The following is a 60,948-nucleotide window of genomic DNA, read 5'->3' as shown; positions in this document are numbered from 1 at the left end:
AAACTTAATTAAAAATACCTTGTAGGAACATAGTACTTAGATAAATACTTTTTTTCTAAATCTCCAGATTGTTTTACTGTATTGAGATTTTAAATATAACCAGAGAGAAATTGGTGGCTGTATCGTGCAGTGCTACCACTTTACCTTTCTTCACTCACACTTTTCGATATATATTTTATTAACCAGTCGCAGCACCACATCTGATTTGTGTATGTACCTTGCCTGTGTGGGTTAGGGTACTGTAAATATGACTTTCATTAGTCCCATATGAGATAGGCAGAGTGAGATTCTTGCTGTGAGAAGAGAGGAATATGGCTTAAGAAGGTACAAAAATATCTCTGGATGTCATATAAAAAGGAGGTCAAGCTCATCCAGGGTGATGCTGGGGCCCAGATTAAGTTCCACTTATTTAGGAGTATTTATCTACAATTGGACATTTCGTTCCACCCGTGCTCCATCATTTTAAAGGTGTTTCTCTTCATATAATTGCATGTAATTCTTCAAGGTAAGTAAATGTATTAGCTGGCAAAGATGTTCGTAATATGTTATAGTGTATTTCTAAACTGGGGTATCCCGTGTTACGGGAAATCCTCCATATGAAATTTGTAGATGTAAGCAGACTGTGAAGATTGACATATGTTCAATTCCTGCAACTATCGGAACATTATATAGAACATTTTATTTAAAGTCCAGTAAAAGATGAAGACATTTTTTTTATTTTTATCATAAGTGAATAGCATCTTGGCAAATAAAAGCAATAAATATCTGTTTATGCAAACGTTCGAACACAAACGCTTGAAAACTTCTTTGTGGTTGTGGTTGTGTGATAGTTTAGTGCTTCAGCAAAAGTGGAAGACAAGTGTTTGCTGAAAAAACAAAGACTTAATTGCTTACATTATTTATACAGATACAACAGTGAGCTCAAAGGGTCACCGATAATGAGGAAATTATGGGCAATTGAGAAAATTACAGAAAATATCAAACAACTGATAGTGTGAAACATGCCTGTGCATTACTAAACTGTAGGGAAGCTGCACATTAGCTTAATTTAGTAACATCAGCCCACTGACACCATTGATCATGGAAATCCAAATAATATGTTGCTGGTAAATACACCGATTTTATTTGCCTTTATTTGCCTTCATAAATGTATGTTTTTGGATCCAAGCAGCCTATAGCAGTATACAGCACCACCTCAGTGCTATACACTGTATAACGCAGCATATAGCGTTTACTGATCTTAATATACAGACGAGCACGAGGCTTCAGGAGCCACAGGAGAATGCTACTCACTACTATATCCGGTTTGTTGTGTCAATGCCACCCCAGTTGTTCTCCGCATAGTAATACACAAATAAAGTGGGAGAAATTAATCCCTCTGGAGCCATTGTGGGCACTTCACGTCATCCTGCCCCGTGCTCCCAGCTGCTTCTGAGTGCACGCATGTGTGTGAGGCCACATAAATTCACAGACGTGTGCGTATGTAGGGATCTCTGAGTCATAGAAGGCCCACACTGAGATGAGATAAGAAGAAAATGTGTGATGTGTAACTTCAGGAGTAGAGAGTGGAAATGATGTGGCCTAAAGATCTCCAGAGTACTTATCTATCTATTACTATAATAATAACATTTACTTACGGCTGCCCAACATACCTGTAATCGGCTCCAGTATCCATGACAGCTTATTAGCATGCATTTGCTCCTGCTGTATTTCTTCAGTGACAATGCAGCAACATTTCTGAAAAGCATTGTTTGCTCACAAAATATATTTCTTAATCATATTAGTCACTGAGATGACAAAACGGCTGCATATCAAAATTATCTTGTGTGACTATGTGCAGTAGAATGTGTACTTGGATGAGAGTGAAAACATTTCTCCTCGTATCTTAACACAGCCTCACTTATGAGTTTCACATGTGTGGGTCAGCACAGCAAAGAGTATTATGGGCTGTTGTTTCTTAATTAAGAATGTATAAGAGGATTAGACTTCAAACGGTACAGTTTGTGTAAATTTGGTCTTTTCGCAGCAGTCAAGGCTTGGGTTATCTGTAAGGGTGGCGTAAGCCCATTTATTCTTTAATGTTTTTGTTTTCTGTCTGTACCCCCACCCACCCTTTTCCCCTTTAGTGGCCAAAGTAGCACAAAACATACCACTGGAGCCCCCCAGAACCCCCTTCAGTCTTTGCACCCCCCCCCCCCCCCCCCCCCCCTTCTTTCTGTTTCTCTGAAATAAGCAGTATTCTCTGGCCCTGTTTGATCCTTTGACTATGCAGGGGCTTCATGTCTGGCCAGTGTTTTTGGATCAGCAGGTAGTCGCAGGCAAGCTGTTAAAGGGGTCATCATTCTTCTCTCTCTCTGCTCCTCTCCGCTCCTCACACACAGATGGGGACCTGCTGAACTCTGCCAAAGGTCAGAGCTAAATTACATATTTTATGAATTCTTGCTTTGGTTGAGGCTTTTGAGAGGGGACACAGAATAATGAAATGCTGCCAGAAAACAATTATCTGACATTTCCATTAATCACACTGATGGTGTTATTTCATTGTCTGATTTATTTTTTTATTTTTTTTAGACGTTTCTGGAAATTTCCAGCCTCTTAATTCTTATTTCATGCTCATAACAAATTAAATTATCTTCTAGTCTTTAGTTTCTCCCACCCCCTCCACACCTCCTTTCTTCAAATTCGGCCTTTCCTCCATCCTGCGTGAGTTAAAAGGGACGTCTGAAATGTGTGATGTTCGGAGAGTAGACATTTTGGCTGGCATCCAGCTCATTGTACACCAGTCTGGACTGGGCTGCCATGCCGGCTTTAACACACAGTACAGCAGACAGATGACAACTGCCGGCACGCCATTCAAGACCTCAGAAACAACATCTCCCCACCATGTCTGATGCATTAGGAATGGAAATCAGTGATTCTATTGGTTTTACTGCCCATTTCCTTTGTTGTAAAAGGATGCCTTTTCCTTTGCTTGTTTCGATGCATGCTGAATTGAGTCAGTTTTTTCCCTTCACTTTTTTGTTTCCTGGCTGTTTTGGATTCTTAAGTGATGTTTTTGGGTGTGCATCAGTAAGCATATGTGTTTGCATGTTTTTGTACACCTGTGTATGCGTGTATGCATGTGTGTGTGTGTGTGTTTGTGCGCTATGCTATGTGTGAACATAAGTTGAGTTAGGTAGAGGTAATGGTTTGGTGTGTTTGGATAATTCCGTTGCCATCAGACTGCAGCATCTGCCATCAGATGTCTTCTCACCAGGGATCCCGAATGGTGCTGGAGACGCAAGTATATCTGCTTTCACACTGCTGAACATGACATTTGAACGTGCATGTACACGCAAAAAAAAAAAAAAAAAGAATGAAAGAAAAAAGAAAGTCTAAGCGTGCGTGCACACACACAAGCATGCGCGCACACACTTCACAGAGGCTGTGTGAGAGCCAGAATGCAGAGCCCGAGGGCTGTTGTGTCTCTGATGTTTGTATTGTTTACTCTGTTGTCCCAGTGCATGTAGGAGATTGTTGCCCACTTAGGCCTCACTCTAGCCTTGCATTATTTACTATGACTGGTGCGGACAGCAGGTTACTGTCCAGGAGAGCTGAAAGGCCAAGCAAAGAGAAGGGGGAATAAAAAAGCTGGAGATCGAAGGAGACAGAAAGAGATCATTGACTGTCTTTTCCCCCTATATTTGTTCACATACTGCTTCTCTCTGCTTTTCAGTTTGTCTTTGATCCCTTCTCCTCAAACTTCTGCCCCCTGGGTCACCAGCTGACAGACAACGAGAGGAGGGTGCCGCCTCTTTTCTTATCCACTCTTCTCTCGCTTTTTTTGCTGTTTGGGATACGTAGCGTTTTGCAGCCGGGGAACCATTTGGGAACCCCAGGTAAGTGAACCGAAGCCACACAGATGTTAATCTCCCCTTGGCCCCCTTCAGACATGCACTGAACTCCTCCAGCTCCTTCTAAGTCTCTTCCCCTCTTTTTCCACCTTTCTTGCCCTAAGTCTCAGAAATCTCATTGAAGACAGCAAAGTGTGAGTTGAAGTCTCCTGATTAAGTCTTTTTTAATCGAGGAGGATGAGGAAGTGGTGGCGGATAGGGGAGAGCGATGTTTCTCGCGGCTGCAGTAAGGCCCTTCACTTTGGGCATGCAGGCAGGTGAGCTTCTCATCTCACTCAGCTCCTCACCTCACCTCACTTCTCCTCTAACAATCCGGTTATCTGTGTCTATTACAGAAGGGTGGCTGATGGCCTGGCTAAATCCTCCTACTTCCAGACATGTTTTGGGGGCCCCTATCAGCTGGGGACAGGACCTTGAGCCTTGATGAGAAAACTGGTGCAGGGAAATTGAATTAGGCATTGTGTCTGGGTCTTCACTGATTGCTATTAGAGTTGGCCTGGAGCTGGGTGAAAGAGAGATGAGGAGAGTTAAGCCTGTCTGAGTGAACCGCTCTGCCCGTCTCATGTAGCAGAGCTCAAGTCATATCAGATTGAAACACTTGTCGTGTCAGTCTCTAACCATAAAAATCACCAGCGAAAATCAAGAAATGAAATAAATAAATAAATAAATAAATAAATAAATATATGTGTGTGTGTGTGTGTGTGTGTGTGTGTGTGTGTGTGTGTGTGTGTGTGTGTGTGTGTGTGTGTATGTAAAAAATGTTTACGATGAATGTGACAGGTCTTTAAGTTGGAGATGATGGATGGAGTCTGTGATGCAGACACTTCCTGTTTCTCTCGGTGCAGAGGCGCAGATGAAAGAGCCGAGGTGTGTTTTCAAACTGAGGAAGAACAATGGGTCAGAGGAAGAAAGAGTTCCCCTGACCTGACCCCCACTGCCTCCACCCACCCCAAACACCCTCCCACCCCACCCTACCCTTCTGTTGAGACTGGGGCCTGATAGTTCTGACATTACTGATCTCTTCTGGCTGACTCACACAAAGAAAGAGATAGGAGATACCTGTGGGTATTGTGTGCCACTGCTGCTGCTGCTGCATAAGCACCTGCCTCACTTAAGAATTTCACTGCAATTTGGAGAAAGTCAGTGCCTGATGGCAGACTTGTAAGATTTCCTCTCAGTTTTGAGACTGTTAAAGATCGTTTACGATTCTGTTTCATGCTTCTTCTATAGCTATTCCTACATTTTGCTTATGCATGGACTTTGTAGTGTATATTTAACATGCTGAGTTGCCATTTAGCCTACTAGCAATTTATTTAAGGGTACATACACTATTTAGAAGTAGGAAGACACAGTAGCTTTAATCGTATCACAATGAGTTATATACAGATCCACTAGGGTGTTTGCAACAGCTAGCTGTGTGAGTGTTTTCTCTGCCCTTTTTACAACCCCATCACATGTTACCTCCTTCAAGAAATCTGCAGGGGTGAATGACGATGGCTTCATCGCGTGGTTCATCACCCTTCTTAATACTGTGATTAAAACTGATCTCATAAAAAAAAAAAACATTTTCTTTGCAATCTGTGCTTTACTGCTATTGTTTTGACAGACATTTCAGGTAATTGTGATTTTAACCTCAGACTTCCTTGTTAAGACTTAATAGCACTGAAAGATATTGTTTTTTAAGCCTGCAAGTTTGCTTCAGTCTTGGTCTAATAAGCATTAATTATCTACATGCTTTACGTATAATCAGATCAGGTCATAAAAAACTTAAAGAAAACATGCTCTTGGGTCATCTTCAAATATATTCATACTGGAGGCAAAAACAGCATTTGTATTGACAGGGAAACAATCAGAATAAAGTCTCTGCAAACAGATGCAAATTATTGCTATTTCATTCTCTGGTAGCTTAAAATTGCAGATGCACAGAAATGTATTGTCTGCATGCACATATTTACTTTTGTACTACTAACACTGTCACTTGCATTGGTAACAATTAAGAAAAGAAGTGTATTCCTTTGTTGCATCTCTCAAGTGTTTCTAGAAAAGTGTTCAAATAAAAGGCAAAGGAAAGCAAATAACTGATTAACTGTGATTGTACAACCCTGGTCTTCCAGTTCTCCTGTGGGTAACCTCAGTTCACCCTACACGTTCAGCAAAGGCTTTACACCCTCCATAGGTGTGGGCCCAGCAACATTCCACATGGTAGCTCACACTGTGATAGCCTCCAGCTCTTCATATGAGGTATTCTGTGTGCGCGCACGCATCTGCTCGTGTGCGCGTATGTGTACACTGGCAGTCTCGCTCTTTTATTCAACGATAGCTCTTTCATCCTCTGTAAGAGGGCCACAGGGTCTTGCCCTCTGAGCCCCAGAGATGAAGTCTAGTGTTTATGTGCGTTAGATTTCCATCCCACAGAGCACGGCCTCCCTTTCTACTCACATTAAAGAAGAGATGTGGACAACAGCTTGGTGGTTTACTTTTTTCGTAGTAGTCAGTTTTTACAGGCAGTAAATATTTATAATAAATATTTGCTGGAAAGAAGTGTTACTGATCTATTTGTGGAATGTCTTCTTTTGCTCTGATAGAGCAATGTCCTCGTAACTGGCTTTTTTGGTCACGTTTAAACGAAGCAGAAAGGATGATGTATAGCAGTGTGCTTTGAAATATAAGCTGAGCACTCCTTGGCAAACAGTAAACTATTTGAGGGAATATTAAATCATATTGTGTAACCATGAAGTTATAAAATATAAGAAAGTCGTACTAATGCCGAATTAAAAACAAGAACCTCTCCATCACAATGGCAGATCTGTTTAAGCCACTGCTTAAAAGCATTGTACAAAAATCCTTGAAGAGATCAATAAACGTGCAGTTCTTAGCTCTAAGGTGGCACGACGTCGCCTGTTTATAGCAGGGAAAACCCATACTGTATGAAAAGTAAAAGCTCTCTCAGTAAAGCAAACACTAATGCACATTCATGTTTTCATTCAGACCCTCGCACACTCTGTGTGTATGCACACTATAGCACACACATTCACTACCCATAGCTGGTAGATGTACACACACAGCGCCTGCAAGAGTGGTGGGTCAGACTGGTAGCAGAGGCCGGAGTTGACCTCTAGTGAGTGTGTAGATTTATTCTAATCAGTACTCTGCTTCTGACAGGTTAACTGCTGCCCTCTGACCTGGGGAGCTCTCTGGGTGTCACCGTCCTTGTGTTCCCTGTCCACTTTTATCGGCAGCAAAAAGAAAATGTAAATTAAATGCAGCATAAAAATAGATGATGGGAGCTTGTTCCTCTCATCTATTTATTCACCCCGTCTCATCTCTCCCTCCTGCCTCTGTTTTTCTTTTTCTTTTTTGTTTAACAGCTGCATACTCAAAATGAAATGGATGAATACTGCTTTTTTTTTCTTACATTGCTCTCGCTTTCCTTTTTTGTATTCATCAACACGTAATACACAGCTGGAATAATAAAATCTGTGGAGGAGTAGAGGCAAGGACGTTCCCTGATACTTGACATGTGATGATCAGCTGTAGAGTTATATATGGGTAAAGAGAGCCCTGCAAACACATTAAGATGTAAAACCTTTCCTCCCATACATCAGTGGAAGCACCGTTGCCCACACATCACTCTGCCTTTTTGCAGCTGATTTTGGAGGGTAGTGTTACATCTTGTTGTGCCTTTTCAAAGCAGTACAGAGGGCACTCGAATTAGACTGCATTGTTATGCCTCCATCAGAGCAATTTTCCAGCAATGCCTCTAAAAGCCCTCACACACTTCATCAGTATTATTGTAATTCTTTAGCTCTAGGTTATTTGGCAGCTGCTGTGCCCCACTGGCAAATCCCATTCGTGATGCCGTCCCTTTCACCGCAGCCAGAGATCCATTGATTTTTCTTTTCTCTCTTCTTGCCTCACCCAATTCATTTCAGATTGCTCGATATGAAACATTTTAATTTCTGCTTGCACCTCCACTCGGATAACAGTCAGAGGTTTCCCTTTTCTTCCTTTTTGTGCAACATCGTTTTTTTTTCTGTCTCCTTTTTTTTTTACCAACTCTTTAACCAGTCAAAGGATCAGAGTAAATTGATTTACATCTTTCTTTTCACTTCCTGTTTTTGAAACTTTATTGATTTAAATGTGATTACAAGCAATGAAGAAAAAACTATTTAATATAAAGTGGAAGAAGCAGAAACAATAAGCTTTTTTGAACCTCATGTAAATCGTATATTTAAGATATATTTATCTGTAAAACAAATGTTAACCTCATACAGATTTACCATTGCATGTTTTCAAGTGTGTGCATACGTGCAGGTGTGTAATCAGCAGTATTCCCTCTATGATAGGGCATGGGAAGCTATGTGCAGTCTGACGGAACCTATTGATGTCTGAGAACACAGGCCCTACTTAATTAGTCCATCACACCCACTGCTTTGGTCTCTATAGGATCCCCGTAAGTGGTGGTCCTTTGCATATGCCATGCAATTTCTTAGGCAAGCCTGTGTTTTTAATTTTAAAATTATGGGGGGTAAAAAAAAACAACAACATTATATACGTCACAGGGGATAGCACCGTCTGGTTCACTTTGTGAGTCTGTCTGAGTGACTGTCTTCCTCTCCTTACACACCTGGAGGCTTTGTCATGTGTGTGTCTGACAAAATTTGTGCCACTCATTTTGCACATTAATCTAGGTGCCTTGCACTCGGCGTGCCAGACATTTTGGACTGTATCATTGATTTGGAATCGAGCTCTGCACTCCTTGTCCTTCACTTAGCGTTGAAATCGATGATGCCTGCCTCTGACCATGCATTAAAATCTGCCCACCGCTCTGCACACACACAGTCACACACACCACACACACGCCTCCACCCTTCCTCCCCTGGACTTTGACTCCTGCTTTTAATCTGCACCGTAGACCGTGTTTCTCCTTCACCACTGGACTTGGAAATGTGCCAGCATGAATATTCAGATAAGGTGGTTGCTATAATATCATATATTGCCTGCCGCAACGCACAGTGTGAGAGTTAACCCATGCACGATGCTGATGGAAAAAGCATCTAAAATTAAAAATCTTTTCTGTCTTTTATCTAAATCCCTTTTCAGGTACGGATAGCTGACATCGCTGGCTGTTCTGTCGTTCAAGCATAGGTCAGATTTGTGCAGTGTTTATATGCCTCTAGGTCCATCCTAGTAGATCTGCCATAGAAGTGTTCACAGAAAAGTTACCAGGGTGCCTACCTCGCATGCTGAGATGTCATCAGATTAATGGAAAGGAGCACATGGCCGAAATGGGTATTGTGCGAATGGTATTCAAGGCCACTGATCAATGGTCGTAACAGTGCTAGATGTGGTCATTATCCAAATGTACTGTTTATAAAGTTGAGGAAACCTCCAGCCAGCTGAGACTGAAGATATCAGTTGGATGAGTGATGAAACGTTTCTTCCATTAAAAATAAAATGTCTGGATGAACTGGGATTTCCTTAACTGGATGATAGAGCATGCTTCAAGACATTTTCACACATATTTTCTGCAGCTCTTAACTTTTCTAGACATTACTTGATGGAAGTGAGAATGCACATGTCCGATGTCTATAACTGACCTGACTCTCCCGATATTTATACTGAAAAATATTGGGAGAGTTCATAATCTAAGCATCTTATACCGTTACAAGTTGATCTTTAACCTTTTACCATTGGATTCGTGCAAAGGTTTTCCACACTTGCAGCTGGCTGGTGAGCATCTGGCATAAGACCCCAGTCCTCTTAGGACTGGCTTGAGCCTCTAGCCTGGTTATGCTTATTTAAGATAATAATTTGGAAAATGTTGGATGGATGGACGGACGGACGGATGGATGGATGGATTATTCTTTTACACACTGCAAAAGTGCAATGCTAAGCGTTGGATGAAGGGGTGTAAAGCATGCCGTCACTTGACCGTAGCGCCATGAAGACATGTTCTCTGGAGTGAGAAATCACACTTCACCTTCTGGTAATCCAGTGAGTGTTTGCACCTCATTGCTGGATCATGGTTGTGATTTTTTGTGAAGATGTCACTCTCATGACTGGCCAATCAGTGGAATGCACTCTGTTGATGTCATGTCTTTGGAATGAGTCAGATCTCTTGGAACCTTGCCAAGCAGGTACTAAAAAAAGCACCTGTTACCAGGTACTACCCCCTAATGGAGAACCCTAAAAATCAAGTCGAGTCAAGCCGAGCCAAGTAGGTACTAGTTGAAAAAGCCATTTAATGCTTCAGTATGACAATACATTTTGGACAATTTCATGCTCCCAACTTTGTGAGAACAGTGGGGATTTCAGTTTGGGGCTTTCTGTTTCAACAGTGCACAAAGCAAGGTTCATAATAACTTGACTGGCCTGCACAGACCCCTAAAACAACTCGACAAAAGACCTCATCTAACATCAATGTCTAACCTTACAAATGCACTTCTTGAAGAATTGTCAAAAGTTCCCATAAACTCATTCTTGATGATATTCCTAATTCTGAATATCAAGTGGAAAAAAGAACAGTAAACAAAGTAATCATTGTAATATATTAAGAACAAGAAGGACTATCCTCTGTAGACAGACATGAAGAAACACCTTTTGAAAAACTGTAAGTGTATTGTAAGACACAAATGCTTGATCTTTCCTTTATGTCTGTTTCTCCCACTGTGTTGTTCTGTTTGGTGATGATTTAGTTTGTGTAAGAACGCAATTTATTAAGAAAGGAAACCCATTATTTCCAATGTAGAAGCACAATGTAGGTGAGGAGCAAAGGCAGGAGAAATGCAGTTAGGGCAGTTAGAGAGGCAGGTGGACGGAGATAGAGCAGAAACAAACAAATGAAGAGGGCATTTCATACGTGGCTCCCCTGTAGTGCGTAGCTGAATAGAGCCAGCGCAGATGTCAAAGGACAGGCCTCTCAGCAACATTGTACACATAGCTTTCACCACAGCACCCTGACAAAATATTGGCAACTAGGTAAATATTGTGGATGGCAGGGGGTTAGAGGTGTATGCTGGACCTGTAAGACTTAAATGAAAATCAATACTGGTGAGCTGTTGAGGCCATAGTGGTCCATGTGTCTCTCTCTACAGTACCGTGTGTTCACTTGGAGTGTTTGTGGTAATGGCAGCTATCATAATCACGGGACACTTGAAGGATCAGGGTACTTGGGTCTAAGTGAGCCACTGTGTACCCCTGCAAACAAAATATACTGCATACACAAACACACACAAGCAAATATAACCAATATATATATAAATATAAAATTCCAAAGAATTCCATTCATGCATGCATTTGATATCATTCATATGTTTGTTTTTTTCAAACACAAAATCTGATTAAGTAAAATCCAGAAAACCCATTTTCTGAGGCGTAACACTTTGCTCCCTTCATCAGCCAAGCAGAACAGCTATTGCTCACTCACTGAGAAATGAAGACCCCGAGCAGGGTAGACAGGCCTTTGGGCAAACATATTTGAACACAACTACACACCAACACCAGAGTGTGTCTTAGAGGGATTAATAAACAAAGCTTAAATGTTGTGCTGAGGACTGGAGCACGGGCCCAGGATCAAGCAGGCTTTGGTTCCATCCCCGTTCTAAATGTAATTCCTTGTTCTAGAAAAGGGCCAGTTAACAGCTACTGCTCCAATGCTATGGTCATGTCATCTAAAAGAAATCCAAGCGTATGATTAGGCCCTGGTAGGTTTGGGTGAGGCCGAGGGGAGACTGTGGGTGGGATAGGCAGGTTGATTTCAGGGGCACTTTCTAATAGGCATTCACTTTGTGAAAGCTCCTGCCTTCAACACACGCACACAATTTCTAGACTGTTAGCGCTCTTTCTCTGTCTTTCTCTCACTCATTTGGTGATCTCGTGGAGCGAGATTTTTCCATGGAGGACAATAGCAGTGGAAATGGATTATGATTATAAAGGATAGGTAGAGCTTGGCACTGCACCTACACTGCAATGTTAACGTGGTGAAGCACACCCCAGGAGTTCCCTGTCCTTTCTGTCTAAGCTGTAGGTTTAATGATTTATTATTATTATTATTATTATTTATATGTTATACAGTGTGCCTTTGCAATGCACCTTACATTTTCTAAGCTCCTCTATTCAAAGCCTTCGGTAGCCCTCTGTTATGGTAGCATTTAAAATCTCCCCTGGCTTTTTTTCTCTTTTGAGGGAATTCAAGTGTGAAGGTTTGACATGGTCAAATAATCAGCATTAATTTGACAGAGTCACAAAAGCGATACCTTTTTATTCGGCTCCCCCCATCAAATAATTAGTTGCACATTTTAGATATTTGATTGCAGTTTGGCCATTAATAATTCATGCTCGCTAAATTCATAAAACATCGTCTTGTCCCCAGCAAGTAACATTTGATATTACATCTGAAGGCCCAGAGCAGAGATGTTTGCCAGAATCCAATCAAATGAAATTTCTAAAAATACTGACTAGCGTGTTTTCCCTCAGAGCCTCTCAGTGGCCCTTTAAGAACGACTGGAGGAGGAGAGGAGTCCCCTGCTATCTATTTTCTTTGGCACCACAGCTCTTTTCTGAACGCCTTCCATTTGATTCCCTGCCTCCTCCCCTCCTCCCCACCCCCTCACACCAACTCTTTTCCAGCTCCTTCTCATGATGTCAATTTAATTCAATCTAAAGGATTTAAAGCAACCAGTAGCTTTTAATGTCTGTTGGAAAGGCACTTGTAACACATTAAATTTACTTTCACCTTTCTGCTGGGTTTTTAAGGGGGGAAATAAAGATCAATTATTTGCCAAATCTGAAGTTTCATTAAAATCACTTTTCTCTGTCTGTGTCCTTGCGTCGTTTTAAGTGGGCCATCTGTCTAAACATCTCTTAGGGTCCTTTTTCCTTTTTTTCTGATCATTTCCTCGCCTTATTCATGAACCCTAGGAGTCCAGCTTTGTAGTAGTGTTGGAGCTAGAGCAGGCTACCCCCACTGAATACAGCTCTGGGCCTCAGCCTGCGCAAGACTCCCCCTCTACCCTGTTACCTCTCCCCAAATAGCCTCCCCTCCCCTTTACCTCCCTCCACCTCTTCCCCATAAGGGCCCACAGAATCTCTGAACTTGCTACACAGAAATGACCCGCCTTATTGTGATCAGTTATCCTCAACCCCAGTCTCTCTCGCTCTCTCTCTCCCTCTTCCCCTCTCAAACCCACCCACTGTTCCAGATCCCCCTGCCTCGTCCCTAGCCTTCACTCCTTTCCTGCCTCTCCTCCTCATTGCAGATTTGTATGCAGACTGTGACCTGGGCGGCTACAAAGGACCGCACATTATTCTTGATCATTCCTCTGCCCCCATGAAGCCGGTTATGCGGAAAGAACCCTTAATGATGCTCTGACTATTAACAGTGTTTTATGTCCAAATGTGCCGCTCGTTCTCCTAACCACCCAGTCAAATATAGACACAAGAAATGTGGGAATCTGCAGTGACAGTGATTCTGGTAAAATATACATAAGCACAGTTTGATTGTAGCAGTAACTGGCAAGTAAAGGGTCCAATTAAGTGACCGTGGAACATGGCGGTGGCTGGCGATGGACTTTTGGGCGTCTCAGATGAATTCAAAGTTAGCTTTAAAGTTGTTCTTGGTTATACATTTCCTAAGCGTGAATATCCAATGCAAGATTTACTTTCTAAATAATACTCATCATTAGTAAAGAGTGATGATTGTCATTTGCACAATATGCCAAGTAATGTCACATGTGATATGTCATTCTTTTGGTAAATGTTTCATTTTTTTCACAAACCCCCCCCCCCCCAAATACATCAAAAATAACTTTTTATGGAAAACGTAAATAACCTTTTTGAATGAAGAATGATGAAATGAGAGTTTCCAGAGTATGTGTGCGGGTGCATGTGTGCGTCGTATTTAGGAGTACGAGATTAGTCTTGATCGGTGTTTGTTGTCACAGTGCCAGCATTGTGTCTGCAGCCAGTCCATCCAGGCCCCCGCGTCTCCCATCTCGTCCCAAGCTCATCCCTCTGTCTGTAGGAAGACAAGTCACAGCGCCAGTCTGGCTTGATGCCAGTGTGGAAGCTCTGGTTAAGTCTCTTTGCCAAGCCTGGATTACACTGAGATGTTAATCATGGGAGAGCATATTAAAAGCATTATTGTATACTTTCTATTTTCAAACCGCAGTGACATTTCGGTGGCGGTAGACGCACCACCTGCGAGCTCTTTTGAATCTTTGCCTTTTTCTTCTTCTTCTTTTTAACGCATCTTCAGTAAAACACGTCAAAAGGCACGTCTTACTGGAGAGTCCGTGGAGTATTTTGGGTGGAGTTTGGTAAAGAGGAATGCCCTTTAAATTCTGGTCTCTTTTGTTACTTCATTGTTGCAGCTTATTGTGTCATAAGTAATTCTAGCTGACTTCAAAGGAGGTTGGGGCCGCCAACTGTAGGGTTGTGGGAAGCACTGTGAATGTCAAGCTATGCAAACGACCTCTCTCAGATGGGAACGATACAGCTCGTCTCTCGTGAAAATAGTTTGTTTCCCTTCCCGTCTCCCTTCAGATTGATACATGACCTAAATTTGGCAAATTTGAACTTATAACGCAGGGAACCTGATGCCAAACCTGTTTTATTTTGCCGCACGATATGTGCAGATCTGTTTGTAAGTGCGTGCGTGTGTGCGTGTTTATGCACAAGACTCACATTTATTGGGTTTTGTAGGGGTGAGTGGGAGATGCCAAAATGGCAAAGGGAGCACCACAGAAATAGATCATATTTCTGTGTTCTGTGTTTTCTCCTAATAAACCAAAGCAATATACCAGAATTACACATAATCGAGGCTTTTCAATTTTGACTAAGTTGATTTGAGTGAGATGTGTGTAGGAGAAAGGAGGCCTGTAACCAATTCACTTAGGGAGTATGTATGCATTTGGGCCCCTATAGTGAAGCAGACAGACGTTCAAATTCGAATGATGAATCGTCCTGTTTTACTGCATCTGTTTATACTGAATTTGGCAGCAGATTTTAGCAGACCCGTCACCCGTTCGTTCTCCGCAATGATTTAATCGTGTTTGAGTTACGGGATGCTGAAGTAAACATCAGCATACCTTATGTGGAAGGAAGAGAAGAATGTCACCAGTCCCTGACAGAGCTGTCAGTTCGCTCTGCGTACCTATTGATGGAAGCAGGCGCAGATTTATGACAAAGAGGGTAAGAAAAGTCATGTAAGCGAGAACAACAGAAACAGAGCCAAACAGAGAAAAGCTAAGACCACGAGTATGGAAAGATGAAGCATTTTGCAGAGTTGCTGGCGATCAGCAGGAGTTGGACAAACAGAGATTGTTGGTGGTGGTGGAGATCAGGGGTCCATGCTATCACTGTCTGCGCTACCAGAGAGATCTCCACAGGGGGAAAGAGTGCCCTCTGGACCTCCACACATCCATCTAAAGCGATCGTGTACATTCCTTACATACTCCTAATATTGGCTTGTCCATCTTCTGCTCATTGTGCTGCCGTTTGACTGATATCTTTATTCACATCTTTGAAAAGGTCTGCACTTGTCTCAGTTTACCACTGTGTAATCAATACAATGGGAATGTGTTAACAAGCAAGCAAAAGGGGAAAAAAAATTGTTTTGACAAACCTAACCTAAATAAAAGTAAACAGGAGTCACGGTGTTCCAGCACTTCAATCATGCAGCTTTGCGTCTCTGCATGTTTCTGTCATATTTACAATATGGTGCAGTGTGAGGGAACATTTTCTCTCTCGACAGCCGTGAAAGCATCTCCATGCTCATGGTAACAGAAAGAATTTGCACCTGCACATTTGCAGCTGTCAGAACTGCTGATGTTCACATAAGGTTTTCCGGCACACATGAGCATAGATTTTGCTTCAGGAAGAAGGAGATTCTTGGATGGGACACGTCCCGCTGCATCTTCATTGCTTCAGCTCTATTGCACCTCTTTTGCAATCGCACAGATTTAGCGCTTAACTTCTAAGAAGTCTGTATTATTTGCTTTTTACAACTTGGCTTTTACATATGTGTGTGAGATGTAACCAAACTACAAGTGAGGATCCCATATTAGCTTTCATGGTTAGTGGGGGTTTTTTTGCTCTCACTCTCTCTTTCTCTCTCTTTCTCTCCCTTTGTCTCACTCTGTGTGTGTGTGTGTGTGTGTGTGTGTGTGTGTGTGTGTGTGTGTGTGTGTGTGTGTGTGTGTGTGTGTATTTGTGTGTATTTGTGTGTATTTTAAGGAAAGAAAGTTTCAGATCCACGTTCCTTAGTCTTAATGAACCCATCAGTCAATAACAGTCAATGACAGCAGTTCCTCGTGTTATCAGTATTCACGCGGGAAATCGGCAGCTTTCTAATTAAGTGGATCAGAATTAATCAAGCAGCAGCTTACTGTGGGTCTTTGTCAGAGGAGGAAGTAGTTATCACTCAAAGAACACACACACACACATACACATACACACACACATAATTAAAGTATATATAGATATATATTCAACCTTGCAACTGTTTCTGCTTTATACATCTCATTATAAAATCTATTAAAACTAAGTTAATTAGTAAAAGGCGTAGTACATTTTTTTGGTTTTTTTAAACTGCATCCCAGGTCAGCTTGACTTAACACTCTTTTTTTTACCTTTTTTTTTTTTTTCAGCTTCTCAGGTTAACCTCCTTTGGGGGTCTTTTTCAACAATTGAAATCTTACTTTATCTTCATCTGAAACTGTTTGGCATTTAAACTCTGCTCTTGTTGATTTTTGGATTTGACTAACCTTTAGGAGGCGAGCTGTGCATCTTTGGTATTTATACACTTGTTTGTGTACTTTTTGTGTTGTTTGAGAGAGAATGAAACCCTCTGCATATGCCTACATGCACAGTATTTATGTTTGTACCTACAGGATGCATGTACCTTCTGCTGAAAAAGGAAAAAGACAGACAGGCCTGCGTGTATATAATATTTGCGCTTTAATATCATCATTGCCTGGATGTCCTCTTCATCTTGAGCCACAGATTCAGAGAGGTGCCCTCCCCCAGCTGACCTTTCAATGTAAACTGCTTATTTTAAGATGCCATGTTGCATCACCGCAGAGAGGCTGCTGGGATGCAACTCTAGTGTTGCAGGGAATGAGGGAGACAATTCAGAGGTGGGGAGAATCCATCTAAGTGACCTCTCCAACCTCTGACCTTTTAATGAAGCTTTTATTACTGACAACCACATTCACTTTGTTTTGTTTTGGACTTAACCCTCGTTGAACCTCAGATTAGATGTTGTTCTTTGGCTCGCGTAGCCACAGGTTATTCTTCTCTTTTCTTTCCTCGTTACAGTCTTTTCTGTCTTCTTTCATCATAGCTGCATTCAACAACATGTTAAAAGATTATTTGTTTTGTTTCTTCCAGAGTTTGAGCTCACCTTGAAGACAACATGAATCTCAAAGATCAACATCAGAACTTAAAGGTAGCAAAAGAAAATCAAATATTCATTAAATGTCCTCTTATTTAACTGAACAAAAGAAGAGAGACCTTGCCAACATGGCAACATAAGATATTTACATTTCTAAATAACACAAGAATCTCTCTAAAATGTATGTATGTATGTATGATCTCATAATATGTTCCTATGTTTCTTGTGTTTTTAATTAATAGAAAGCTGTGATGAAGACATTATTTCCCAGGTATGGAAAATGGGGCATAATTTGGATCAGATTATGTCAAAAATTGTGTGAAATAAATGCGTCAAGTTTTGATGTCAAATGCCAAATGGCAGTAAAAATGCAGTTAAGAAACCAAAGATTAAACTGGGAAAAAACATACAGTTACGTTAACTGTGCTCATCTTCATTATATTGTGGTTATTGTGGCAGCATTGTGCAGTTCATTTTATTTTAAGGATGACTCGCTGCTGTTTGAAAACGGGTCTGATATTTAAAACACCTTTATAACCGTGTTATAAGACTATGAGGGAGTTTATGTTAATCCCTGAAGTCATATTCATATATGATAGGAGGCTGAAGGATTTACACAGCGTAAATATGCTGAGTGTCTTAATCTGCACGAAAGGGTTTTTCCAAATCTCAGTTATGCACACACGTTTCAGTGCTACCTATGTACATTTATGAGATAGTGCCAATAATGAACATGTCTATACTGGGAGGCAAAGGATGCATTTACTTTCAAGTCGACTGTTTACTCTTTTAAAACCAGTAATAAATACAATGCCAAGATGATGGACTGTATGATGAGCTGAAACTCAGTAAGTACACTATTTATATGAAACACTGTTTTTCTGTGTGCTTTCTTAGATTTACCACTCACTTTACCTCAAGCAGGCAATAGATTGAGCAGAAAACAACAATCAAACCCGTCACTTCCCCTCGGACCAGTCTTGTTCTATCTACTGTCCCACAGTGTGCTTTGACTGTGAGCTGTCTGCTTAGCCTGTGGCTGTCTGGCACACTGACCCGCTTAAGAGGATACATTGTGTGTATGTGTATGTGTGGGTGTGAGTGAGCGCGCGTATGTACACGCACACCCGTGGGCGTGACTGTGTGTGTTTGTTTATGAGTGAGTGTGTGTGGGTGCCACCCCTCCTCTAGCCCAACATCAGCTCATGTCCTGGCTGTTATAAATAATTCATTGGCCATTTGAGGCCCCCAGAGCAGAAGAGCACTTGTGGAAGCCTTTAGTGATAGCCTTTAGTTACTTCTTACAAATACCCACTTAAACAGTCTTCACACACAAGAATACGCTCCTCACAAACCACACCAAAGCGGCCACTTAAACTGTCACAGCAGATCAATGGGAAGTCTAAATTCAACATTATCCTCTTATGTCAAAGCTTTTTTCAACCTGACAGTACTCAAGCAAATAGATATTTCCTTTATCCCGTTCAGCCTTTTATCACTTAGCCTGGACTAGTATCTGTATCCAGAAGCTCCGGCTAGGGTCAGGGTTGATATTTTGACGGAGCAGGGAGGAGTGTGATGCGAGGTGGAGGCAAAACACCTGGATTTCTTCCTCCAATCTGCTACCTGCTTCTGGTTTGTGCATTTGATGTGCCATGCAAATGAATGGGGGGAGAGAGGTAATTGAGCGAGGTGGGTGAGACATGGCAAGACACGGAGGAAGAGACAGAGGATGAGGCATTGGGAGGTCAGAGTAGCATCTAGCCTCCCGAGGAGAGGAAGAGAACTGTCCGGTAGCACCTGCCTCATTACCGTCTGCACTCCCTTGGTCTGACGTAACCCCGGTAACCCTGAAGAATATACATTAGCTGTGGGCCATACCTATAAGCCATGCAAACACATTTGTACAAGTTTTTGTCGATTAACTAATTCAGAAGTGAGCTTCATTATTCCACTGCCTTAATTGAGATAACAATGCAAATTCCCTTCATTAACTGTGACATGGACAATTTCTCGCGGGCTCCACAGGGACACCATTATATTCAGAGCCCATGGAGCAGGTTGCAAGGTGTCATCAGATATTCAAATGGCATGCTTGTTTAATTGCAGTAAATGTAGCATGTCCGGACGGCTTGGTGGAGGACATTTGGAGTGCGAGCCCGGCCTTTTTTGTGTCGCTCTTTTAGGTGTGTATGTGCGCGCTACGTGTTTGGTAATAGAGGCATTTGAATAGTAGTTGAGGTAGGAGTCAGTTCAAGGTGTGAGTATAGGTGTGTGTGTGCGTGTGTGCTTAAAGGTGCAGGGCCAATGCCCCTCCCACCCCTCCCACCCCCCAGGCAGCTGTTTGCGGGCCCCTGTGCGATCCCGTGGGGCTCCTGAGGGAGTGTGTTGTTGGACTCTTGTCTTTTATGGCAGCAGCAGTAAACATGACAGGCTGTTTGGAGACCATCTGTTTCCAATGGCTGCCGCATGGTAACAGGGAGCTCAACCTGAGATCTGCTTGGTGTCTGTCTCAAAGGTAACAGTCCTGTCTTCCAGCTCCTGCAATGGGATTCTGACGGGTAGTGGGAGAGGGGACGCGGATGAGAGAGGGGATTCCAGTGAGATAAAACTTGGCACCCGCATGTAATACCTAGCATCAAACAGCACCCGAAGGACCTACGGGTATACTCTCATCACTTAAAAAAAACACACACTTCAAACATAGGCAGAAAAATGTCCACACGCTCTTTTCAGCACACACATAGCTACACCTCGGGTCATTAGGTTAAAGCGGTATTAAGAGAGGCGGTCCCAGAGCATGACAGATTGACTCAAGTTCTTCTAACACTCTCTGGCTGCCTACACGGTGCTATGTCAAAAGCCTGCACCCCCCCAAACACCTTCTCTTGCCAAATGAGATGAAGCAAAGAAGAGACTGTCATACTCCTCTTAACACATAAGTCATTAATATGTCTCTGATGCAATCATTTGTTCACCTCACTCATTAATTTGGGCTTGTTCTCACTTAAACAGCATTCAAATCAAAACAGTGCGTATAGCTTTGAGGTGTGACTCTGGCTGATTTGCAAGTCCTTTACCTTTGAGGCCATCTTGTTGCCATTAGAGTATCACAGATCATTTTTCTTTTTTTTTTCTCCCCTTTATCCTCCTGTGTTTTTTCTTGGTCTGTGATCATTTGTTGAAATCCGACTTAAGAAAAACACTAGTCACCCTTGGACAGCTAACAGTAGCCAGGCAGAGTTTTTATTTAGCCATCCGAAGAGGTGTATCTGTTGAAACAAGGTTGGCATTCTTTCTATCTTAGGCTAATTATTCTTTTAAAGCCATTTACTTTCCCATCATTACCCTGCTTAAACAAGCCTATCCCGAAAGGCCATGAACCTCTCTCTCTCTCTCTCGCTCTCTCTCTTTCTGCCTTGTCATTTCATTCTCCCTTGCACATACCCACCCATTAAAGAGCTGCTGCAGTCCGCCACTCATTATTGCACAGTACATTTACATTGAATAGGTCATTGGGACCCAACTAAGTGGAACTAATGTGGGATAGAATAGTAGACGGTTTGGCTTCAGTGTTACACAAACCCTCTGCTCTGGAATAAGGACTCTGATAGCTGTTAAGCGGGTGGCAGAGCGCCTCACTGATCCGAGACATGCCACAAACAAATCTCGGGTTTGCTCGTTTGTTTTGTGGCTGTCTGTGTTTTGGCTTTTCTTTATCGTAATTGATATGGAACGGGGCTGTTCTCTTCATCAAAACATAAAGGAAAGCTCGCTCAGCTTTGTTAGATATGCACGTTTAGAGGTCTTATTTTTTTATGTTTTTTTTTTTATTTGTTTCAGTTGAAATGTTACGTATAGGCTCGTAATTATGCAGGGATAAGGATGCAGAAGGCAAGGCCATATGGTGGATGTCTCCTTGCCTTACTGACACAGAGAAGACTTAGAAATGAAGCACGGGGTCACTCCTTGACATCGGCCAGTGCGCATCATAAAGAGACAGAAGTATACAGTATATGCACGCAGTCAGCAATGCCTGCAAACTGTATAATCTGACTGTATGCTTTCAGCAATAAGTCTTTGTGCAGTGAAACATCTGTTGTTGATGTTTATGGAAATACAGCCACTGCTTTTGTCATGCTGACAATAAAGTCTGCCTTCCTACACAACATGTGTTAGGTCTCCAGTTGAAGTAAACAGGCAGTAATTCTGTATCTTGTTTCTACTTCGTAGGCTCGTCTGTGGGTGCAGCCAGGAAGGAGATGATAGTTGATACTTACACCTCTGGCTCAACGTGGTGGGCGAGAGCACAGCAGCTGGTTGACTTTTATTAAGACACTGCAATGTGTGTATCTGTGCAGAGCGAGTGAGCACAACCGCAGCACACGTTTCAGCCCGTTTACATGTCGATCTACTGTATGTTCTCTGTGCCGTGTGTAGACGCAGACACGATCGACTGTTCTATCAATTAACACTCCATGTTACGTGACAACGAAAAAAGGGGATTTTCTTTGTGTGTGTGTGGCTGGTTAGGAGATCATTTTGTTGAACATGGGAGCAAGTAGGGAAAAGGGGTAGGAAGAACTAAGAAGAGAGGGAGTACCCTGTCTATGTGAATCCACTTCAACTGGATTTAGCTGTATGAAGTAAGATAGATCAAATATTGAGTAAGTGAAGGAAGGGCATCTCCACATCAAAGGCACGGATTGGGAGGCACAGGGAGAGATTAAAGGCAGCCTTGAAGAACTGGGTGAAGGAGACCAAACTGTGGTAGGAGCCACACTGGATGGACCAGTCGATAGCCAACACCACTGCACTGCTCCTCCAAGTCACTGCTACATGAGCTCCTTTTCTATCCCCGTGCTGCCAGATCTTAAATGCTCACACAATGACCTTGAGGAGGAAACGATCACGAGACACAAGAAAGAGAAATGCCAGCAAGATTTCACTTGGAGGTGCTTTTTTTGTTTTTTTAAATGAACACCATCCAATTTTTTTTCCATTTAGAGGAAGTCGTCATCCACCCCCTCTCTCTGTTTTCTCCAAACTTCCACCCTTTACCTAAAGGTTGCGGCATTTCAGCTTTCATCTACAATGTCTTCTATAATTCTAATTTCACAAAATGTTTGCATATTTCTTTGGACAGTCAACTAACTAAAAGAGTAATGAAAGGAGAGGACACAATAGCACATAAACAAAGTTGAGTAGAAACCCAAACCCCTGCAGATTCTGGCCTAATCAGCCTGCCCTGTTCTGGCCCAGCTTGCATGCCTGCATGCCTGCCCGAGCTTGGCTGGGTTTGAAAAGTCATGCTTGTGGGTGGATGCTACTCATAAATATGTATTTGGCTTAAGCCGTGTAGTCCCACTGCTCTCGACTCTGCCTTGCCCGCCCAAACCTTATGCTCCTTTTCACTCGTCAGTCCTTCACAAGTAAAGGATGCAACTTCCTGTGGCATTCGCATTAAAAGAAATACAGAAAAATAAGATTGGCGATAGAATCTCTGTAACAGGTTGCTGCTACATAAGAAATGTAAAGGTGGGCAGCAGGGCGCGTGTAAAGATAACATGCCACTGTTGTAACAGTTCTAAACAAAGAATAGAGTCAAAAGTCTAGAAGCTGCACTACTTCCTTTGGAGTGAAGCACCATATAAACATCTATCTTTCTGTGTCAGTCTTCACTGATGGCTTCATTGGCACCGCTCTGATTCGTTTCAAAGCTCGCTAGTAAAGGAGGCTTCAAAGACTTCAAATGAGCTACATTGGAATAAGACCTTAAAAATACCTCACTTAAATCTTCCCTGAAGAATTTCTGTTTCTTTTTACTTTGGAAATTGAGATATGTCTGACTGAGTGCATAATCCTGATCCTGAATTTTGATTTAGGCTGCAGCTAGTGTTTTCTGAGGATGCGTGTGCTTCAAGTCAAAAGGCACAGAAGCTAAAACCTAAGATCTCTGCATGTACAATCTGCTGGGAATCTGTCATGTGACGATCCCTTTTTATCTACACAGTTGGTGTGTGCGCGTGAGAGTGTGAGCAGGCGTGTGTTTCTGTGCTTGTGTATACGCGTGGCAGCCTCGTATGAGCACTGATTCACTAAGTTGCTCCCACCCCTCTGTCTTTGCGTTTCCTTGGTTGCAGGTTTGCACTTTGCTAAGTGAAAGTGTGCATTTAAAACTATGTCAGTACTCACAGTAACTGGCTTTCTGTGTAATCCTACAGTCATGTTTAAAGCACTCCTCCTCCTCCCTTACTTACTTGCCTTTATTTAGACTTGTGAAAGTTGCTGCTCCTTTTTTTGTCTTTCTCCTAATAATGCTATTGTTAGCTTTAACGAGAAGAAGTGCCTGTATTTTCTGACAGTTCTCAGAATTTAGAAAGATCACCCATAAACAAGAACTGATGGCTCCCTGAAAACATACACACACACACACACACACACACACACGCACACACACACACACGGTTTTAGGCTTTGAACAAATAGGAATCTTTGTTGCAGTCATTTTTAAATGCAGTGTGAAACTGATTGCACATAGTAGGCAACAAAAAACATCAAATAGCTCAACGATTTTTCATGTAGTAGATGTTGCTGTGTAGTTTGTTAGATGACTACCCTAAAATAATAACACAATACCAGAATATTGGTTGATGTACTTGTATAAAAGGCTTTGCGGTGGAAAGAGAATTTGCCTAACATATGCTGTTTAGTCACTTCCCTCTAGGCCTACGTGACACCTGATACTCAAATTTTACACAAAGTAAAAAGAGGTGAGACACAATCAGAAAAAGAGTAACAAGCCCCAAAAAATTGAAGCACTTTTTTGTGGTTACTTTTCATGACGACAGTCATTCTGTGCGCATTCTATTTTTGTTATAGTAACCTGATGATTTCTTCTGTAATGTGTTGTCCATCATTCTTTCAAACCTAAAAATAATTCAGATTTATACCTTGAATGTGTGAGTAGCAGTCCTTTATAAACGCTGAAGGGATTGTCTTTTAACCTAATTGTTGGAAGAGACGATAGAATAATGACAATCTCCAGGCTGCAAGCCAACCCAAACCTTTCAATCTTTGCTCTGCAGGGATTGGCCACTCGACTCTGCCAGCCAAACTGCTGCAGTAACCTTGACAGGAGCTGACCTCTGTGATTATAATCCTTCTATTCTCATCCACAGGTGAGTTCTTTTTCTGCCTTTGTCTTTTGGTTTATTACTACCAGTAAAAACAATTAAACTCAAATACATTTCAATAACACGCATCAGACTTCTTAGTCGTATGCTCAATTGCTGCTCTAGTCTTTAGCTGTAGAATCTCTTCTTTTCTGGCCTTGTTTTACAAGCTCACACCTCTTATTTCTTCTCCAAGGCCCATCCTTTCCAGGCCCAGCCCGGTGTAAACTCCTGCCTACAGTAGCCTGTCCACCCTATGCCCTGGCTGTCAGCTTTCCAGGCAGGCTGTGTTGACAAGGGGAGGCCACTAGGGCTGTCTGTCATAGGGTTATTCTCAGGGCGGAGACGGTTCAGCTGATTCGCTGACACCGGCTGGCGTGCGCAGGGGCTGGAAGGGCGGGCATTTGGCGGGGATTCACAATGTGTGTATGTGCGAGTCTTTATGTGTGTGCATTTGGCGGGGAGCTACCAGGGGTTAGCCTTGCCAGATGACAGGTATAAGGAAGGCGCAGAGAGAGGCTCAAGAGGCAAAAAAGAAATACAGGGCAGGCTTCTTCTACACACCTAAACAGACACATAGATATGGTCACACAATCATAGTGAGTTGAAGGACAATGAACAGGGTTTCAGAGCTCAGAAACACAGCTGGGCATAAATGCCCTCAAGAGAGGTGTGTTTTAATCAAAGAGTGAAAACAATGGACATAAAGTAACCTGATTAAATGTATTACTTCTGTAAGTTCTGACTGCCTCTTATGACCCCTGTAAACATGCCTGCCTACTACCTAGAATGCTTATTTTGCAACAGCTCTTTCTTGATTAAAATTATTTGCCCACTAGATACTTTGAGATTGTAATGTTGCATATGTATGACAGTCCAATTATGGTAATGATGATGTTCAAGTCAAGCGATTGCAAAAGTCTGTACCTGGGGAAGCCAGGAGTGAGAACTGAACTGAACCTTAGGCGCGCATCTTCTACCAACACTAATATAAACTATGACGTCAGAAAAGGTTGATTATTGTAACAATGTTTCTTGACAATAAATCTTATAATATAATAAACGACACCAAACACAAGTCACTGGCACCTCCTGACACACCCTCCTTATGTTGGTTACCAGTTTGGTCACACACTGATGTGGGATGGCCCATTCCTTAACCAGCAGTTGTCACAAGTCAGCCAGTGTGGTTGTGTCGGTCACAGAATAAGCTGTTTGGCCAAATGTCAATACCAGTGTGATTGAAAACAGGAGTCACAGGGTAACTAAGCAAAACACAATTGTAAACAACAAACAGTGCAGTATAGTCTGGTATGAATACATAAGCAAACTAAATGTGCACGCTTACAAATAGAACAAATATATCCAAACCAATCAATAAAGTTATTGGAAACTAAAGTGTGTTATTGTGTTCAAACAAAGAAATGAAAATACACAGTTACCAACTTTAGAGTGTGGCCATGGGTTTGGCCATCACACCAGTTTCAGTGATAAATTTTCATTAGAAATGTGGCACCATTTAAGTGGTAAATAACAGGCTCTCCAATGGTATACAACAGCAGTCCCCAACCTTTTTTGCGGTTTATGTTTTCACGGACCGGCCTTTTATGTTTGCGGATAAATACAACAAAATAAAACCAGTACCGATACCAAAAAATAGAAGATTTATTCATAACACATTCATAATAATCAAAAGAGATAAAAAAAAAAAACAATGATAAAAACAATGATAAAAACCCTGAAAACCATAAATTTCACACTCGAGCCTCAACTCTCACAGCCCGGTACTAAATTAATGAATTGGTACCAGTCCATGGCCCCGGGGTTGGGGACCACTGGTATTGCTAAGAAGCATCATTATAACAAAGAAATAATCGAAATAATCGACCAAACACAAATTTCTTTACTTTTTGTGCATTTTACTTGTTGCTCAGTTATGGTAATTTTTGCAGATCTCTTCACAATGAGCACAAACCTGCACAAAATGTCATCCAAAGCCCTCAAAGAAAACCATCCTGTTTCGCGGTTGAAAGTTTGGAAAGTTTTTCTTTCATCAAATGTTGCTCCGAATATTTCTTTATGTATTGTAGCCAAACAGGTCATTTTAACTAGCATCTGTACAGAACATGTGTTTCTAAATTTACTCAGGCATATCCAGATGTTGCTTTTCATAGTTCCAATGTTGGCTTTTGTGATAAACCTGTTCTTGCAAGCGTTGCCACATAGTGGAATGATGCAACCCTTATTTCTTCTGCTTTTGCAAAGAAATGCAGGTTTTGCTTCGCCTGTCAGCAGAGCTTGCTTTTCTTGATTCTTTTCTTTTTTACTTTTTTCCTGCAATTTGCAAACTGGAGTCGCTTTGATAGATTTCTTACCTTCCCCAACATATTGTAACGATGGTTAAGTGTTACTGGACAGTGACATGTTGGTTTTCTCTGCACACTGTTGTTGTTCCTTTAAGATTCATGTTTGGTTGGGCTGCAGGAAGTAGTGAGGGTGGTGTACAGGAAGGGGTGGGGGGACCTGGTTGTTCTGTGTGTGTGCCAGGCTGAAGAGAGGTGTAGTTCGAGAGCGCTTCCCCCTGAGTTAACAACCCGCTGGCTTATGTGCCGAATAAACGGACAAACTGAGACCCCAACCGTCTGGTTCTTGTGAACGTTACATTGGTGTCAGAAGTGAAGAAAGAAAAAAGAACCCCAGAACGCCCGAGACCCTGTTGCCGGCGACGCTTGCCGTTACGAGACGAGGATGTTGCCGGGCAGGATTAAGAAGGAGACGGAGGAGAGGGAGGTTCGTCCGCGCTCGCCCGCCCATGGAGTGAGGGAAACGGCGCTGCGGCTGTCTGCCGAGGCTGGATTTTCTCCAGGTTTGACTAGGCTCGGGAACTGTTCGCACAGCGGCCGCGATTCCGGCGGGAAGGAGTCGACCTCGCTTGGCGCGCCGTCACGTGATGTAAACAAACATGGCGGCGCCCAGCAAGCTGCAGCGAATATAAAAACGCCTAAGTTCAGCGGCAAGACGCCATGGGAAGTGTTTATCGCACAGTTCGAGCTGTTAGCTGTTGCAGCTGGCTGGTCTGAGGAACATAAAGCTCTCCAATTGGCTTTGTGCCTGTGTGAGGATGCAGCTGCATGCCTGCTGCTGCTGCTGACCAAGGAGCAGAGGGGAGATTATAATGCTCTGGTCGGAGCACTTCAGAGGCGCTTCGGGCAGTATAACCAACCAGTGCTGCTGAGGTCGGAGTTCCACAACAGACGCAGATTGCCAGGTGAGCCCCTCCGCATTTTGGCCCATGAAGTCGAGTGCCTTTGCCGGAGGGCGTATGACAGCATGCCACCATCAGTGCAGGCGGAGTTAGCTCGGGACCAGTTCCTGCAGGCCCTGAGCCCTAAAGAGCTCCGCATGCAAACTCAGCTTGCTCGGCCGGCCACACTCAGTGCAGCCCTGGAGCTAGCGTTGGAGAGGGAGATGCTTGCAGGATCCTCTGGGGGCGCTGACGACGCACACGTGGTGAGGGCTGTGTCAGCACCTGTGGAACAGATGGAGACGCCAGCGGGCCTGTGCAGTTTGGTGCAGACAGCTTCGCTGCAGTCGCCTTCCCCTCGGGCTGGCCCACACCGCCGACCTCAGAGCTGCTGGGGATGTGGACAAGTCGGACACCTCATCAGGCAGTGCCCCAAGCTTGCAGCGGTTCAGGGAAACGCCCACGGGCCCGTGTAGGCGGGAGTACACGGGCCTGGGAGAACGACATCCCCACACCACCGCCACCTCCACCCGGTGCGGCCATCACTGTGGGCTGGACCCAGGTTGGCGGCTTTTGCCATGTTCCAGTGACGATTGCGGGGGTGTCCTGTACGGCCCTGCTGGACACGGGATCCAATGCAACGCTGGTCCGACCCGATATTGTCCCAACCGGAGCTGCTGTACAACCGACTAACGTGCAACTTAAGACTGTGACCGGTGATCTGGCCCCAATGAGAGGGAAGGGAGTGTTCCAGTTCAAGGTGGGGGACCTTGGGCTGGATTTTTTACGAGCCATTGGTGGTGTACTGGACTTAGGCAAAGGCCTCCTCGTACTCCCTGATGGGAAGAAGGTGCCGCTTATTCCTCCCCCGGTCTGCACAGCATCTGCCGCTGCGTCCACCTCCACCGCAGAGACCCCTGCAGACCCGCCAGCAGAACAGCGAGCGGAGGAGGAGGAGGAGGAGAGGCTCTCAGCAGTGAGGAGTATCTGGTCAAAGAACTGTGAGGGGCTGACTCCACAGCAGCAAGAGAGTCTATGGCAGGTACTAAAAGAGTTTAGTGACATTTTTGCCCTGAAAGAAAGTGATGTTGGCTTGACACACTTGGTAGAGCACGTCATTGAGACCAGGGATGCCCAGCCTATTAAAGTGCGCCCCCGCCGCCTGCCCCTGGCTCATCAGGAGGCTGCAGACAGGGAGCTGTGTGAAATGATGAAGGCGGGCATCATAGAACCATCTGATAGCCCGTGGGCCTCCGCGGTGGTGATGGTGCCTAAGAAAAAAAGTCCTAGGATGCGTTTCTGTGTGGACTACAGACCACTCAACAAAGTGACGAAGAAAAACTCTTACCCCCTTCCCAGGATTGATGAGTCCCTCGACTTAGTAGCCGGGTCCTCCTGGTTTTCCACCCTGGACCTGCGGAGTGGCTACTGGCAGGTGCCACTGTCCCCGGAATCCAGACCGAAGACAGCCTTCTGCACTAACAGGGGACTATGGCAGTTTAAAGTCCTGAGTTTTGGCCTTTGCAACACTCCTGCGACCTTCGAGAGGCTCATGGACAGTGTGCTGGCTGGCGTCCCACGGCAACGGTGTCTGGTTTACCTGGATGATCTTCTAGTGCACGGGAGCTCCTTTGATGCTGCCCTGGATGCCCTGAGACAAGTGTTGGAGAGGGTGGCGGCTGCAGGCCTGAAGCTGCATCCCGACAAGTGCCACTTCATGAGGAGGGAGGTGGAGTTTCTGGGCCACAAGCTGGGTCGTGAGGGCATCAGCACTTTGGAGGAAAAAATTCACACCATTACCGAGTGGCCCACACCAGCAGACCAGAAACAGCTCAAAAGCTTCCTAGGACTGGCGTCTTATTACAGGAGGTTTGTGAAGGGCTTTTCCTCCATAGCCGCACCACTCTTCCACCTGCTGCAGAAGGACCGTGACTTCATCTGGACCCAGGACTGTCAGCAGGCGTTCGACACCCTCCGCAGATCGCTGACAGAGTCCCCAGTCCTTGCCCCCCCTGACCCCGCCCTGCCTTTTGTCCTGGACACTGACGCAAGTAATGTGGGGCTGGGAGCGGTGTTGTCGCAGGTTGGACCGGAAGGGGAGAAGGTGGTGGCGTACTTCAGCCGGGTCCTGAACAGGAGCGAGCGGCGCTACTGTGTCACACGACGAGAGCTGTTGGCTGTGGTGGCGGGGGTGAGACACTTTAAATACTACCTGTGCGGCACAGCATTTGTTGTCAGAACTGATCATGCTGCCCTTCAGTGGCTGATGTCTTTCAGGGAGCCAGAGGGACAGGTGGCTCGCTGGCTGGAGGAGCTCCAAGCCTTCAATTTCACCGTGGAGCACAGAGCAGGGACGCACCATTCTAACGCAGACGCCCTCTCTCGCCGCCCATGTGCTGCAGCTGGCTGCCGTTACTGTGAGAAGCGAGAGGAAATAGAGCGGGAACTCACGACAATAGACGGAGCAGCACAGCTCGCCTGCAGGGTTCTTCTGGTGGTGGATGCAGCGGAGTGGAGGGCACGGCAGGAACAAGACACAGACCTGCTGCCGGTCCTGCAGTGGCTGGAGAAGGGGGAGCAACCCCTTTGGGATGAGGTCACTGGGTTTTCCATCTGTACCAGGGGGCTGTGGGCCAAGTTTGAAGCTCTCAGGCTGAAGGGGGGGGTGTTGGAGCGTGCCTGGAAGGATCCTGCCACGGGGGAGGAGAGGTGGCAGGTTGTGGTGCCAAGGTCGCTGAGGTCAGCTGTGCTGGGAGCCTGCCATGGGAGCACTGGCTCTGGCCACTTTGGGGTCTCCAAGACTCTTCGCCGCCTCCGCCAGGGCTATTACTGGGGTCAACAGCGGAGGGATGTGGAGGACTTTTGCCGCAGCTGTGATGCATGTTCCTCACACAAAGGGCCACAAGACCAGTCCCGGGCTCAGCTTCAGCAGCAACCAGCAGGAGCCCCAATGGAGCGAGTAGCTGTGGACGTCATGGGCCCATTTCCTCGCACAGACAGAGGAAACCGCTATGTTCTTGTGGCCATGGACTATTTTACCAAGTGGCCGGAAGCATACGCCATCCCAGATCAGGAGGCTGAGACGGTCGCTGATGTATTAGTGGAGGGGATGTTCAGCCGCTTTGGAACAGCAGAGACCCTCCACAGTGACCAGGGGCGTAACTTTGAGTCCAAGGTATTTGCTGCCATGTGTGAACGCCTTGGGACTAAGAAAACCCGCACCACCCCACTTCACCCCCAAAGCGATGGGCTGGTGGAAAGGTTTAACAGGACGCTGGCCCAGCAGCTAGCCATCCTTACCTCAGAACACCAACGGGACTGGGATTACCATCTTCCCCTTACCCTCATGGCCTACAGGTCGGCAGTGCAGGACTCCACCCAATGTACGCCTGCCCTGCTCATGTTAGGGAGAGAGCTGAGAACTCCTGCAGAGTTGGCTTTTGGGAAACCCCCGGACGCGCCAGAGGCACCACCGGGCCGGGACTACGCAAGGAAGCTGCAGGACCGGCTGGATTCTGCACATTCCTACGCCCGAGAGCAGCTGGCGAAGGCAGGCCTGCGCCAAAAGAGGAATTACGACATCACCACTAAAGGGAGGCACTTCCGTGCTGGGGAGCTGGTGTGGGTCTACAGCCCAAAGAGGAAGAAGGGACGGTGTCCTAAACTGGATAGCAGCTGGGTGGGGCCTTGCAGCGTCCTAGAGCGAGTGGGGGAGGTTGTTTACAGGGTGCAGTTGCCTCCTAGGGGGAGGATAGTAGCGCTGCACAGAGACCGGATGGCCCCCTACAGAGGACAGTCCCTCCCCTCCTTTCCAGAGGGACGTGTACAGAGCGTCCATGACCCTGCTCAGAGGGGCCCCCGACCGGGGCTGCGTTCCCCCCCCTCGGACTCTTCACCCCAAAGCCCCGAAGCTCCGCGTCCTCCTCAGGGGCTCAGGAGGTCAAGGAGGGAACGTAGGCTACCGCCCCGCCTCAGAGACTGTGTCGTTCCCTCGGGGACGAGGAACTTATTGCTGGGGGGGCAGTGTAACGATGGTTAAGTGTTACTGGACAGTGACATGTTGGTTTTCTCTGCACACTGTTGTTGTTCCTTTAAGATTCATGTTTGGTTGGGCTGCAGGAAGTAGTGAGGGTGGTGTACAGGAAGGGGTGGGGGGACCTGGTTGTTCTGTGTGTGTGCCAGGCTGAAGAGAGGTGTAGTTCGAGAGCGCTTCCCCCTGAGTTAACAACCCGCTGGCTTATGTGCCGAATAAACGGACAAACTGAGACCCCAACCGTCTGGTTCTTGTGAACGTTACAATATTTTCAGTCAGTTGCCCACTGCTGAGTGCTTCCACAGGTTTAAAGAGTCAGAAATTTAATAAGAGCTTTCATCAGGTGACAGTTCCTAATGGCATCTTTTGACCAGCCTTTGCAAGCACTTCCAAGAGACTTTTAAGAGTTAATGAATTTGAGAATTTCCAATCATTATCAAGTCTCTAAATTAAACTCAAACCTTATTGAAAGTCAGGTGATTCTTCGTCACTTCCTTCAGAATTCTTAACGGACTTTTAGGTGGAAGCTTTCCACCATGTAGGGTTGTATGGGTTTTTTCAAATGGTAGGAATAAAACATCAAATATGGTCGTCTAGATCATGAAAGCTCTGCCCATCAGACAATTTGTTATCTGTTTTTATTAGCAGACCTAAACAGGCACACACACACACAGAATCAAAGTCCCATTGTACATCTGGACTTTGAAGTTGGAATTGTCCTCGGTCCCGGTTAGGCAACGAACAAAGCTTTTTGGAGTGGCTTTTTATCTTTATTGAGAAAATATCCAAATATGTAAACAGTGCAGACATGCTCAGCATTATTATTACAGGGAAAAAACACAATGTGATTTTAGATAAATAAATAGAGTTAGCTATACAGTTACACAGTCACAGTATACAGACTGTATACTGCGTGGGCGTGTTTCATGTGGTAGGGGATACATTTGAAAAAATGAGATTTTGCTTTATGTTTAAGATTTAACATTTACAGTTCAATTTTTAGCATGTTTAAAATGTGTAATGACAGCCTACCACTCCAACCTTCCAATGCATCACTGTCACCAGTTTTATGCAATATATAATCTTAATAAACTGGAGTCCAGAAAGTAGTAGTAAAGTAAAAGTGTATTTTCAATAAGAATTCATGCAAACAACAAATAAATACATTTTATTTTAAAGGAATATGAGTTTTTTTGACTATACTTTGACATTTGATGTGTAGGCCTTCTTTAAGCTGGTTGATAATACTGGATTTATGAGGAAAAAATCATCCATCTGCCATTTAGTACCTGTGCAAATGTTCATCCAAACAGCTGCATCACACCATGTTATAACTTCAGGGGTTCTCTCTTTACTGCTCTTTAAATTGATAGAAATAACTGGAGAAAACTTTTTAGTTGCTGGAATAGATTATCAAAATCTTTCACTGCATAATTTAGTGTTCAGCTTATTGCATGAAAGGAGAAGAAAATATTTACATAAATAATACTTTTATCAGCTCAGTTTTGCTTAAAGATAGTGTGGCATCCTGGACATTTTAGGTTGCAGGATTCTTTAAAGATCTATTTATTATTACTTAAAATGCTCTGTGTGTGTGTGTGTGTGTGTGTGTGTGTGTGTGTGTGTGTGTGTGTGTGTGTGTGTGTGTGTGTGTGTAAAATAGATCACTGACACTGCATCGTATTAAAATTTTACTTCTAGGAGCAATGTTGTTGGTTCTTGTGCTGGAATAATCAGCTGTGCATTCTGACACATGACAAGACTCCAACCAGCCACAAGCCACCTGTAAAACCCTTAAACCATTGTATTATTTTCACATTCTTAGAAAGATTTTAACCACAAATATTGGTCTGCATTTTAGCCTGGGATCTGCAGCTCTAACAACTGATATTTATTTATACAGCGTCTGTGCAATCCTGGGGAGCTTCCCAAGATCTGACATCCTCAGCTGAGCCTGTCCTCCTGTGGGATTTTTCAAGGCTTGATACCACAGGACTATCAGGTACAATTTTCCCCATGATATGATGTTTGAAACTTTACAGGTCCGTTGAAACTATATACATATATACTGAATATATGTCTCTGTGTGAGGTGGGGATAATCCCTTGATCTCCTTCAGAAGGTCCCAGCAACATGCCAATGCTGACTTTGGCTAGAAGAGCCAGGACAGCTCAGGCGCCAAGGGAGTCTCATTCCACTCATGTGGTGCCAGCACTTAAACAAACAGGGTCAGCTTTCAAAGACAAAGACTGGACATGGATCCACTGGACTCTCAATCAAGTACTCTGATTCAGTCTATTCATAAATCTGTCAGTCTCTCTCAACACAGAGGCACATTCAAAGCAGGGGTTGAGGATGGGGTGGGCGTTTGTTTCATCTAAGCACCAGCACTCCTTGCTTTAAAGTGCCATTTGTTGTCTTTCTTGTGATTACTTTTTTTTTTGTTGCAATGAACGTATGGAATAATAAGTGCTGCATTTGAAACATTTCGCATCTTTGAAATGAAATTATGCTTTGACATTTTCCTGGTAATTCTTTTTCCCTGCTTCTCATTTATATACATATTTTCACTCAATAACGTCGTCTCTGCTCTTACCTTGGACCTCAATTATCATCTTGAGAGTTTCTAAATCCTACATTAGACAAATGGCAATTGACTCTTTTCTGTTGCCTATAATAGAAGCAGCATTGTGAAACTGCAAATGAGATAGAGTTCAGACATTAGTATTCTGTTAATTTGACCCTAGGCGCCTCAGTGCAATCAGATCTGAAGCCAAAGCACTTAGCCTATGCTAAGGATTAATGACGGCCATCTAAAACAATTTGGGAGCCAATCAGTTGAACTGAGGAGGGTAAATCTAATATGATAATTTATCTGCATCAACGCGACTCGCCTGGCAGGGAGGAGTATGCTAATTGCGCGACCCTTACCTAGTGACTGGATGCACACAGCTGGGTGTGCTGGCTCTAGCTCTGCTATTAGGGAACTTTGAGGGACTTTGGAGTTTGCTGAAGCGAGTTCTCCTTGGAGGGTGATGGGAAGTGAACCCCGCCGCTTCACACTGAGCTCAGTCCTGCTCCCCTCAACCCCTCCATTTCAATTTCCATAATGTGCCCGCCTCCAATGACATGACAGCAAGGCGCAAATAAGTGTCTATATTGGTATCAGATAGAGATGTAGTGGATAGCAGTTTTAATATGGTTGGAAGGCCTCCCCAAGAGACCATTTTTGCCACTGCAGAACATCAGTTACACAGTTACAACAATAGTCTCTTAATTGATTCGTTTAATTAGCCAGAGATGGAGCTAGCACTACAGCTTGTCATCCTCTATCATAGGGGGTCTCCTCAGCAGCCCGCACGGTCACTCTCGTACCCCACGCCAGTCAGGCTTCTATTAAAGTGTAATTATATGTAAATGAAAACTACATAAAAACCCCTTTGCAAGTTGACCACTGAAACATTCCTTGCCCTCAGAGCCCTCTCGTTTCTTTTCATTATTTTAACTGATGAAAAGAAAGTGAAAGAGTATTTTGAAAGCGCGGCAGCCTGACGCTTTTTATAATTCACGCGGACACATTTCAAATATCTTGGCCTACTTGTGAAAGACAAGCAATTAATCAGCGCTTTTGATGGAGAGGTAACCCCAAATCAGTTCTCGGCTTTGTGCTATGGAGACGGAGCACTTGGGCGAGTTGCGGGGTGGGGGGTTAGAAGCAAGGGTGGGGATCAGGGGGCCTGTATGGGGCTGTGTAAGAGTTTCTATTTAAACTGATGCCGCTTAACAAAAACAGCCACCATTCCAAATCCTTTGCAACCACTCCCCCGCCTCTCGCCCCGTTGTTTACCGCAGGCCCAACTTCACAAGCCTTCTTGGTATGAAGTTGGAGCCAGAGAGCTAAGAGTAGGGGAGTGATTACAACTTCCTTCGGCGTGAATGGTGCAGATGTCGGCCTGGCCTCAGTGAAGCAGAACAATGCCCTCAAAGGCATCTGGACACAATGGGCCTTTCTCCTCTGCCGGAGATGTCTCTCTATAGCAGCTTGCAGCGCGGGGATGCTAAGCAGGTGGCACACAGAGAGACAGAGACGGCCCCGGCCCTTTCAAGTTCCCTTGGCTGAAAAGCATCAGTGGGTACATGTGTGGAGGAGTTGCCGTGGATTGCTTCTGTGGTCAGTCTGGGCATTAGCGTCTGGAGGTGTCATTTAGCAGTGGATTAGCCAGGCTGCCTGTTCACTGGGGATTTTCCCCCATTGATGGGCCACCGAGAGAAGCAAAGAATTGATGCTCGCTGGCGTCTTTTTCTCTGATCTGTCATGGCTCGGTCGAAGATTGAGCGGTCTTTTGCCCTCTATGAGGAAGTTAGAGTTCTGCTGCCCAACCGCCACGCCTAACTTTTCCCCACTCTCATTGCTCAGTTTTTCCTTTCTTCTATAACAATTGCTATTTGTGCCATATACTTTGTAGTCTATGAAAACATACCAACCAGAAGAGTATAAAATGATCTGAAATTTTAGAGAAGAGATTCACAAAGCTATATTTTGTATAATATTCAAGTGGGATTCTGCTTGATTGTGATTCCCACACTACATATTTGTGTACCAAGTGAAGGCACCCTGCTCTTATGGATTTACAGATTTAATTATGACAGCACTAGTGTCCCACCGCGTGTTTACCACAAAGAGTCTGTCTCTATGGAGCTGAATAATTTGCTCTGTACTTCCCCAGCTGCGTGGCATTACTGTGGTTTTCCTGGGCCCAGCGGAGAGCAGTGGGGACCAAATGAAGAAGAGTCACCTGGCGTCTCCTTCCAAGGTCTCACAGAGTTAACATGTAATGAATAAATTAATATTTAATGAAGTAGAGGTCCACTGTTACACTCACCCTGCACTAGTGCCATCGGGGGAAGATAGAGGTTGAAGGCACTAAATACTGCACTGGATGCCGTGAATTGACAAACAACTTCAAAAAGACAGAAAAAGTGGTGCTAAATACTTTGGGTTCTCTCCCGCTGTGCTCGTTTGAGCAGAAGTTAATGTCATCTCTACTTCTTTTTTTGTCTTATTTGTGTTTTCGTCTTTTCATGTTCATGGTTCATGTTGGCTCCCAGCTTTCATCACAGTGAGCTGATTAAAGAGTTATGACTCCTGTACGGAGTCTTTTTTAAATCATTATTTTTAAAATACAGAGCAATAATTTCCATCGCTTTTTCGTTTTTGCTTTTTAAGACATCTAACAGTCTAGTAATAATTGGGGCATTCTGGAGGGCAGCTTTCATATAATAAATCTTCACTGGTTCCAGTCAGTGTGTCCTCCTTGCCCTCTCCTTACCCATACTGACCAGCTACCACTAACCACCTCAAAAACTGGTTGTGTACCAGAAGAATGTACAGTATTGCATCTGATGTATGATGGCGGCAAAAAAATATGCCTAGAAAAATACCTCTCTTATATCTTTTGTCATTGAAGATTTTAATGCGTCATTGGCACACGTGCGAGCTGAGTCCTGCTGGGCTGTTGCTAATGTCGTGGCCCCCTTGTGAGAGTACATTATCTCTGAGCCTTCCTATTATTCTAGAACCGTCTTTGACTTCTAATGTGCCTATCTACACTTCCCTGGATATCTAGCATCATTATGAAATGAACTAACAATCCATTATCCTCATTTCTTGTCATTACTACAAGAAATACTCCATAGTTTAAGTTCTCTTGTTTAGCTCTCTTAATTTTCGCGAATGACAATTTGGCACTAAAAGAAAATGTATGTGCACGAAGGCTTTCACTTGCTCCAATGTGCAATGTGGAAAACAAGCCAAAAAGCCAAGTTTTGAGAAATCACAAATGCCAAAATTGCAAATCAGTTTCCAGATAGCAAACGTGTGCTTTAAAATGTGATGTTCTCAAACCTCCTCATCCAGTCAACAAAATGTAGCAGTGTAAAGGGGTCTTTTATTCGTGCTGCAAATAAAAACCCTTAAAAGAAAATATGTTCCAGTACAGATATAAAATTATAAGCTCACGTTTGCAATTGAAAAATAGTAGCAAACCAAAGACAGTTATGTCAACATAGAGGTTGGAGATTCCTTCTTACCAGCCACTTTGGCTAAAATTCTCCAGTCTGATCTGTATCACAGGTCGTGCTCTAAACCAGGGATGGCAAACTCATCTTATATTGTGGGCCACATACACTCCACTTTGATCTTAAATGGGCCAGACCAGTAAAACTACATGATAAATGTTATTCATTCAGTTCGTTGCACTGCCCTGTAATTATAAATGTGTTGTTAATTTACTGTGGACTCACTAATAGAGGAAAAATAAAAACAGGAACTTTCCTGCCATTTAATTGTTTGCTAGTTAATTACTTTGATGTAGTATGAAGGGCAATGGGGTGGGCAGTCTTCATCAATAGAAAAAGCTATAAAATGTATGCAAACACAGTTGAAAGTATAAAATCTATACATCCCTTCACATTTTCAAAAGCTGTCCAGTGGGCCTGATTTGAGTCTTTGTTGGCCAGGTTCTGTCTCTGGGGCCTTATGTTTGACACCCCTGCTCAACAACAGACTCTTCAGTCTCAGTAACAAATCTGAGACTGACAAAATAAATGTGCCCTTGATTTCTGCTCTTATGTTCAGTGTTCGTTGAACTGTTTTCTATGTGGTTGTGTGACAAGAACCAGAAATCGTTAAAAGCACAACGCATTTAATGTAAGCCAGCAGTCAGACATACTGACCTTTACCCTGGATCAAATGCCACAGATAACCATGCATGGTTATCCTCACCTAGTGACTACAAACGCCTCTTCTCATAGTCGCATTCAACAAAGGTTAATCCCTTCCTCCTTTGAGTATTTGTCAGAAAGCCCTGTGTAGTCTTAGTAAACGGTCTAATTTCTATTACAGTGGAGGAGGAAAAGCTAAGCGGGGAGAAATGTGTGCCAGTCAGGTGTGATACAGCAGGACAAGACATGAGTCAATGTTTCTTGATCAAATACTCATTGCCATTCAGATCAGGTTAATAATCCATTCCAGATCATCGCAGCAAGAAACACTACTTGTCTGCTGATAATATTTTTCATGTTCACCGTCGTGCATTTAGAATAAGAGAGAGTAAGAGGGTATAAGAGAAGAATCTCATGGGGCAGGGCAGGTAGGTCAGATAACTGAGAAAGATAGCAATTATTAATACTTAAGGTTAAATAAAATAAAATAAAATTTGATTTGACTTTGACTTTGACTCCAGAATCAAGACAATTTTCCCCCACCAAGGCGAGGAATGGGACGTGGCTAGAGTGTGCAGGAGGCAGAACATATAGTGATACCAGCACGCTCCCTGTGATTTCTGTGGACGATTGCCCACTCTGTATCAATCAGATATCACAATTTTTTGCTAGGGAGCTGGCAGCGAAAAGCCTGTTTAATGTCTGATTACTGATTTGGACGTTCGCTTTCTGACATACAGCTCCACTGGGCGATGTCCAGAAAAAGAGCGGCAATGTGTGAAAACAGCTGAGACAGAAACACAAACAAACAAACACACACACACGAACACTGCCGTAGACAAATGTAAAGATTTTCAGATAACCCCGTTACCTAGGAGAAACATTCAATGACAGAGAAAGATGATGAAAGATTGACCTCACATCCTGTTCTGCATCATATTGCCAGGACTGAGCCTCTAGTTTGGTGCCTGTAATAAACCTGATGGGGTGTGATAAGACACTATTTGCCACAGAGTTTCTCCAGAGAAGCAAGCCAAAGGAACGAAGGAATGATTTGTAAGTGCAATTAGATTCCCTGATATTGAGTGTTAAAGCAAACTCTACATCTCCACAGGAGTCAAGGGAAGCACATGTACTGTACTTCTATCTGAGATTACACAGATAATACTCGGTTAAATGCTCGGAGGTGAAAATATCTTTCTTTCTTTCTTTCTTTCCTTGCAGCATTGTCTCTCTTACACCGCAGGAGTATGACTTATTCTGTTGAAGTATGAAAAACCAAACACATGTATTTTATTGCATTATAGAGCACATTCAGTCTGCAATAAATATAACAGGTTGTTTCTAAGCCACATATTAGCCATAAAGTATCGGTAAAAATCACTTCACTTCAAGCTACTTACAATAACTTGTAAAAGTCTGGAAGCTGTCTTTTTTTCCCTTTACAGCCTAGCAGGTGCATATTCCCCCTGCCTGGGAGTACCATAAATCTTCTGTATTTACAACCACAACCATTTAAACCACAAGAAAAACAACAAAACATGCCGGTGTCCTCCGTATTTTTGGGCCATGTTTGTGCAGTGAGATCACTTACTGCTGACTGATTAATTACTCAAATGGTCCATTCTTAGGCAAGAGGCCATTGTAAGGTCATAACCTTGAGGACAGAGGAAACGGTAGCCATGAACAGGGGGCCATCCTTCTCCCGATTCTTCGGGATGACCACTCCTGCGTCACCTGTTGGCTACCTACTGTCCTCCTGCACCAACAAGAGACCAGCGAGAGGTCCCGTCCCTCACTTGCCACATGACAACTGTTCAGCCCAGGAGAACAATAAAACAGTGTCAGTTTCTGCAGGGAAATAGAGACAAAGTGAAAGAGGAAACAATTCGTCCACAACAGGACACAAGGCCATGGAGGATAACCTGCCTTCAAAGATGCTGGGGTGCCTTTCCAGAATAGTTTAGAGGTGGCGCACTTCAAAAGGCTAAGTGTAGCTCCCGTACAGAGCCGTTTTTTCCTGCTATTCTTGTGCGCTGGTTTTGGGTTGCTATAAGTAGCCTGCATCCTGTCCCTCTGTGGTCTCAGGTGGATAGGTTTTGTTTTTGTAGCTGGAGCCAGGCCTTTAATGGTTCTCTGTGCTTCCACTGCTTCTGTTGGCAGGAGTGATTGGCTTGTTAGCAATACATATATCATAGCAGAGCAGTGAAACTCATATGTAAACTCATACTAATGGTGGGAAGAATAGCTCTAATCAGGATGTTATGTTATGTTATGTTATGTTATGTTATGTTATGTTATGTTATGTTATGTTATGTTATGTTGTGTTGTGTTATGTTATGTGAACGATATTGGGTCTTGAGACAACAGTTGTTGTGATTATGGCTGGTATATAAAAAGGGAAACAGTGATAACAGTGCTGTAAATTTTTAGCAGTTAGCATCCAAAATTTGACATGTAACAAGAACAAAAATGCTTTTTAAGCATGATGATCATGTGTAGTCAGTTTGACAGAGAGTCTTTGTTCAGCAAGTTCTATCTAGAGGAAGCAAACTTGTGAAAGGTTTGCATAGGAAAACCTGTAGAAGATTTAGTAATGGCTGCCTGCTGCGCGCACTCCTTTGTCTCGGGATCACAGAGGGTCAGTGATGCATTCTCCCGTGCCTCCTGTGCATTTCACAGGGCCTCCTATGGTGGAGGCCGCTGCCAGCTATAGCAGGCTTCTGGCCAGTGGGGTCTGCCAGTTTCTCTGATACAATGTGCTTCACTGTGAAAAACAACCCCTAACTCTCATCTGGGAGGCCCTGTGTCCTCCCACAAAACCTTTTTTCATTTATTAATTTGGTTTTCTACTAAAATATCTTTAGGATTCAAGAAAATGGACTCAGTTTTTAATTTCTGTGAATATATGATATTCTACGTAATCATAATATAATAATTTTGACTATAATTTTTGCTATAATCGTGCAGTACTAGTACTAAATTGTTCCGTTCCATTTCTAAAGATAAGCTATCTGATCATATAACAAACCACAATTGACCAGGTGACGCTCACTATGGTTGAAAGCCCCATACAGTCCACTTTGATCTCAGTTCACTTCAGTTTTATTTATATAGCTCCAAATCACATCAACTGTCACCTCAAGTTGTGGCCCTTTTCTGTCAGTGTAAAGAAGTTGAACTACACATTTAATCCCAAATCCCACATTTAAATAGATGTCTTAATATGAGAAAAAGAAGTGCAATTTAAACCTCAGATCTCACTTTTTATAAATGATAAAGAAATGAGTGTAAAAGAGTGTAAAATTCCAGATATATTCTGCAAAAAATATAAAACAAAATGATTTTGTTAACTCAAAACGATTTTAAAACATAGATACTGAAAAAACAGGAACATTTCTGTCATTTAATTGTTTTGCTATTACATAATTACTGCCTGCTCCAGTAATTACTGATGCAGTATGAATGTAGAAGAAGCTATAAAACTTGAGGAATTACAGTTAAAAATCCAAAATTTATGCTCTCCTTCACTATTCCCAAATTCATGCAGTGGGCCAGATTGGAGTTTTTGCAGGGCCAGTTCTGGCCCCCCGGGCCTTATGTTTGATGGTCCTGGTTTAAGGCTACTTGTACTTGGATAAATGGAATCCTTTAAAGTCTTTCCTGCCATTTGTTTTGTATCTTTTATTTACTTTTCACATACAATTGTTACCTTTAGGGTCTATCACTGAAATATAATACAGTAATGTGAGCAGTAACAGAAAATAATAGACCAAAACCATTTCCATAAAGTGGTTATTTGAGACCTTTGGGTTATTGAAGTCTTCAAATCCTTTTTGTCCTTGTGTGAGAAAGCATCTGTTCTATGCTTGTCCCAAGTGTCACTGTATCCGCCTTTATCCTCTTGAACCTCCTGGTTAAATATAGGTTTTAAGACGTACCAATCTGCAACTTTATCGGACCCTTACCGGTCCGTCTGTCTGTCTGCCTCAGTCTCTTTTCAGAGCTTTTTGAGTCCTTTTGAAATATATTGCCGGTGTTGATCAGTGGCGGTCTGATGGTCACCTCTGCTCCTCCCACAACACTCAGAGGCACACATGGTCCATTGTTTGGCACACCGGCCTGATTAGTGTGCACTCACCAACAGGGTTGGTAGGCAAGCCACTTAGTGGAGTAAATAACCTCTGCGGTGTAATTATGTACAGTCTGTGGTGGCCTTGTGGTCTAAACTCAAGGTAAAATAGGTCTCCATCCTCCTGGCCCACCTGCACCTTTGTTAGTCACCTAGGGAAGGCTGACTAACAAAGTGCAACGTCCTCCATGCCTGCCTCTGTCCTCCCCCCCCCTTTCCTTAATGGCTTTCAACTTTGTCTGGATTTCCTCTCCAAACTGTAGGTCAGCTTCCCACTTAATTACACATTCTGATGATTACAGGGTGAGAGGAAAAGTGGCAAAGTTTGCCTAACCTGTGGTGGGTCCAAACGCCGTCCCTATTTGGACTTGGACTGTTTATTTAACCATGTTACTATCTCGGGTTAAGTGCCATTGTTTCCTCGTGACCCCCGACTTCTGCTGCCTTCAATTAATCAAACTATTTATGTCTAAAGGTTGAAGTAGCTTTTTTAGCTGGAAGAGCCCATGATGTGATGAACTAGATTCTTACCTGTCACAACATAATTATTAGCAGTATAAAGCACCTTTTTTTAACTCACTTTTTACCTTGTTGGAGCCAAGCAGCGCCAAGCCCGGAAAAAGGGAGGGGGTTGAGCAACACACCAGTAAACTCACACATGCTAACGGGTGCAATCACAGTCTCATATCCTGATTGTGCAGTTGGTAGTGTGGACAATGAGGGCAGAGAGAGCGAAATGTGCACGGCAGCTTTCCATTATGAGATAGTGTGTATTACTGTAATCCAGAGGGCCTCCTGCTCACTGTGGCGTGTGCCAGACTCCTGGGTGGGCAATCTCAGAGACAGTGGGGAGGCCCAGCTTATTTCTGGGCACATTTGGCATGGCCTACATGGCTGTTACAAGAACTAGAAGTGGAACAGAAGTCATAAAAAGACGTTTAGATATATTGGGGGAAACTTTTTAAGTGCTAGAGGTGAGGTGGAAGGTGCGCTTTGTCTACCTTTCGCTTCAGATTTTGAGTTCAGTGTGGGAAATGGGCTGCTTGTTTCACATACTAATGACACATAGTGACGTTTTGATCCTGCTGTCTAAACAATGCGGACCCATCAGAAAAGAAATATATATTTAACTTGGCCCTGCGTTTTGGACAAAAAAAAGCAGTTCAAAAGTTGTGTTTGTGTCTGAATTGAGAGTATGTACCACAAAATACGGGAACAAGATGCAGGGATATATTTGCTGCAGTGTATTTGCTCTTTGGCTCCTGTCACTTGCTTTCTTGTGGTTCAGTTGTTAGAGGCTCTCCCCCAGTATGAAAGCCTGAGATGCCCTGAAGACCACTTGTTGGAAGCCCGCTGATCCTCTCGGGGTCTGAAATGTCCTGAGGTGACTCTGAAAGCCTGTCAGAGTTCTTTCATAAAGCTTAACCATGTGCTGATGCCACCGGGCTGGTCCTGGAGAACCGCACTTTGGAGGTGGTGATGATTGATCTTTCACAGGAAATGTGTCTTTATGCCTGTTAAGCTGTCAAGAATATTAGTAGATAGGTGCAATTGAAAAAAAGAAAAATTATACACTGACACACACACACACACACACAGATAATTGCAAATGGAAAAATGTGTCTGCAAATCGTGTGGTAAGGTGCTTTAAGGCATTTTAAAAAAACATATAAGTATTATGTTTAATTTAGATGTTTTGGTAATTTTTCTCTAATGAAAAAGTTGCTACTAACTGATACTAATAATACTTTAATAACATAAAGCAACTTTTGATTTCTTAAAAATTGATTGTAAAGTCATAATCTCATTAGAACTGTACTGACTTTGAAAGGCGGGTCTTGCAGTCTCATTAGAACAGTTCTCTGAGTCGACCAGGATACTTGATTGACAGATGATGCTTGTAAAGAATCATTATTTGAATGGATCTTTTGTCTAAAATATTACAGGTACCACATGTATGAAGGTCTAAATAGTAACAGATTTTTTTGTATATGTAAGTGTATGAATCTCACATTGGGGAGCTTTAGTGCCATGGTAACTGAAACAACAATGATGATCATCCCAAGGTCATAACCTTTGTTGACCTGAGTTCAGAGGGAGGTTGTCTGTGGTTTCCCGAGAATAATAAGTGGGAAATCTCCACTTCCCAGACCTCCCAGTAACCTTACAAAGTAAAAAGATTTACGAGGCCCGTTGAGGACTCCCCTGATTGGCTTTATGACTGGACTTCCACTCTGTTCCCTACTAATGTCATCAGGATGTCTTCAACTCTAACCCTTGACTGTAGAGAATGGTTTGACAAAGATTTACTGGAGGATCGATCTAGTGTGTTGAGAGGTATGATTGTTGTGGGAACAGAATGAGTTAAGAATATCTGAAGTACACCGTTCACCTTTTTCTGTATGATCGTGTACGTGCTGCAGCTTCATTATGTGGTGACGCTGCTAAACTTGTAAACTGAAACACACAATACTCGCTTGGATGAACAGCTGACTTTCACACTAATAGACACATACATACTCATGGGCATGCTCTGGCACTGGTGGAGACATGCATGGGTCACCTGGCAGGTCATGCCCCCCCACTGGTCAGGCTTGCTGAAAGACTGCATTGATTATGTGCTTCTCTGCAAGCAATGCGATCAAGCATGTGCATTTTGGACATGTGGACACGTGTTCGAAGATTTTTGTCTGTGTTTGCGGCGAGCTTTTGTAAACTGGCGTGTCCATAGACCAAAGTCGTGCCAGTATCTTTAGGACGTTTGGCAGGATCGTGTCGTCATCCAGCATGTTCTCATTCAACGGTACCAATGTACTGACAGCAGCAATACTGGATGCTGAAAGCTAAGTGTCGGGTTTGACAGCATCTCCATAAGGAGTCAGCACATGTGGCAGTGATGCAAAGAACAAATTTGTCAACCAGGAGACAGTTAGAAAACTAGACGTTTTTTGTGGTTTTCACTTGCACTCACAATTTAGTTGTGGAAACTCATAGTCTTGGTTAGCATGTGCTCCTTAAAAACATCACCCTTGCGCATTATGCACCAATATGCTCTTTTCCAACTCCATAGAAGTACTTACTTTTTTTTTCACTTGTATTTTTATTTTTTTCACTTGTATTTTTATTTTTTATTCCTATTTATTTCACTTGTATTTTTATTTTTTATTTTTTATTTTTATTTTTATTTTTATTTTTTTTTTTTATTCCTATTTATTCTATTTATCCCCTTTGTATATTTTATTTATATTTGTCTCTGTATTTATATGTGTGTGTGTGTGTGTGTGTGTGTGTGTGTGTGTGTGTGTGTGTGTGTGTGTGTGTGTATATATATATATATATATATATATAACAATTCTGTAACTGTAACTTCGGTCGTTGCTGTGCTTTTTGGAAGTCGAATTTCCCAGAGGAACCCACCCGAGGGATTAATAAAGTTCTATCTTATCTTATCTTATCTTATCTTCTGCATGAGTCACAGTCAGAGTAAATCTTATTTATCTTATCTTTTACTGGTCCTGTACTGATCTTATACTTATGCAGATAAGGCCACATTCTTCTGATTGGTTGCCTGTGGAAAAAAGATTTTAACAGCAGGTGGGTGGGGCATCTGTGCTTATAGCAAAACCTGTGTGTCTGAGATGAACACATTAAGAATATCTGCTCTTAGATATCACACTAAACTAACAGAAGAAAAAAAACTGGATAACTAGCACACAGAATGCTTAACATAATATCTTACTTACTTGCAAAATGACATGTTTAATGCTAACAAAAAAAGAAAAAATAGAAAACAGAAAAAATACCAAAACACATTTTTATTTTATTTATTTTTGCTTGAGATAGCAGATTATTATTTACTTGCATTGCGGAGCAGAAAATTCATTTTAGTAAGTGAATTTTCATCTGCCCTCTATGAGCTTGATGCTCTGGGGTTTTAAAAAGTGTTGAGCTGGGTGACATTATTCCTCAAACCAACTGTCCCACGAGGCAGGATAGGTTTGATCTTCAGTGATGTGAAACAATGTAACTCTTTTTTGCTGTTAACTTTATCACAGACTTACAGTTAGAATGAGGAGTACCTTCACCGGAGTACCTTTAACCTCACTTTAGAAATAATTAGAACAGACAAAGGGCCTTCTCATGTTTCATGTTATCTATCAAAACTTGTTCTGGAAAATGTTACAAAACCATAATGAGGTGACAGCTATCTGACCCCCGGCATGCACATGTAATCTGCAGCCTAGTGTGAGGAAATAAACAGTATGCACTTTTGAACTAAGTATGTCAAAGAAAGACCAAGACAACATATTTGCCAGTGAGTCTCATTAATAGTCTTGTCATGCTTGGAATACAAATTAGGAACATGTCTGCTTTAAATTGCAACATGGAATGCAAAATTTTGCTTTGATTTGTTTTGCGCCGGAGTTGTCACCTCATTGTTTTTTAAACATGCAAGTGAGAAAAAAATGGAGGAAAAGGAGGAAAAAGCCCCCAAATTCACAATGTTACAATTAAGCAATAGGTGTTGGACACGCCACAGAAGTATAATTGAATGTTCTCTGTGTTGTGACTGTCTTTCAGATCTCACCTTTTGTGCTTCTTATCGCATCTGCTTTTTATCAGCAAAAGAGCTTTATGCAGGCCACAAGTGACCCACGAGCACTTTAAATGAATACAGTGTGCTAATAGCTGAGCGAAGACACCCTGGGAGCAGGCATGAAATATGTGCAAGGACCCGTGACCACTGAGATAATAGCCCCTGCCCAGACCACGGATTCTCTGTCCACTCTCTCCTCCGCTGCGCTCCACCCAAGGTTTGGAGTGGCTCATATCCAGGACAGATGGTAAGTTGAGGCCCTTGTATCTCATGACAGTGCAGGGGGTAGGACAAAGCCTCATGGGTGAGATGGGGATGAACAAAATTTCCCATCCAGCCAGTTTCTTGAGATTTTTTGCTTTTGTTTTTTCTATCATGTAGATCCTGTGGATCGGGAAAATAAAAGTGTACAGTGAATGTTTAAATGTGTACACTTTGTATCTCAATTTATTCATCTACTGCAGTTTAATATATGCACCACAGGACAAAAGAGTTTACATCGCTTCTGTACTCTAGAATAGAAAGGTCTGTTGTGCTCACAGTATGGTTTTATTTACAGCACAAGAAACACAACCTATACAGGTTTCATAGTCAAGGGCACTAAATACTAGCTGCAGTAGCAAAGTGTTGGCTATTTCCTAGCAGGGAGTTTTGTGTGTAGGAGCTTTTTGTGTTCATGTGTTGAACCACATCCAGGGCCGAAAGAAGAGAAGATGGGGCCAGCTCTAATTAAAGCCAAAGGAAGAGTGTCATCTGCTGTGAACTCGCAACTAGGGGCCACAGCAAATCAATGGACGGCCAACACTGTCATCACCATCAACAGCTCCCGATCAGAGCAATTGGAGGGGAACAAAAAGGAATGAAAAAGACTCTACCAGGAAGCTTCTACCACCTGTGCAGAGCAGGAGAGAGAAGGGAAGAGAGAGAAGGCGAGAGAAACGCAGGGAGGGAGAAACGAGAGACAGACAGAGAGAACAAGATTGTGACGCTGTGGTTTCAGCTATTGTAAAAATGCCAGAGGCTTGTCGTTTCTTTGTTTAGGCCAAGCAATTTTGTCATCATCACCTAGAGCATCTATTTTGATAAACAAAGGTACAATTTTATGAAGATTGGCTGCGAACAGAATGATCTTATGACCTGTGTAAAAAAATATCGATTTTTTTTTTTTCACCAGTGGATCAAACTGCTGCATATACTGACTGCCACTGCTACATGTTCCTGGCAATATAAAAAGTGTTCCTAGAAGAGATTTAGGCTATTGAACCCCGTAAGTGGCATCAGTGCTCTCCTGTCTCTGTGAACTGTGCCTCCCGGCCAGCAAGCCGAGGGGAACGCTGGATCGGATTCTTACGCAAACACAGGCACATAAATGGCATGTTCTCATGGCATTACCATTCCAAAATGTTTTTCAAGACGACTGTGAATGCAACTATTTTGGTCTCGCAGCCCGCACTCTTGGATAACTTCCTTTGAATAAATGAATTCTGACAAGGGGAATCTGCATACAAAAACACAGCAGGTTTGGAGGCGGCGGCTGGTCCGCTGCTGAGGGCCTCTGAAGCGCTTTCTGAATCTCTTCATTCATTCCCTGTTCCTTATGGACTCACGGCCCTTTAAATGGCTGCCTCTGTTTATTCCCTGTTAGCACAGGCGGTCAGGGAGGCGGCCAGGCATGCAGCCACACATTAAAACCTCTGTGCTTGCGGTTGGCACCTGCACATCTTTTTTACCTGCTGAATGTCAGGTAGACTCTTTGGAAATTCTTGAATTTTGAAGATGTTTGGAAAAGCCTGTGGAATTATTATCTGCACGACAAAACCTGACTTTCTCAAGCCGACTTTGAAGGGGAAAAAGGATGCTTCAAGCTCCGTAGCAGCAGCATAATATAAATCCTTCCTATTACTTTCCTATTACCCTTAAATATGCAGTTGATTTAACAACTTCACGGGTTATTAGCTATTTATAATATATGGAAATAAAAGCTATTTTATGTGCTGCATAATGGCACAGTGACACAATTATTATGAATATTAGAAAACAGTATTTCTGTTATCCTCCTTAAAATCTCTTATTAAGCGCCTGACTTAAATGTCAAAGACTTAATAGCTCTGTGTTCAATATTTGAAAATATGCTTTAATAAAATCAATAAAGCCATAGTCAATATTATTGTACCATAAAAGTTGCTATATCAATTAAATCCTCCCCCCCAAATATGTTCGACCTGCATATCACCTATTTTGTGTCATTCTGCCTAAACCTTTCACCGGGTTGGGCTATTGGCACTCCACTCACCAGTCCATGTGGCGTGGGTAGGCATATAGAGCAGACTTTCAAAGCAGTGCCATCTCCATATGTTCGCCACGATAATCTTTTATCTGCCATCCCGCACTCTGGTTCACTCCCTTTCCTCGCCCGTGGCAACAATTTTATTTCTGCATCAATTAGCACAATGATTAATGCAACAAGCAAACAGTTTAGAGGTAATGGCACACAATTAACATCTTTCCCCATCATAAAGGGTACGCTAAACACTCACACCGCCGCTTTCTCTGCTTGGAATAGAGATGTGTTTAGTCCCTAATTCATATGCTCTCGGATAGAAGTGGTGTGAGCCTGGCTTTGTGCTATGCCATCACCACATTAATCTAATTATAGGTAGCTGAAAATGAGTCTTGCAAATCAGGATTGTGTGTGTGTGTGCGTGTGTGTGTGTGTGTGTGTGAGACAACCTTACTCTCCATTCCCACCCCCAACACTTGCGCACGCTCACACACACACACACTTACATTGTCCCCTAAATGAGAGAGTGAATAAGAATGCCTTTGCTTTTCAATGCACCGCCACCATGCGAGCGCCAACCCACTCTTCAAATGCCAATGTAGCCACTGAAAGGCACCATTCACTCGCTTTGTGTCCAAACTTGTTGCCGACTTACTTTTTAGCAGCAACCCCCGTTCCCTTTCTCTTTTTACTGTTTTCTAATTACAAACCAATTGGCACTGGGAGGGTGTGCATGGGTAAATAGAGCTGTAGGGGCCTGTCATGTGTGTAGTAGTGGAGAGAGGTCCTCGCAGCGCTGAGGGATGAGATGATTTGTTGTGATTGACAGCTACCTTGAGACTGGCCTGATGGAGTTGTCAAAGCTGTATGCTAACAGACTGTTTCCTTACCACTGCAGATGTACTCTGCTCCGCTGTACTGCACACACACGTGCACATGCACATGCACGGCATTTTCCAGCATCAGGCATATCATGGGAACTCAAATATTTATTAGGAGAACGGTTTCTTAAATGCAACGTGAGAAGAGCCATTCTGCTTTTTGGGCTCGTTCTGGTATAAATAAGCTTTTTGTACTGACAGCTTCACACTGCCACCTCTTCCATATCACAGCCTTGTTTTTTCTGCAAAGCCAAGACAGAGCTGTATTTGAGGGTGCCGTCTTGGGCTAACACCGGGTGTGTGAATACAATGGCAATCCTACATCTGGGAACTCAGTGGGAAAACTATCCCATTTCTCACTTGTGCTGTTAGACGAGAGTGTTCATTTTTACAAGGTGGATAGTGTTACTACAAAATGAAGTTGTGCAAAATTCCCTGTGAAAATCTGGTTATGAGCATTAGCAGTAATTTTGACTGATACTATTCATCACATGGGTCCACTGAGAGTCAGCGGAGCAAGTTTGTTTATGGTGGGCTGGATCCCTTCCCACCTTTGGTAAATGCAAGTGGAGAGGCAGAAAACTGAGACATCTTTTTTGTACTTTAATAAAGAGAATTAACGTACAAAAAGGCATCGAACCTCTTTGTTCTTTATGCAAATTAATGTTATGTTGACTTCTTTTTTCAGGAGAGTGAAGCTTGGCTTGTCATGTTGTTAGAATTTAGGCATTGTAAAATAATGCGTGTGAGCTTTAATGGCAAAGATGTGTCAGTGGCTCTCGTTCTGTAAAAGGGGCTCAGCTTTAGCGGGGTATAGAATGACCAGCCTCACTCTGCACCATGTCACCGGATTTCTCCTTTGGCCCCAAGTCTCTTTTCCTTTTCTCCCTCTTTTCCCTCTTGCCTCGTTCTCCTTGCAGTTATTCATCTCGGGAACAAAGGCTAAGTGTTTAGCTGCGAGCCAGATCAAGGGCCTGCTTCTTCCTCCCAGGAAAAGGTATAATAACAAACATGGCCGACGCTGAAATCAGCCATACCTTCTGTTGCCTCCAGACTCCCACATCTGTGCCGCACCTCTCTCTGTCTCCCACACAGCTGCTGCCGAAGCTGTGGAGGCTTCAGCCCAGTGCCTCCAGGCTCCCATTGCCTGGGAGTCCCCTGGGACGCTGCTGACTGGCACCCAGACTGCCAACCAAATGATGGATCCTACCAGGAGAATCAGACTTGACAGGGGGAGGTGAGGCTGCAGGAGCGGCCACCACTGAACCTGAGGACGAGGGGCAAATGCGGTCAGCTGCCTCCGCTCCCGTTTGTGTTTGAGTGTTTACATGCAGATATGTTAATGTCTGTGTAAACACATGCCGTTGAATGGCCATGTCTGTGGGTGGTTATCTTGGCACATGTAGTCAAGTCTTTTCCTTTTTTTTCCTTTTTTTTTTTAGTTTTTTCGCTCCAGTCACAGTCTCCATCTGGACCCAAAGTATTTCATTAGCTGTACGATGTTCCATTTTACTTTGAAAGCTGACAAAATATCCGCAGTGTTTGACTCTTAATGCTTATCACGTATGTTTTTGGACCTTCTCTAAGCTGACAGGTGTCACATGACAAATGCTGAGGGCAAGCATGCAAAAAAAGTGATGAGAGTACAGAATTAGTAGAGATTTTTAATTTAATTCGTTTATTTTAGGGACTTATCATCTTCTCAAATAAGTGGTAACAGGTGAGTGAATCTTTAAGTCTCAGTTATTCCAAAAAATCAATGCAAGCAATGGAAAGATAGAGAAAAAAAATGTTGTAAAACCTTTTACTGGGCTCAGCATATTGTTTTGTCATTTCTGGCATGACCAGTTTGATCTTGTGATACCAGCTGGATGAAAGCTTCATTCTTGCCCTGCGGCATCCTGCTGTGCCATTGCTTCAACCAGACACTGTGATGTTAAGTGACTGCTGTAATTGTTCTGCTTGTAGCTCTTACTCTTCAGCCATCCAACTGGCTCCTACCTCCTGGTTGTGCCACATTGCCCTCATGGGCTGTCTTGACATGGACCCACATCACTCCCCCACCCCACCCCACCACCAACCACCCCCAGCGCAAAGACTAAATAGAACTGCGCAGTTTGATATGCTGATGTGAAATGTCTTTACAGAAAATGCAGATTTATTAATTATTATAACTCTGTGCTGCTTAGAGTTGGGTTCACTGTGCCCTCACTCCTCAGAAAATCATCTTTACAAAGTCTCTTTTGGATATGGTGTTGCCGATCCTTCTTTTTTCATTCTATTTATTTATTTATTTATTTATTTTATTGAACAGAAATCTGTCAAAACTCTAAACCGGAGCATATTCTAAACCACAGACCTGGATAAAAAGACGAGAGTTTTTACATGTTCATCATGTTCGGTGAGGATGAACAGATCCTACTGCTGTCTGAGTGTTTGGTAGCAGGCAGCGATTTCTCCATCGTCATCTCTCTGAGAGATTATGTATGCACTCAAATACTCTTGTTGCCTCATTTACCCTTGCTGAGTATGCCAGCAACCCCCCGCTCCTCACCCACCCCCACACACACACACCCTACCCTTACTCCCACCTCACTACACACAAACACACACAAGAAAACAAACAGAGGTGAGGGGTATAAAACACAAGGGGTGGGTTGCTTACTGTACTATGCATCAAATATTAAATTGTTTACTATGGCAAATAGACTCATCTTAGCGCAGTCTGTTTGAAGTGACAGTCAGTGCTGCGAGGAGTGGGTAAAGTGGATCAGCCCTTGTCATATAGTGGGGACCGACTACTGTAACTGAGAGCCTCATTTACCATTCACTCAGTTGTGTCTCTTTTTCACACACGCTTGCTGGAAAGGCACCCACTCTGCATTAGTCAGGGCTGACTCTGATTTCTTTTGCTTTTGGGTGTTAATGTTGGAACCCCGTAGTGGTCTGCGTCCGTTAGGCTTACGTAACAAACGTCATAGAGTGAAGAGAAGGAGGAGGAGAGGAAGAAGAAGCAAAACAGTGAGGAATAGTGAAGAATAGTAAACTGATCTTCAGAACTAAAAATGTAAGGGGGGGGGAGCTGCAGCTACCACACCGATCATCCAATCACCAATCCATCTCCTTTTACCTACAGGCTGTGAATATACAGTGAATATACGCGCACACACACACACACACAGGCGTGCGTGCATGCATGCGCGCATGTATGTACAGCACACACTCAAAGCCAACCATAGGGATTTGTCTGTCTGGCTTTTATCTTGCCTAACCACCAGTAGTCAAGTCAGGAACCCGGTGAATAATTCACTATAATTACCTGCTCCTCTCTTCAAGACTTATAATGTTTGTATTGCAGTGCAAGTAAATTAATAAATAAATTAATGAAGCACTAGGTGAACATGTGAATGCATAAAAGAAAGCTAAAGGAGTATAGGGAGGCAAGGTCTCAGCCAGAGGTATGTTGCCATCTTCTGGTTCTGGAGTCAAATTTCAGGGAAGACAGTCATTTTCCTTCCTGAGACCCTTAAGTGCTTCATCTTATATTTGTGGCTTAAATGTAAGAGATGTGTATATTCTTTTTATTTTCCTCATTTGACATTGAAAATGTTGTTGCAAATTAGTCAGCAATCACCACTCTGCCCCGGTTAACTCAACCAAAATAAGTTCATCTCTACGAGTTTCATTAAAAACGTGTCAAAATGTTCCAGTAAATCACAAATACATGTATTCTTCTTTGAATACCCACTCTGACGGGACGCTGTATTTGACGCGTTTTCACGAGTTGTTGCCAGAATTCAGGTGCCTTTCTTGTTCATCTAATTTGCATGTATGATTATCCACATATGCCCTCCTGTTCCACGACTGCTTCGTATATGATCTATGCTGTGGCAGGGTGTTAATTGGCTTGGCCCTGCAGTGTGTGCGTGCATTGGTGTGTGTATGTGTGCGCTTCTGTTCCTCTTCGCAAATGTTTGCGTATGTATATGTCAGCACGCTGACAGTATGAGCAGTGTCGGAGCCTCTCTCCGTGGCCCGGCACATGTGGCTCTCCTCCAGTCTGAGTGGCTCCTTCCTCTGTTGCTAACATGCGTGCTGTGCCTCCCCTTCCCTGTCCAGCCCTGCTTGGCTCTGTGAGGCCCTGTCTGCCCGCCGTACACAGGGCCTCACCAAGCTTAAGAGAATGTGCTAAATTATAAAACACTTAAATAATTCTGTACTTTAAACTTATTTGCTTAGAGCAGAGCTGTTATGGGGAAATTCTAATATTATGCTATTTATTTACAAAATTCAGTAATCCAAACTAATGATTTCAAACACACTGAAATTAAAAAGCCGCCAGTTATCCGTTGCTGCACATTTTTAACAGATAATTTTCCTCGTATTTGCCATGTATGTCCTTATCAGAATAAAATTCTAAGTAATTAGTGGCGAATTTAAGCTTCCCTCCAGCTCTCTGTTTCAGAAGTATTTGGAGACACTGACACTTACATTGTGATAATCGTTTAAGTCTCAGCTGAATTCTGAAAACAAGCATTAATCCCTGCACAGCTTAATAGAAAATTTTTACTCTACATGAGTGTCATTGTTTCTCAGCCAACTCCTGCGGTATTTGCATTCGTTCCATTGTTCTTGTACGAGGACGCCTCGTGGGATTAACTGTGTGCCTTCCTCCTTGGTGACTGGCAATTTCACCAGTCCTGTTTCCTCATGTCGCAAGTGACGTGTCCATGCCGAGCACCTGAGTGTGTGCCTGAATATTTAGCCCCAAGTGTTTCATGGAAATGTGTCTCAGTGCTCTAACGCAGTACATGGACCAGAGACATGAGAGTTACTGTTTCCTTCTGTGTCCAAAGCATTTGTCTGACTTTACTTTTGTTGCTTTTCTGTCCATTGTGTGGAGTTTTCGGTGGGGTCAGCGTGGGGTGCCGAATGAGCGGGATGCCACGCTGTGTGGGCACATGCCCCAGAAAGTGCCAGAGGACAATCAACATTTCCGCGAAACACACACACACACACACACACACACACACACACACACACACACACACACACACACACACACTCTATTGCCCTCTCTGTCTGTCTCTCTTTTTTTTTCTCCCGTCTTTTCCCAGTATCCCTCCTTGCTCCTTTTTGCCTGCGGCAAGACAGCTGTGTCCATCAGGCCATGATGCCCGTGACATGGGTCACACGCTAAGAACCTACTAAGATCATGGCAGCAAAGCAGCTCTTCTAGCTGTTTGTGCAGTGAGGAGATGTGCAGAGGCTCCCTCATGAACACCCCCCCCACCCTCCATCCCACACAGAAAATCTGCTTCTTTCAGTGATTTTAGGAAAATATCAAAAAATGCTCATTATCACATCTGCAGTTGTTATTTTTTCACATGTAAATAGAGCTCTGCATTCTGCATATTCAGACTGAGAATAAACACATGCATATCCTGTGCTTTAACAAAACTCCTGTAAAAGCGATTGTGTGCTACAAAGAAACAACAAATTGCTGCTTTGTTGTGAGATTGTGAACAGCGTGTTACTTTAAAAAAAAGAAAAGAAAAAAGAAATGACTGTGAAAAAACATTTACACAGAAAATAAAATGCAAATTGTGAGTAAATAAACAAATAACTCAACACAACGACTGAAGAAAGATTTCTGTTCATTTATTTTCAGTACACAGGCCTTGCTTCACTCATTACTGACAAATGCTCCATTATGGTGCTGCCAGCATTGTAAGTATCAATGTTTTGAATTGATCCACATTAATAAGCATCCATCAGTCACCTCTGAATTAGACATATTATGATTTTATGGTGAGTGTGAGCTGGGCAGAGTTTTAACCACATACACTTATAAAAATCTGTGTACATACATATACATATATATATATATATATATATATATATATATAGATATAGATATATAGATATATATATATAGATATAGATATATATAGATATAGTTCAACATATGACTTTTTGTTATAGCTTTTATGTATAATTGTTTAGGTCCAATTAAAAAATACAAAAGCTTTAATACAGGAATAAATTAAAATAATAGAGAACTTTAAGTAATAAATTTAACTGTAAAATGTAGTTTTAAAAAAATCCAACAGAAAAATTTAATATCAGGTTGAAAAAGCTATAGAAATGTAACAGGCAAACATCATTCAGTAAAGATTTAAAGAAAATGCAATTGGTATGTTTTCAATGAAATTGATACAGGTAAATATCCACTGTGAGATCTGAAACTTTACATAACTCCTTGAATCTGGTTTCACTGTATTCATTTCCAACCTTTTATTTGTTTTTGAACTTTCATTCAAAGTCTAAGTGTGTAAGTTGGTGTCCTTGCATTTACACTAGTTTCTGTCTCAATTGATACTTAGAAACAAATTAACATTTTGTTTCGTTGTTGTCCCACTGAAGGTTTTTTTTTAAACATTAAAACATTAAAATTACAATTATCCATTACCCCGGGCCATGTGGAGTTTTATTTACAGTAAAAATATTGTCACATATTGCCACAGCTGCTCCAATTCACCTAATGTCGAGCTTTAAGGAGCAGCTAAAAGCTTTGTTCCAACAGCTCTGTTTCTTTGATGTCAGGGAACTGGATATCCCCCCAGATCTGGAACACAGTCCCTGAATAAACACTGTGGTCTCGAGGTTAACTTGCAGAGCACTATATAGCCTGAATACTGAAATCCATACCGCTTGAATGACGGTGCCTCCCTCACTCTTCTCCCCACCTCTCCCTTCATTCATTCACTGCTTTCTTACTGTCACGGTCTGGCTGGGGCAGACCGTATGTGTTGCAGAGGAGGACTCAAACGCAGACCAAAACGTGGTGTGGATTAACAAAACAAGCCATTTATTGAGGTTAGCAACGAGGGTACAAAATAATAGGGCATCGGTGAAAACTAAACAATAACCTAAACTGGGTGAACTAATAACAAAACATGAAAAACCTTAACCATAGTGAACTGACATGGGTACCTGGAGATGAGACATGGATGAGCAGACGACCTGACAATGGCATGCAGAAAACAAAGGGCTTAAATACATACATGAGGTGATCAGGGGAGGTGGAGACACATGGGGGAAACAGCTGACAGACATAAACCTAATGACAGGACCAGGAGAGGAACGCTAAATACAATAAACAAAGAACACATGACATTGTCAGAATAAAACAGGAAATACTAAAACTAAAACATGACAACACAACTTAACAGACCTAATATGTGATGAATAAATACAAAACCCCAAAACATAGAAAACCCAGGAACAATAACTGCCTAAACTAAAGGCAGATAGGAAATAACACAAACTAAATCACATAACAAAATGAGACAAATACAAACATGAACTCAGAGCGCTGGGTCAGAGACCCAGCCTGTGACACTTTCTGTCCCTGTATCGAGCAGCTCGTGTAAGTTGTGTAGTGCGGCAGCATGTGCTGTCTCTCGGGCTTTCTCTGTCTTTCCCTCTTGTCCTCCCTCTATGTCCCGTTTCACTCACAGAGGTTCATTTGAACAGAGGATCTGTGCTCTTTTTGACCTGTGCTTGTCAGTGTTAATTGTATGAGTTTAATTACAAAAACACATTTAGCACATTGAAAGGGGCTTTAAGTTAAGTCCTTCCTCTTCAGACCAAACCTCCAGGATTTAGATGTGGCTGGGCTGTATCAGCTATCTGAGTCAGATTAGATGTTGTCTCTTATCTTTTGAGTTGCCTTTTTATTCGGCTGTCTGTCTGAGGCTTTTGCAGGCTGCTTAGATGCTTCTTAGCACTGCGCTTCGATTTGTACGAGTCCACTCATTGCTTCCTTCAGCAGCGAGTTCTTTTTTTTTTTTTTTTTTTGCTGGTTTACTTATTAAATCAAATCTAAACAAAAGAGAACACAACCCAATATGTTTTTAAAGAGGTATAATTTATTATAATATGTATATTTTTGTATTAAAAATCTGAAAAAGGACAATTATTTAAAGTAATTGTATAAAATTAATTTGGACAAATACAGCAACAAGTTTGACTATTTTATGTGAGTGTTTGTGCATGGATTGTTGGTCTTGAGCTCTTTTTTCCTGTTGCAGATCATTGCATTTGCAGGGATTTAATTAAATATCCAAAACTGTCAATCTAAACCAAAGTTAGAAATGCACAAAAATCACTAATATTTAAAGGCTTACATAAAAGATTTTAAAAGTTTGATTTGATTAAATTCTGTGCCGTAAAAATGGGTTCAGTTTGTGAAAACTGCATAATGACATAATTCTGCAGCAGAGACTTATCCAGACTTAATTCCAGCCCATTGTGAAGGAGCCAGTGAAGCTCTGTTTAATCACAAGGATTTGTCATGTGATTGACGGACTGTTGACAGCAGTATTGGGGCAGTATTTAGCAAGGTCTCAGGACCCCCGTGGCTAAAGTGAATTTTATGGAGACGCTGGTGGGTCGCTGGCATAACAAGAAGTCAGGCAGTTTTTAAAGTTGATGCAAATGAAGGTATTTCATGTTGACATCTCACCGTCTGGGGTGTGATAGTTGATCACTTTGTGCATGGTGGGAAAACAAAAGTGCATGCGAGGCCAACCCCACAGCATAGTCATTGTGAGTGTGTGTGTGCTTTGTGTGGGCGTGCGTGCGTGTGTGCAGTTACACCCACCACTGTCCCTCTCTGTGTCTGCAAGCAGAGTAGAGTGCATTAACAGACCTGATTTACAATGTATAGACTCTGCGGACTGGAACGTTTGTAGTTACCAGATATTTGAGCGCCTGGTTTAAATTGCTTGGATTGAAAACAGGACGAGAGGCTAACAGTCATTTTGTGTGTTTCACATTATAAGTTTAAAAATGAAACATTCAAAAACACCTTGTTTCTCTTAGTTGTGTCAAATAATAAAAACAAATGTATTATACAATTTAACTATAATTAGTATAGTCTCAATTTTTAAATACACTCAACTTTAAATTTTATTTTTAATATGTTGTCATTTCTTTATAACTTTTTACCTTTTTTCAATTTGCAGATTTTGATTACATCTTTTATTTGTGCGATAATAATCTGAAATTAATGCAGTTCATGTATTTGAGAAAACCTTTTTCAGCTATTTTCTTCTGGGGAAAATGCTATTGCATAAATTACAACAGAGACATCAAAAGTTAATTTAAGCTTCAATATCAACTAATTATTTAGTCACATAATGTGTTTAGGAACAGAGTCTCTCAGATGATATTACACTTTATCCCTTTTCTACAGGGCTGATCCTTCAGGTACTGAATTTTCTATATCAGCAAAGCAATCTGTAATTCATAAAAGATTTTAAATCTTCATTCATGACATGTATTACACATTTATGTTAGTAATGGGCCATGAACTTCCCCTCCACTTACAGACATTAAAACTATTATTTAGACATGTAGCCTCCTTTGATTCTTTATCTGTGACCCCCAATCAGGCATGTATTCTTCCCCTCAGAAGTACACGATGAGCAATATCCCATAAAGAAGGTTTTTTCACTTTTTTCTCTCAGGTCCTGAGGTCGGGGTTTTGTGGGCAGCACTGCCTCTAGGTGTAACACCGAGAACTACAGTCCTGTCAGAATTTTTAATAAATTTTAAGATCCTTTCTGTGAAACTGATGAAGTCTTTAAAAAAAATTTAATAATATATATAATATGTTTATATTCACAGACCTGCTTATTGATGAAGCATCATTTTCTTGTCATTTAACTGTATTTCCATTTGTCCAAGTATGAGACAGGAATCCTTCTAAGCCATAAATGAAAAAATATCACAAAAAGCATAAGTCTTGACTCGCATAAGTGATTTCAAATTTGTCTCTTTCCAATGAAAGGATAAAAATGAGAATGAATGAATTGCGTCTCTGAGGTTTAATTGCTTTTTCATGATCCAGCAATCCTGCAGGAAAATGCAGCGTAAAAAAGCCCAATTAGAGTCTTTTCACTTTGTGCTGCAGACAGCAGGGTTCAGGCTGATTGTCTTTCTCTGCTAGTTGCTCTGCTCCAGAAGGTGATACTGGGTTGGACCCCTGTTACCCTCCGAGCCTTCTGTTAAATTTGGCAGAAAAAACACCGGGGCTCAAGGAAGAACAAAGGCGTGCTGGTTTCACCATAGAACCAGAAAAAGAATCCCTAAAGAATGGATTAATTCGGTCTAATCGAGGAGACCCATTCCATGCTCACTCTAGCAATGAGAGCTATTGGAGCAAGCAGGAACCGGCTCTCCTCCTTATTTAATAGCCTAAAATGGCTCAAAAGTTCTTTTCCATGCAACCTCTATACAGCAGATGCTCTGCATTAATTGGTCTATGAAGGCCTGACCCGGGGTTCTGTGCAAAGGGTTTAGGAAGCAAATTTATTATTTGCTATAACCTGGCGTGCATGATGTGCGCTCACGAGGGTTGTGTTTTAAAATACAGTGTGATACAGTCCTTAATGTTCAGCGTGCTTCGGGGGAGCTGATGTTTAGGAGGTAATGTTTTAACAGCAGGTAAGTCCTAAACACCATTCATCAGTGGCCTGCTCTCTCCCCTCATCCGGCCACAGCCATGACTGATGGGCCTGTCTT

General features: G+C 42.8%; 1 long non-coding RNA gene across 2 annotated transcripts; it reads left to right on the top strand.

Moving 5' to 3' along the window:
• The first annotated feature begins 3,284 nt into the window (after window positions 1-3,284).
• LOC147311265 (uncharacterized) lies at window positions 3,285-47,738 on the top strand. 2 transcript variants are annotated; one of them, XR_015125430.1, is made up of 4 exons: window positions 3,285-3,878; window positions 24,378-24,470; window positions 33,645-33,743; window positions 47,178-47,738. It is a non-coding gene; the product is annotated as an uncharacterized LOC147311265 (long non-coding RNA). The 2 variants fall into 2 exon arrangements; XR_015125431.1 differs by lacking the exons at window positions 24,378-24,470; window positions 33,645-33,743; window positions 47,178-47,738 and adding exons at window positions 4,070-4,150; window positions 4,229-4,410.
• The last annotated feature ends 13,210 nt before the right edge of the window (window positions 47,739-60,948 follow it).

This window comes from Aulonocara sp. 'chitande type north' Nkhata Bay, linkage group LG16 (assembly GCF_057382095.1).
Source record: "Aulonocara sp. 'chitande type north' Nkhata Bay isolate Kocher_YH1m ecotype deep benthic linkage group LG16, A_spYH_male_GT1.1, whole genome shotgun sequence".
In the NCBI taxonomy this organism is placed as follows: Eukaryota; Metazoa; Chordata; class Actinopteri; order Cichliformes; family Cichlidae; genus Aulonocara; species Aulonocara sp. 'chitande type north' Nkhata Bay.
This window is presented reverse-complemented; position numbering and strand designations above follow the sequence as displayed.